This window comes from Bidens hawaiensis, unplaced genomic scaffold (genome assembly GCF_021521415.1).
Source record: "Bidens hawaiensis isolate Kalapana, Puna unplaced genomic scaffold, B.hawaiensis_p1.1 tig00011225_1, whole genome shotgun sequence".
Taxonomy (NCBI): domain Eukaryota; kingdom Viridiplantae; phylum Streptophyta; class Magnoliopsida; order Asterales; family Asteraceae; genus Bidens; species Bidens hawaiensis.
The window spans coordinates 293,113-365,201 of record NW_027491871.1 but is presented as its reverse complement, the minus strand read 5'-3'; the positions used below and the strand labels follow the sequence as shown (position 1 = coordinate 365,201).

Here is a 72,089-nt window from a genome sequence, read left to right as displayed (position 1 = left end):
AGGGGCGGGGGCGGGGGAAAATGTCGCTGGCTTGTTTGTTGTTTATATTATTATTATATTGTTTGTGAGTGTGAGATATATATATATATATATGGGGTTATAACACCATTACACCCCAAAAACAAAATTATCTTTTGCTGATTGGGCGCCTCATAGCGCAAAACGCCCTATTTTATAGCCCCCTCCACTACACATAACCTAAGTGTAAAGAATTAAACTTTCCAACCTCAAATGCATCTTCAACAGTCTACCATCACTATTTAATAAATGCAAAAGTGATGGTAGATGCATCTTCAATATGAATTACTTATGCTAATTTATATTAGATGAATAAATGTGAACAGTGTATTACAATGTTGAATAAAATAAAAATAAAAAATAAAAAGAAAATTAGATGGGAATTTTTCATTAATGTTTAAAATTTTCTTTATATACAACATTGTAGTTACCCTATTCGTTAAATATTAAAAGATTGACTTTATCTCTAGTTTTAGTCTAAAAAGTGCAACATAAATCTATAAAAACTTTCCTTTTATATAATGTTTAAAATTTATTTAATTAATTTTTTTTACTAATAACACACGATTGTTACTAAAAATATAAATCATTTTTCACATTGTTAATCACTATACATAAGCATGATTTTCAACCACTGAATTCTACTCAGAACTTATTAGGTATTGCATCTTTTACTAGAAGTAGGTAGTTATTTAAAATAGCTTATGAGATTCACCTTTTAATCTTGAAAATTTAACAACCAATTAAAATTTAGTATTTAAATTAGTTCAACATTCAAAAGACTTAATTATTTGCATTCTTGCTATCTTGAATTCTTCACAGTATTTAGATATAACTCGAGTAAACCAACAACAATAAATAATATAAGTCTCAATTTGATATTAATCATAATTTGATATTAATCATATTAGCTCGTTGCCTATTAAAATCCTTAAAATCCAAATATGAGCCAAATAAGAGTACTATTCAACAAAAAACCTAGCTCAAAGTGTTTAAAAGTGTAGGAACTATTTATATAATAATATGTATATTTTAGAGCATATCAAATATCCCCACACTTAAAACTTTTTCGTCCCTGAAAAAGAGATCTACATATGATCATAACCAAGTGAAAACAACAAACTCTCAGATTATTTAATATTGTTAAAACAATAGAAACAGCTAGACATATTGACCGCGATTATCGGTATATTTGTCCACTTTAAACCCAGCCACTAACCAATCAAGTCCCCAATTGCATTAAGCGTTTTAAGTTTAAAAGCCACGGCTACACCTACCCCATCTCAGACAAAGAGAGCTAGAAAAAACTAGAGTCGAAGTAGACTGGTTCGACAAATCACCATAAACCTGGGACTCATTGATGGTACTAAGTAGATGCACTCGGTGAAATTTGATGGATGAATGATCTTGTGGAAGCTGTAAGAGCTATTCCTAAATATTATTGGACTTTGTCCTATAAATCCCTAATTTGATGTTTATTGACTAAGAACCTTGAGCCCCGATAGCGATAACCTTAGAGTCACTATCCCCTTAGCAACGCGTAAACTCTCAGCCCCGTCTAACATGTGCATCTTTGGCCTCTTTTACTATTTTTGGATGATTTTTTGCATCTTTTATTCGTACATTCTTTTCTTTATTTCTTTTTCATGCTTTTGCAAGAATTTTTTTTTTTCACCTAAATAAATATAACTATTTTCTAAGCTCATAAAAATATGGACACATGGTGGTGTGCTGGTTTGAGTGCATCTAAGTCTTACCATATCAAAGTTTTTAGATTATGGTAATTCTCCCTAAGCATCGAAATTCGGTTTTTAACCGTTTTTCAGATTATTAGATATATAAAATTTGCAAAAGAGGACTATTAAAGCTAGTTGGGCCTACCGACACATCCCAAATCAGATATGTAAACCATCTCTTCTTATTATTATTATTATTATTATTATTATTATTATTATTATTACTACTACTACTATTATTATTATTATTATTATATTTTTTAAAAGTTCCGAGAGCTTGTTAACACAACGATAATAATATCATTTCCTGCTTAACGTTGAAGAAAAACAGCTTTCAATGGACATTTTTTAAAAAAAACTTCTAACTCTTTTTTTTCAAATTCTGTCGCCTCAGTCACTTTCAGTTTTTGGGTTAATGGCTATCCCGTATATCTACAGGTAGATAACGGGACCAAACATATACAAGTATATGTCCCTCGAACTTAAGTAGCCGACATAATTTTCAGCGAAAGAACAAAACACACAACAGTCGCCCCAGTCACTTTCAGTTTTCAGGTAAATGGCTATCCCGTATGACTACAAGTAGATAACAGGACCAAACATATACAAGTGTATGTCTCTCAAACTTGAGTAACCGACATAATTTTCAGCGAAAGAGTGCAAAAATGTTATTGTTAATTTTTTTTTTAAATATGTTTTTTTCTACAACAAAATAATATAAACTCCCATTCTCACACTTAGAACGAAATCGTCCTAGATGAGAACAAGGAAAAGAAATACAATAAAATAAATATAAAACTTTTAATATTCAAGAGTAAAACACAGAACGGGTTACTCCCCTGGTTTATATGCAGAATCTTCACCAGCTGTGTATCAATCGAACAACCGTATAGTATTTCATTCGAGGCCGCAGCCTCGAGAGAACCAGTTCCAAAACGCCATCAGAGCTATCATGCGCATAATAATACCTGCAATAACTAAAACTCGCTTGCATGTAGCGGCGTACAAAACAGAAAAATAAAAACATAAGAAATAAACATATTTTTGTATTTTTGTATTTTTTTAATTTTTTTTGATTTTGTTGGTTATATATATATATATATGTATATATATTTATATAGGTGATGGATCTTGCGAGAAGTGATATTACAGCGAGAAGTGCGAGAAGTGAAGATATAACTCCATTAATCCTTAATTTCACTCCCATTCATATGATGTTACATACATATATGTAGGTTGGTTGTATTTTTGTCTTAATTACACATTCAAACCTACCTAAAAACATATAAATGTACCGAGCCATATTCAAACCTATGTACCTACACACATACAAACATACATACACATATACAAACATACGTACACATATACAAACATACGTACCTACACACATACATATGCACCTACACAACGCACCTACACATAAGAAAGTGAGTGAAATTTGGGATTAATGGAGTTACACCTTCACTTCTCGCCGTAAAAAAACTTCTGAAATGATCCTATATATATATATATATATATATATATGTTTTGTGTTAATAAATGAAAAGACAAACAGAATACCCTCAAAATCAGCTGCTCGAACAGAGATTGAGTACGAGCGGCTTCAATTGGGAGGATCCTTAGAAACAAAAATATAAACAAATAAACAAAACTCAGGCTGCCTCCCGAGAGCGCTTGGTTGAACGGGTCCTCAGCCTAACCCCTATCTCACGTCTAACCCAAAGATGCTGTAAGGCGCAACAATTCGCCTTCCTCCATGCTCGCCTTCTCACCAAAGTAGTGCTTCAGACGGTGATCATTAACTTTGAAACTCTCATTCTTGTCTTCAATTTCAATCGCTCCATACGGGAAAACTTTCTTAACTGTGTATGGTCCATACCATCGGGACTTAAGCTTTCCCGGAAATAATTTGAGTCGGGAATTAAACAAGAGTATGGCATCCCCACACTTGAACTGTTTATCACCTCTCAACTTCCTATCATGCAGCTCTTTGGTTTTCAGCTTATAATTGTACGGGTGTGCATAGGCATGATCGTGGAGTTCCTCTAACTCATGTATCTGATGGAAACGGTTAACTCTAGTAGTCGAAAAATCAAGGTTAACTGTTTGAAGCGCCCAAGAAGCACGGTGCTCCAACTCAACAGGCAGATGACAAGCTTTCCCATAAATCATCCGAAACGGTGTGGAACTGGTTGGAGTTTTGTACGTTGTATGGAAAGCCCACAAAGCATCATCTAATTTTTCGGACCAATCCTTTCGGCTTAGCCCAGCTGTCTTCTCAAGAATGCGTTTAATGCCCCGGTTACTCACCTCCACCAATCCACTAGTCTATGGGTGGTAGGCAGTCGCAAGCCGATGGGTAACCCCATAGCGTTGCAAAGCCTTCTCCATCTGCGCATTTTAGAAGTGAGTACCTCGATCGCTGATCAAGGATTTTGGTACACCAAAACAAGAGAATATTTTTCATAAATCTCACTACAACTTAGGCGTCGTTAGTGGGAAAGGATCTGGCCTCGATCCACTTGAAGACGTAATCAACTGCCACAAGTATGTACCTGTTCCCTCTAGACGACGGGAACAAGCCCATAAAATCAATACCCCAAATGTCAAAAACCTCGCAAACCTGAATATCCTTTTGGGGCATCTCATTTCGGGATGAGATGTTACCGACACGCTAGCATCGGTCACAGCTTTTAACGAACGCATGAGCATCTTTGAAAATAGAAGGTCAATAGAATCCTGAATCGAAGACCTTCTTAGTAGTAACAACAGCACCATGGTGACCTCCTATCAGTCCTTCGTGACAGTGGCTCAGCATCTGCCACCCCTCTTCAACATCCACACATCTCCTCACCAGCTAATCGGCACCTATGCGAAAAAGAAACAGGTCGTCCCATATGTAGAACTTTAAGTCAACAAAGAATTTCTTATTTTGCTGGTGAGACATCCTTCTAGGGAGGGAACCATCGACCAGAAAGTTCGCGATATCGGCAAACCACGGGTAGCCGTCATCCTGGGCTCTAACAAACATAAGATTCTCTATCGGGAAATGGTCATTGATGTTGACCCCAACATCTCCAATCTCGGCTCTCTCAAGACGTGACAAGTTATCGGCCGCCACATTCTCAGCCCCTTTTTTATCACGTATTTCAATATCAAACTCCTGAAGCAGCAGGATCCATTGGATGAGATGAGGTTTAGCATCCAGCTTGCTGAAAAGATAATGGATGACACCATGATCCGTGTAGACGACTGTTTTAGACAAAACAAGATATGACCTAAACGTATCAAATGCAAACACCACAGCTAATAACTCTTTCTCTGTGGTGGTGTAATTCTCCTTAGCATTGTTTAAGGTCCAGCTAGCATAGTAGATCGGGTGGAAGTGCTTCTCCTTCCGCTGTCCAAGCACTGCTACAACGGCAGAGTCGCTCGCGTCACACATCAATTCCAATGGCAAAGACCAGTCGGGAGCAATCATGATCGGGGCGTTAACGAGTTTGTCTTTTATTAGATCAAAGGCCTCGATACACTGTTCAGATAAGACAAATGGAGCGTCTTTCTCTAGTAGCTTGGTCATCGGTATCGCAATTTTCGAGAAATGTTTAATGAACCGGCGATAGAAACCCGCAAAACCTAAGAAGCTACGGATGGATCTCACAGAAGTGGGTGGGGGAAGATTAGAAATGGTTTCAATTTTAGCTCGATAGACCTCAATCCCCACACTCAAGATTTTTTGTCCTAGAACAGTATCCTCACGTACCATGAAGTGACACTTCTCCCAGTTGAGGACTAGGTTGGTGTCGACGTAAAGAGCCATCATCCTATCATGGTTGGAGAGACAATGATTGAAAGAATTCCCGAAGAAAGAAAAATCGTCCATGAAGACCTCCATGGAATCCTCGATCATGTCGTGAAAGATCGCCACCACACATCGTTGGAAAGTAGCGGGAGCATTACAGAGTCCAAAGGGAATGCGTTTATAGGCAAACGTGCCGTAGGGGCAGGTGAATGTGGTTTTCTCCTGATCATCGGGAGAGATCAAGATTTGGAAATACCCGGAGAAACCATCCAGAAAGCAGTAGTACTGCTAATCCGCCAAACGCTCAAGCATCTGATCAATGAAGGGCAGAGGAAAGTGATCCTTCCTAGTGGCATCATTCAGTCTGCGGTAGTCGATGCAGACTCTCCAACCGGTCACGGCCCTAGTGGGAATAAGCTCGTTCCTTTCATTGGTGACAACAGTCATGCCACCCTTCTTAGGAACCACTTGGACCGGACTCACCCAGCGTTATCAGAGATGGGAAAAATGATTCCCGCATCAAGGAGTTTAATGATTTCTTTCTTAACGACCTCTAGCATTTTCGGATTAAGCCTCCGTTGAGGCTGAACGACGGATTTGAAAATATCCTCCATGAGGATCTTATGAGTGCAGAACAAGGGATTAATCCCTTTGATGTCAATAATCTTCAATGCTATCGCCTCCTTATGCGCTTTCAACACCTTCAACAACTTCAACTTCTCGACCTCCGTCTAGGCAGACGCGATGATAACGGTTAGCTTCCTCTCTTCGTCCGGAAATGCATACTCCAAATGATCGGGTAGATCCTTAAGTTCTAAAGAAAGAGGAGGGATCTCAACGGAAGGTCGGTCTCTCGGATTGTCTCGCACGATCTCAACAGATGACTCTGAATCTAGGGGTGGTGTCACGGTTTCATCCATCAATTGTTGAGCAGTCATGGACACCATCTAGACCTTTGAAATCTCCATATCGAGAATCTGTGGGTCCAAGGTATGTCCTCCATAAATGTCATTGAAAAACTCCCGCACATGCTATACGATGGGGTCAACGAAATACAGGGAGTCGTCCGCCGTCTTGGGGTGCTTAAGTGACTGTCTTACGTCAAAGATGACGTTATCATCCCCAAATTTCAGAATCAATTTGCCCTCACAGACTACAATCAACGCCTGTTCTGTGGCAAGGAATGGTCGGCCTAAAATGAGCGGGACACTATCATCCTCATTCATGTCCACCGGGAATATGAACTTGTCGATACGAACATGCATGTTCTTGACCACCCCTCGCGGGTGTTTCACAGAATAATCAGCAAGTTGGATACTCATTCGATTGGCCTCGGTTCACCAAGACCCAACTTACTAAACACAGAATACAGAATGAGATTGATGTTATCCCCACGGTCGGCCAACGCATGTCGAAGCGTATCGTCACCTAAGATGCGGGAATTGTTAAACTCCCAGGATCGGCCATTTTTTCAGGAAACTTGCTCTGCAACATTGAAGAACACCCAGCACTCAACGGAATAAAAGAGACCTTAGCTAGCTTATCCTTATTGGAAAGAATGTCCTTGAGTAATTTGGCATATTTGGGGATTTGAGTTAGCGCTTCAAGGAAAGGAATGTTCAGGTGAAGCTGCTTGAGAAGTTCGAGGAACTTGGAGTTTTATTCCTCATCTCTGTCCAATCGGAGTCTCCCAGGATAAGGAAATTAGGGTTTGTAGACTCTCAGAGGTGGGTTAGATGATGATGAAGGTTTATCGGCCGGCTTTGTAGACTCCATACGTACTTCATACTTTCATAATTCGTTCATCATATACATACTTACCTTCATACTTTATATTAAACTCTACTTTAAATTATTCTATTATGCCTGGATATTATTAGGGTCCGGTCCCTTTTTCTACCTCAGATATTATTAGGGTCCAGTCCCTTTTCTGCCTTGAGTATTATTAGGGCTCAGTCCCTTTCTGCCTCGAGATTTATAAAGGGCTCGGTCCCTTTTCCGCCTCGGATATTATTAGGGTCCGGTCCCTTTCTACTTTGAGTATTATTAGGGCTCAGTCCCATTCTTTTGTACCTAGCTCTCTCTTACATTCATTCATAACATACGTACATATCCTTCGTACATTATACATAACATTATAACTTGAAAGTATGTGCAATATCCAAAGATCGTTCACGTACCGACAAGCAATCATTCACACTTTATATGCATATCGTTCATATCTTCAACCTATCACCCAATGGTAAATGCAATATACGAAGATCGTTCACGCACCGTCGAGCATTCATTCATACATAATCATATAAGGCATACACTTACCACTAAAGGTAAGGGTATTAACTAATCACATCGAGTATGCACACATCCCCGAAAACATAACAAGGAATGGGTCAAGAAACTCACCTGAATGCGGTTACGTTCACCGTTTATGGTTATTCCTTTCTTTAGCTGTGCGCGACTAACTGTATAACAATTACACATATCAATCATTTATCGCTACCCGTATCGTGTTTCTAGTTTAATTATACCCCTCAATAAACGGGGTTCGGGGGCACACCCCTTGCAGCGGGGTTCTAGGGGCGGCAGCCCCTAGCGAGGTCCAAGGGGCAGAGCCCCTTGCTGGGGTAAAGCTGGGTTAACACATTTTCCATTAGGATTTCATGATAATATAAGTTTAAGGGCCATTTTGTAATTAATTCATTCTTCCCTAAGTCCAGGGACCATTCTGTCATTTTATTAAACTTATAGTTCGTTACCCAGTTCATAACGAATTGGGTTAATAACGAATGAACCCATAACGAACTGATTATTATAACGAATCTGTCTTCATGACGAATTGGCTACAGTAATGAACTAGACCTTATAACGAATTTGAACTTATTCGTTTGGCCTGGTTAACGAATTGAACTTCATAGCTAATTGAACCCTTATAACGAACCAGTCCTCATAACGAATTGGACCTTAACGAATGAGGCTAGTTCGTCATTTTTTCTTTAACGAATTGACATAACGAATTTCTTACCGAATTGCTAACGAAAGAAGCTATTTCGTTATCTTTCCTTAACAAATTAATGCTAGTTCGTTAATTCACGGCTAACGAATTAGGGTTAGGTCATAGAATGTCAGGAACATTCTCTGACACCTTAACCTCGCACCTATCTTTTTCGATGCCGCCTTTCCGGCGCCGTCATCGCCGGATAAATGGGGATCTCGCCGGATTAGCGAGATCTCAGCCGTTTTCCACCGTTTTTCGTCCCATTCGATCCAGATTCGCGCTAGGGTGACCCCTAAGATCATCTTTTGATTGGTTTATACCTGATTCCATCCGGATCTCGTGATTTTAACGGTTTAAGGTGTCGGCTCATCGTTTCGCGGATAGATCTAGCGGGTTTGGATCTATACAATATCATACTATCATTACCTCGGGTTGATGCTCGGGTTTCTTGGTGATTTCGGCTAGAGAGACAAAGTAGAATGAGAGAGAGCTAAGTGTGTGTTTTGATGGTGTATGGAATGGATGAGAATGAATTAATAATAGGATAATTATGGTACTTATATCATGGGTCATGGGCTCAAGCCCATCGTCTTTTCCTCCTACTTTATTAACCCAAGTCCATTACCCATTTTACTTAATCCAACACTAGCCGACTCATAATAACTCATATTCTCTTTTATTAACCGAAACAAGAAAATGGGATGTTACACTAGATCTCCTCGTCCACCTGCTCATTTTCATTGACTCCAGGTGTGACAACTCTCGAAGAATCAGCCTTTCTTTCTCTTCTAGCGACGCTCCTAGTAGTCACTATTTTGGCGAACCCTCTCGGTATTACTCGGTAGTGAACCTGGTGCTCTCTCGGATAACTGGCTGGAAATCTCACCGAAGTGACGCTCAAGATTAGCTAGAGACGTGGCTTGGTTCTTCAGCATAGCATCGTGTTCCGTGAATTTCGCCTCATTTGTCACTCGGTTCCTCTCATCTTGCTTCAGCGGCTCAGCCATCATCTCCTCTAGTGAGGCTTTCTTCTCCTCTCTCCCCACTTGTTCCAAACTCTCTTGACCTGAACTCCCCTGCCCGAATAGATTCTCTCGACGCTGGTTTTAGTATTGGGCTTTGTAGCCACTATGTTGTCCCTCTCGATAGTTATTTTGATTTCTCCAGCCAGTGTTCCCGCCAAAGGCGGGGTTTTGTTATCTCAAGGGGTTATTGATGAAGTCAACCTCCTCCTGGTTGCTACGCGGCTTAACAGGACAGTCAATGGTGTCGTGACCCCCTCGGCAAACCTCACACTTCGCGATGCTCTTAACTGTAAGATCCTTAACGAGTTTGTTCATAGCATTAATCTGCGTCCGCATACAAGTGTTTGGTAAAGTGATGCCTGAATGAGGATTCTTTGTCGGCCTACCATAGTCAGCTACTACCCTCCTAAACGGTTGGTCACCCATGTTCCTATTCCTAGAAGAAGCGGAAGAAACAGAAGAGGAAGAATCAGAACCTGTCGGTGAAACAGAATGCTCTCTCTCGGGCTGGACTTTCTCGGTATCGTCAGACGTTTCAAGCTTCGGTGGTCCTTGTGAGCAGGTATGATGCATACGACTAAAATGAAAAAACTAAAATTAACTAGGCTAAAATTAAACTAAAAACCAATAAGCAAGCAGAATGAAAACAGGAAAGTCCCCAAATTCGGGTCGTTCTCTAATCGCCTCAGACCATGTCCCCGGCAACGGCGCCAAAAACTTGATGTGAGAATATATATATATATATATATATATATATATATATATATATATATATATATATATATATAAATTAAACACAAATCGCAACTAATCTTTAAAAAAACCAAACAACCAATCCTAGTTCACACAAACGGCAAGTGTACCGGTCGCGTATAGCAAAGATCAGGAAAGTCCGGATATCAAACTCGAATACATGTGAGAACGGCTCAGATTATAAACCCTAATCCAAGTCCTACCTAATAATATTTAGTTGATTTTATTATTTTTTATTTTATTTTAATTAATTTAACTAACCTACTAAACTTAACGAAACTAACGAGAAAACTTATCGGGAATTAACGGAGCTCTCAAATATGATGAAGGGATACCACCTAGGTAAGGTATCTAAACGACTATCAACGACGCTCGGAGTGACAACGAACACATAAAACCGGGTTCTAAAGATTATCTAACTAGACAATTATAGGGGAAAATAGGTCCCCACGGTCAGTTTTTACTAAAGACCCCTAAAAACGTCTATAAAGAAGAATAAAGCATGATTGATTTTCTAAGTACCCTAATGATTTATTACTTGGTCCGTATCAAAATCACAAATTCCGCTTTGGCTCGTAATCCTAACAAACCTAGGGAATAAGGGGTAATTCAATATTAAAGATTAAATAATTCAGCTTACAAATTAACCTAATCAACGGCTCGAAAATCGCACGTGATCTCGCAATGGCTAACTAAATCGACTAGACCAAAGAGATAAACCAACCCTTAGTGTCTTGGTCCGACTAAAAGGAGATGACCTATTGAGATAAACAACTCTAACCAATAAAACCCAATGGTGACGTCTACCACAAACAGCCAAAACACCAAGTAATTAGTCTAACAGGCAATCCTATACCAAACACGAAACTAATACATGTAGAGATAAAATCACATGAGGTTTAATCAATATAATATCGAACAAACTCAACAGAAATCATAAAATAAAATCACAATAATATGAACTTGACAAAAGAAAATCAATTATATGTTCGTTATTCAACCCAAAATAATCGTCAACACATCGTCAATCAACCAAACCTAGGTAGTTCTAATAAGTCTAGCTACTCATAATAATAATAATAAATAAAGACACAAAAATATTAAGCATGTTCATGTCTTATCCAAACTCAAAACAAACCAAAATCATAAAGAAAAAAAACCAAACCAAAAGATTCTTCAAGCTTTATAATTATTTCATTGCTCTAGCCCTCTGTGTAACAGCCACAATTGTATAATTAATAATAATAATACCCTTTGTTCTTCTTTTCTCTGTAACCGCTAACATCACTATATAATAATAATAATAATAATAATAATAATAATAATAATAATAATATTCTGTATAATATCCTTTGCTTGCATAGATAGTAGCAATAAAATAATTCTCCACCAAAGGAGAAGTGCGACTCTGCTTGTCTCTCAAAACATGCCGCCGTCAATAAAATAATAATCAGCATCCCTCCATAATGTTCCTCTTTATATTTTTTTACCAAAAAGACCTATGTCAACCTCCTGATGTTATTCGTTTAACACATTAAGAGGCCCAACCCATTTACATGTTATTTCAAGTCCATTTAAAATAGTTTATGAGATTCACCTTTTAATCTTCAAATTTTGTTCCCTGCATTGACTTAAAAATTTGACAACCAATTTAATTTTAGTATTTAAATTAGTTCAACATTCAAAAGACTTAATTATTTGCATTCTTGCTATCTTGGATTCTTCACAGTATTTAGATATAACTCGAGTAAACCAAGAATAATAAATAATATAAGTCTCAATTTGATATTAATCATATTAGCTCGTTGCCTATTAAAATCCTCAAAATCCAAATATGAGCCAAATAAGAGTACTATTAAAAAAAACCTAGCTCAAAGTGTTTAAAAGTGTAGGAACTATTTATATAATAATATGTATATTTTAGAGCATATCAAATATCCCCACACTTAAAAATTTCGTCCCTGAAAAAGAGATCTACACATGATCATAACCAAGTGAAAACAACAAACTCTCAGATTATTTAATATTGTTAAAACAATAGAAACAACTCGACATATTGACCGCGATTATCGGTATATTATACAAAATATTATTTGTTTGACCAATTGGAAGGTTCAAGTTGGTTTTCATGAATGGATCTCAGATCAAGCTATTATCAGCTGAAGGTGAAACAGGCAAACATCCCCAAGACAGCGTTTCAGACTCGATATGGACACTACAAATTCCTCGTGATGTCATTCGGTCTTACAAATGCTCTTGCAGCATTTATGGATATGATGAATAGGGTGTGTCGGCCGATGTTGGATAAGTCAGTTATCGATTTCATTGATGATATATTGATTTATTCAAAGAGCGAGTCTGATCATGCCGAGCATCTGAGAGAAGTATTGGAGGTTCTAAAGGAATAAAAGTTGTACGCTAAGTTTTCAAAGTGCGCTTTCTGGTTACAAGAAGTGCAATTTCTAGGTCACGCGATAAATCCTGAAGGGATTGCCGTTGATTCAGCTAAGATTGATGCGTTAACGAATTCGAAGACTCCACAGAATCTGACTGATATACGAAGCTTCTTAGGGTTAGCTGACTACTATAGGAGATTCATCGAAGGTTTCTCCAAGATTGCCACACCGTTGACCAGTATTACCCGAAATTCGATAGTATTCAGTTTGGGTAAGTTTCAGGAAGAATCTTTTGAGGTATTAAAGAAAAGACTCACGGAAGCTCCACTCCCTGCTTTGCCCGATGGTGACGAGGATTTGGTTGTTTGTACCGATGCTACACATCATGGATTAGGTTACGTGTTAATGCAACGAGGGAAAGTGATAGCTTACGCATCTAGACAGTTGAAAGTCCATGAGAGTACTTATCCGACGCATGATTTGGAGCTAGCAACCGTAGTGCATGCTCTCAAGATATGGAGGCATTATCTGTATGGTACTAAGTGTACCATTTACACCTATCATATGAAATTAAAGTACTTCTTCGAGCAGAAAGAGTTGAACATGAGGTAGAGAAGATGGTTGGAGTTGATTAAGGATTACGACTGCGACATCAAATACTATCTTTGTAAAGCTAATGTGGTCGCCGATGCTCTAAGTCGTAAGAATGAGGAAGTCATCGCAACAGTGAAATCGTATCAGCTGATTATGAATTCAAGTCTTTTTGTGGAAATTGTCAAAGTTCAATCAGAAGTATTAGTAGATGAAAATCTAGTAAAGAAAGAAAGGATTTTCGGCTAACAAGACGAGCTGAGGGAAAAAACGCATGGTGTTAAGGCGAGGTTTGACCGTATGTGGATTCCACGCCATGGAAATCTTAGAGGTCGAATCTTGGATGAAGCTCATAAGTCAAGGTATTCAATCCATCCAGGAACGACGAATATGTACCAACATTTGAAAAGGGACTACTGGTGGCCGGGAATGAAGAATGATGTAGTAGATTATGTATGTAAGTGTGTAACTTGTTTACAAGTAAAAGCAAAGCACCAGAAGCCTTATGGGAAGATGCAACCGCTAGAGATACCAGAGTGGAAATAGGAACACATCACCATGGGTTTCATAACTAAGCTACCTCGTACAGCTAAGCATCATGAAACCATCTGGGTGATTGTGGACCGTTTGACCAAGAGTGCTCACTTTCTGAATATACGAGAGGCCATCTCGTCAGAAATGTTAGCAAGCTTATTCATTAAAGAGCTTGTATCTAAGCATGGAGTACCGTTATCGATCGTGTCCGATAGAGATACTCGGTTTACTTCTAGGTTTTGGAAGAAGTTCCATGAAGCTATGGGAATGATATTGAACATCAGTATGGCGTATCATCCTCAAACAGATGGACAGTTTGAAAGGACGATCCAAACCCTTGAGGATATGCTACGTGCTTGTGTTTTAGACTTTGGAGGAAGTTGGGATGATCATCTGTGTCTGGCAGAGTTCTCTTATAACAACAGCTACCATTCAAGTATTGGTATGCCACCGTTTGAGATGCTTTATGGTACACGATGTAGAACCCCGGTATGTTGGGGAGATATTGGTCAGAAAGAGATGGGAAGTTTAGAAGTTGTGCAAGAAACTTCTTCAAAGTTCGATCAGATCAAAGTAAGAATGAAAGCTGCTCAAGACCGTCAAAAGTCGTATGCTGATAAGCGGCGACGACCGATTGAGTTTAACGTTGGTGACAATGTGATGCTCAAGGTCTCGCCTTGGAAAAGGATCATTCATTTTTGAAAGAGGGGAAAGTTGAGTCCGAGGTACATTAGACCGTTTAAGATTATAGATCGTGTGGGTGAAGTGGCATATAAGCTGGATTGGCCCGAAGAGTTAGAAGGAATTCATTCAACTTTCCATGTTTCTCATCTGAGGAAATGTTTGGCGGATGACACGTCTCATGTGCCATTAATGGACATTGAGGTTGATGAAAAACTGAACTATATTGAACAACTGATCGAGATAGTTGACCGCATGGAGAAGTAACTTCGTCACAAGGTTATACCTTTAGTGAGTGATATGGAAGCATCGCAAGGGTTAAGATGCTACTTGGGAAGCTGAGAATGAGATGCTCAAGCTTTGCCTAAATTTGTTTATGTAATAGTTAGGTTTCGGGGACGAAACCTCTTTAAGGAGGGAAGACTTGTAAATTCCTGATTTTGATAAGATTAATAAAATAAGTTTCGTTTATTTAATAGTGTGTCGTTTATCAGTTTAGATAAATAAACTATAGAAGGTGGGCTTGGACATTTAAAAGATGGAATAAGGGATGGAATGGGCCTTTGGTCCAAGGGCTTTAGCAAGTATAAATACCCCTTAAACCCTAATCCTTTCCATTTTTATCCATTTCTACACCATCAAAAACACACACAAACACTATCCTATAACCCGAGCCAAGATCCGAAGGTGGAATCCCAAAACCGTTGGTGCTAGAATGTCGTGACGAACCAAAACAACATCAAGACTAGATCGTGTTTGTAAACAGACTCGTTTAAGGTACGTTTATAACGGAAACTTATTCGTTTAGGTCCGGATTACGTCTGGAAATCATAGATATGTTTTAGTATGTTAAAAACGAACCTAGAACAACAAATCCTATTGAAATCCGTAACGTTTAGTAGGTTAGTTGTTAATCTAAAAGACCCGTAATATAGATGCATAAATCGCACCCATTAAACGCGAATTTTCGGCTGATTGGACTCTTGGGGTTTGTAGGCGCTAGTATTCCGAGTTCATTGATACCTAAATCGTGATGTTTCGTTAAGAATTGAGGGTTTAATTGCAGATCTGGCTTATGTTGACCAAATCGTGTTCAATTTTTATTTTGACCCTTGAGTCAAAGTCTGGATAAGAACTGGGATGATTCGTTGTGACTGACCAATTTGTTACGCAGTCATACCGAATGGAACTCATTCGTGTGATTTGATAACGAATGAACTTTTAATTCGTTATCTACCCATTTGTTATACTAAGATAACAAATCAGGTCACGTCAAGATAACGAATTAGGCTAACGAACTAGGATAACGAACCAAATAACGAATCAGGTGATTCGTTACTCATTAATTCGTTACAATTAAGATAACAAATCAAGTCATGCTTAGATAACGAATCGGGATGACGAATCAGGATAACGAATTAAGGAATATTACATAACGAATCAGAGGCAATTTGTGACATTCGTGACAAAACGAGGTATATTATATTCACTATGTAGCAAGTAAACGATAAATCGGTTAATTCGTAGTGCTTAAACGAGTAACCGACCGATACTAATTATGACCCATATACATACTGAGGGGTCATATGCGAGTGATAGATATATTATAGAGGCTAACATATTGATATTTAGGCCCCAATACGTTTAAAACCATTTAAACGAAAAAGGTTTCGTTTATTGATACGCTATGAGTTTAAACGCAATCGTTAACATCAAAACGAGCATTGTAGCATCCGTTAAGCCGAAAAAGATTTATAAAACACTTATATGACATGTTCTATGCAATCCGTGAAAATATTTTGGATTTTTAAAACGAGTCAGTACGTTTTTCTTATTTTACAAAAATGGGCTGAAAAACACTCGTTTTCGCGCTATTTTTCGCACTCGAACTAGTTTTCTTGCGAAAAACTGAACCCGAATTAAATTTTGGACCGAATTTTACGGGTGGCACGAAAACCGAGGCACCAATGGGCCAAAAAGAAGCCCAATGGGGCCCCATTCATGAGCCGGCCGCAAATAAGGGTATATCCCTTTTGTTTCTAGCTTGTTGTATAAGTTAAAAAAATTGGATATTTTAACACACAAACCAACCAAGATCAAGATCAGCTGATTTGTTGCATCTTCCAGCCAAAACCTCCAAGGTAACAATCAAAACTCATTAGATTTTTACTTGATTAACAAAGTTTAACCATGAAAAATTAAGTCTTGATTAGTTTTAAACATGTTTAACCATCCAAAAACCCTAAAAATCACCTAAAATCATTTTTTGATGTCAAACATGTTTACAAGTCAGTACCATATGGATTTTTGGCCAAAAACACGGATTAGAACATGAATATGTCATTTTTGCGGTTCGAAAGTTCGGTTTAAAACCAAAACCGAAACCCTAATTAACAAGGCTGTTATATGGATGATTTATGCTTGGTTTGATGTTATATGATATGTAGATACACTAAGTTTGTGACCCAAGACCTGGAGAGTTGTTTAAACCATCAAAACTCATCGAAAACCGACAAGGTAAACCCGTAACACTCGTTTAGGGGTTGTTTAGTATTAGGTTGTCACATTCTTGTTGTTAGCTTCTGAAATTTTTCAGTGACATTAGGGGTCATTTAAATGAGTCTCTGTTCAAATTTGGTAATTTTCAGATAAACAGAGAATATTTGGCGAATTTATTACCATTTATTGGCGTTTATTCGGGAAAAATAGTTAAACTTCATCACAAATTATGAAATTTAGTTAGGAACCCATAAATGTTATTTGAATAACACTGGCAAAGTTTGAGGACATTTGGAGATGTTTAGGTATTTTTGTGCAATTGTGTTGTAATCGAGTTTTAACAGCCGAAAAACACGCAAAAAAGGCATTTTTTTCAAAAGAGTTAGGTTCTGGAGATTTTGCAGGGGCTATGTAATAACATTTAGGCCATTTGTAAAAATTATCATATTTTTCGGAGGTCGTTTGATATAAACGGGCCATTTATTACACGATTATAACCTATTAATGAATTTTTATAAATAAATAATTAATCATTAAATTTCTGAAAATATTTTTATAAAATTCTCCATATTTTAATGTATTTTTAATAAAATTTACATAATTTATATATAAGTACATATTTAGTTATGATTAATCAAAGATTTAAATTATTATTGTTTTAACGAAACCGGCAGTTTGATGTTTAACAAACTGACTGGTACGTCAAAATATCAAAAGTGGTCAAATATTGTATTTTTGGATGAAATTGATAAAAACGAACTTTTTACGAGAATTCCGGACAATTCTGATGAATTGTACGCGCTTCGTATAATCAGAACCGTAAGAAAACGGAAACGAAACCTGTGATCAATCCAGATACCGAAACCTTAAAATTCTTTTATAAATCAAATCATTTTATCAATCAATATGTTTACATAAGTTTATATGATCTTACCTATTTCCAAAACGCATAAATGATCAACTTGGCTAGGCTCGAAAAACGGTGAAACTGAGCCAAATCCAGTTTTAAACATTTCATAGTATACAACGTCACAATCTAATACTATGGTCATGTTTTGGGCCTAACAGCTATAACCAGACTAGTTATACAGCCCGATTTGGTTTAAACATTGTACTAGTATTACAATGTTTACATATGAAATTATGAAATTTTGGGGTGGAAAGCATGTTTACATATACTTATATACTTGAAAACGTGTGGTGATGTGAATTATCTAAGTACTAACACTTGAAAGTCCCCACAAACACAAGTGATTAACTTCGTGCCGGTGACGTGTGGATAGTACTATCGGTTTGACAAACCCAACTGACAGAGCCGGTGGGGTATGCCGGAACATGTTAACCCAGTTGCACATTGTCATTTATACTTATTACATTCTGCTATGTGGTGTTAGACATAGTACATACTTGGGGCAAAGTGGCTGTTAAATGCCAACGGGAGTGCATGGGCAGGGGTGGCCATGTGTTTTAGCTCGTTTCGGTTTCACTTGTGGCTTAGTATAATACATCATACACATACATATATACATACACACTGTAAACTTTACGAACTCGTATACTGATTTCGTTGATACTCGTGAAACTTGAAACTCACCAACTAGACATAGTTGACCCGTTTTAACATGCCTTTCAGGTAAAGCAAAGGTGGAATGATTTGCTTACGTTCTTGGTGTTAGGAATGAAGTTGAATAGCTGTGAATAGACGCAGATATATAATATTGAATAAGAAGCTCGCAAACCGGTTATGTGATTCTCATCTAGTTTGTAAACATAGTACCAACCCATGTATTATGATGTAAATTAGTTTGTGAATTTTTTTATAAACAATGTTGTTGATACTAGTATTATCTGTTACACTCCCGTTTTACGCTTCCGCAACTACCTAGTCGGGGTGTGACAGAAGTTGGTATCACAGCCATTGGTTATAAAGAATTAGGATGTCCCTTAGGATACCCTAAGATAACCTTAGGCTCGATTAGTTCTGTGAATAAAATAATATTAAATAATATATACCGGCAATTCCCGTGATGAACTTGAATGGACAAGTGGGTTATTATGTTCCGGAACGTAATAACGGACTTGTTTGTACGAGGGAATCCGAGAAGAAGTCGTTGAACAATCTAATAGGTAAAAACAGCAACATATGTGTATAAAATATAATATTAAATAATTATACATCTATATAAAGGATTATCTATTCTAATGTGTGCGAATACGTGTAAGTATTAAATTGTAATTAATATTATACATTATTAGAATTAATGTTGTCAACAATTTTTATTATTATAGTAACATTTGTAAAGAGGGATGCCGAGAACCAGATATGATGCAACTAATCAAGTACCAACACTATCTCTTGAGTAGGAAGAACCAGAAAAACACTCAGAGGAGAACAAATATGTAGAACAGATGGAAATGAGAGAAATGAGGTGAATCCATATGAGGCGCCATTGATAAGCCTTACCTATCAGGATATAGATGAGACAATTATTCCCCTAGAACATCACCTAATCATGAGGTAGGATTCACCAATACTTACTACTAGAACTCCTAGATCTCCCACACCATCATCACATCATACCCCGGTGACTGCACCCACTCATAGAGCTAGTCAGACTGACCGTACGTGTGTACCGTCACCTGATAGTACGCCTTCCCCACCCATATTGACTTATCATAGGGGAAGAACCTTCAGTATCTATGTTACCAAGATACCTTTCCTTACATGTAGTATACTTGTACTTAATCCAAAACCTCCCCATTTAGCCGACCCAGCCTGGTTAGCTGTATTGACTAATCAGATACTAAAGCACTTAATAGCTATAATCACCAACATATAGAGAAGACGTGAGCTATATGATTACATGCTGGATATACAACAGGTAGTGATGAGCTTACATTGATCCGATACTCATTATTGACGGCTCTTGGACATAGTGACAACCAAGTTATGCGGTTGTCAAGCAATTATTGCAGCCTAAATGGTTGTTTGTGTGTGGTTATTGTATTATATGCATATGGATAAATATAAATAAAAGTAGTATGGTTTGTTATACATAGTCTTTTGATACCCCATGCAGCACTAGTAGTAGAATATTGCGCTGACATGGAGGATGTTTTTAATCTACTATTGTTACAAGCACTAACCCTTACCGGGTTAAGCCTCTATATAGTGACAAATTTCAGTATATCTATTTAAGAGCTGGCCGATGCCAGGTTAAGTCCATGCGCTGGGTTTGGATTACATATGTACAGTAACAGTTATGTGTAATACAAATGTGTTCTTTGGCATAGTTGTGTGTTTATGATTATTTTTATAGAATGGTCCCGGAGAAAACTAATACTATATTTGAGGCGGAGGTGGGCGAAATGATTGCTCGCCACCTACAAGCAGTGATACTGACTATTGTAGCGCAAGTCACTTCTGGCATACGTGAAAATACAACAGTTAACCAACCGTCGAGCACTGATACAACCGCTAATACTACACCTCCGCCGAACACTAATACAGCTACGAATAGTATTTCCCCGTTGAATACAAATAATGTCACGAATATAACTTCCCCACTGTATACTAATATTTCTGGTAACACGAATTCCCCGTGAGAATGTTCGTATGAAAAGTTTATGTCGTGTAGACCTATAAATTTCAGTGGTACTGATGACCTAGCTGATTGGTGAAATGGATTGAGAAAACCGAGTCTGTAATCAACATTAGTGAATGTCCACCGGACCGTATAGGCAAATTCACCACTACTATGTTTCTGGATCATTCCTTGATGTGGTGGAACACAGTGATACAATTAAGGGGACAAGATGCAATAAACCATATGTCCTGGACCGAACTTAAAGTATTAGAACATTTTTGCCCAAGAAATGAGATCCTGAAATTAGAATACGAACTTTGGAATTTGGAAATGAGAGACGCTGATCATTTAAGTTACACAAATCGTTTCAATGAATTGACTCGTTTAGTACCATGGTCAATTATTCCAGAATTCAAGCGCATTGAGCGTTATATTTGGGGACTGACCCCAGCCGTGAGAAGTATAGTCAATTCCACAACCCCACCCAACTTTAGAAAGTGTTGTGTCACAATCCAGTGTTATTACCTTTGACCTTACAAGAAATAGTGTATTAAGAGTACCAGGAGAATCGTCCGGTTTAAAACGAACTAGTTATATCTCTAGAACACAAGTGAAATCTCAGAATAAACGAATCTGCCCTACAACTCAGAACTATGCTAAGACCAGTTCCGACATGAAACAAGATGCATACAAAGGGTTGTTGCCAAAGTGTGGAAAATGTAATTTGCATCACACTGGTGAATATCGAACAACCATATGTCAAAGATGCGGAATGATTGGGCATTATACCACAAGTTGTTGAACTATAATGAATACTTCAAACCGACAGTCTCAAACAACCCAACCTCGTTATCCACAAACACCTAGTCCCAACCATTTCGATAACAATCTAATCAACAAACCCCATCTTCAATGAGCCTCCAGACATGTTATAAGTGCGGTAGTACGAAACACTTTAGGAGACACTGCCCCAAATTGAATCCCGATATAGTAAAACGACAAAATCAAGGGCAACATCAACTTCCTATCCGGCTAGGGGATGCGCTTCCGTAAATGGATCAGGCGAAGCGTGACAAGACCCACATGTAGTAACAGGAAGTTTTGATGTTATAGTCGGTATGGATTGGCTATCTAAGTATAAAGCTGAAATTGCCTGTAAAGATAAGACTGTTAGGATACTTCATTCGAATGATGAGGCAATGGTATTTCAAGGCGAGAAATCTGTTACTATGTTGCCTCTCGTATCCCAACTTAAGGCTTTAAAGTATTTGCGCCAAGGTTGTACATTATACTTGGCGAGCGTAACAGTCAAAGACCCCGATGAAAAGCGAATAGAAGACATCCCAGTGGTACACGAGTATTCAGATGTATTTCCCGACGAGTTGCCTGGTTTACCACCGACCCGACAAGTTGAATTCCGTATTGACTTGATACTGGGAGCAGCACCCATTTCTAAGGCACCTTATCGACTTGCACCTTCTGAAATGCAAGAACTGTCCAACCAGTTACAAGAATTACTGGACAGGGGTTTTATCCGACCTAGTTACTCGCCGTGGGGAGCACCAGTGTTATTTGTGAAAAAGAAAGACGGAAGTTTTCGGATGTGTATTGATTACCGGGAATTGAATAAAGTGACTATAAAGAATAGATACCCCTTACCTTGAATTGATGACTTGTTTGATCAGCTCCAGGGTGCGAAGTATTTTTCAAAAATTGATCTTAGATCTGGTTTTCATCAAGTAAGAATTCAGGAAGAAGACGTACCAAAAACAGCTTTCCGAACTCGGTATGGTCACTATGAATTTTTGGTTATGCCGTTTGGGTTGACAAATGCACCTGCAGTGTTTATGGACCTCATGAACCGAGTTTGCAAACCTTACCTTGACAAGTTCGTGATAGTGTTTATCGATGACATTTTGATATATTCGAGAAGTAAGGAGGAACACGAACAACACTTGCGGGAAATCTTAGAATTATTGAGGCAAGAGAAGTTATACGCAAAGTTGTCCAAATGTGAATTTTGGCTACAAGATGTACAGTTTTTGGGGCACATTGTGAACCATCAAGGGATCCAAGTAGACCCAAATAAAATTGAGGCCATTAAAATTGGCAAGTGCCTAAGTCACCAAGAGAAATTCGCCAATTCTTAGGACTAGCCGGGTATTATAGAAGATTCATTGAAAACTTTTCAAGTATTGCCCAACCTCTGACCCTCCTAACTCAAAAAGATCGAGCGTATGAATGGGGAGAAGAACAAGAAATGGCCTTCCCAACGTTAAAACAGAAGTTATGTGAGGCTCCAATATGAAGCCTTCCAGATGGAACTGATGAATTGGTGGTATATTGTGACGCGTCTCGTAAAGGTTTAGGATGCGTACTGATGCAAGGAAATAAAGTAATAGCATATGCCTCCCGACAATTAAAGATACACGAGAAGAACTATACAACCCACGATTTGGAATTGGGAGCGGTTATTTTTGCATTGAAGATCTGGAGACACTACTTGTACGGCACAAAATGTACTATCTATACTGATCACAAAAGCCTACAACACATATTTGATCAGAAAGAGCTACACATGAGACAAAGGAGATGGGTAGAACTGTTAAATGATTATGATTGTGAGATTAAATACCATCCGGGTAAGGCCAACGTAGTAGCTGATGCTTTAAAGTAGCCTAACCAAACAAGTTCGTGTTGCACAAGATGAGGCTTTGAAGGCAGATCATCTAGAAAAAGAAGAACTACATGGGAATGAAAGGAATTTTGAGAAGAAAATTAATGAAGTATATTATTACAAAAACCGGGTCTGGATTCCAACACTTCATAAACTCCGAAAGTTGATTCTTGATGAAGCACATAAGTCCAAATATTCTATTCATCCAGGTACTAATAAGATGTATAAGGATGTTAAAGAATTTTACTGGTGGCCTGGCATGAAAAAGGATATAGCCGTGTATGTAAGTAAATGTGCAACGTGTGCAAGAGTTAAAGCCGAATATCAAAAAACTTCGGGAATGTTACAACAACCCGAAATCCCACAATGGAAATTGGAACAAATTACCATGGACTTTGTGACGCACCTTCCTAAAACCTCCCTAGGACACAATGCTATCTGGGTAATTGTTGACCGATTTACCAAATCCGCACACTTTATTCCCATCCGTAACAACTATACCACCGAAAAACTCGCTCAAATTTACATCGATGAAATTGTATCCCGACACGGAGTACCTCTTTCGATTATTTCAGATTGAGACATTCACTTTACTTCACATTTCTGGTAAGCAGTATAAGAATCTTTGGGAACTCGAATAGATTTGAGTACCGCCTACCATCCCCAAACCGACGGCCAATCTGAGCGAACCATTCAAACCTTAGAAGATCTACTTCGTGCTTGTGTACTTGATTTCAAAGGAAACTGGGATCAACATCTCTCGCTTATTGAGTTTTCCTATAATAATAGCTACCACAGTAGTATAAAAGCTGAACCTTATTGAGTTTTCCTATAAGTGGGTGATTCCCAAATTTCAAGGTCAGATTTAATTCAGGAAACCACCGATAAGATTCACCAGATTAAGCAAAAATTGAAAGTTGCCCGCGACCGACAAAAAAGTTATGCCGATGTTCGCAGAAAACCGTTATCTTTTGAAATAGGTGATAAGGTGTTTTTAAAAGTATCGCCGTGGAAAGGTGTTATAAGATTTGAAAAGACTGGTAAACTAGCCCCGAAATACATCGGACCTTTCGAGATTATTGCAAAAATTGGTCCCGTAGCTTACCGATTAAAACCACCCTTATAACTGAGCACTATTCACGACGTGTTTAATGTATCGAATCTGAAAAAGTGTTTGACTGATGAAACGACAATAGTACCACTGGAAGATGTTCAGATCAACGAAAAGCTCAACTTCGTAGAGGAACCGGTAGTAATTGTGGACGGGAAAACCAAACAGTTACGACACAACAAAATTTCATTGGTAAAAGTTCGGTGGAACTCAAAACAAGGACCCGAATATACTTGGGAACGAAATGACGAATTCCGAAAGAAATACCCACACCTTTTCCCTAAAAAGAAAACCGATGACACATTAAATTTCGAGGACGAAATTTCTTAACGGGGGGAGAATGTGACATTCGTGACAAAACGAGGTATATTATATTCACTATGTAGCAAGTAAACGATAAATCGGTTAATTCGTATTGCTTAAACGAGTAACCGACCGATACTAATTATGACCCGTATACATACTGAGGGGTCATATACGAGTGATAGATATATTATAGAGGCTAACATATTTATATTTAGGCCCCAGTATGTTTAAAACCATTTAAACGAAAAAGGTTTCGTTTATTGATACGCTATGAGTTTAAACGCAATCGTTAACATCAAAACGAGCATTGTAGCATCCATTAAGCCGAAAAAGATTTATAAAACACTTATATGACATGTTCTAGGCAATTCGTGAAAATATTTTGGATTTTTAAAACGAGTCAGTACGTTTTTCTTATTTTACAAAAATGGGCTGAAAAATACTCGTTTTCGCGCTATTTTTCGCACTCGAACTAGTTTTCTTGCGAAAAACCGAACCCGAATTAAATTTTGGACCGACTTTTACGCGTGGCATGAAAATCGAGGCACCAATGGGCTAAAAAGAAGCCCAATGGGCCCCATTCATGAGCCGGCCGCAAATAAGGGTATATCCCTTTTGTTTCTAGCTTGTTGTATAAGTTAAAAAAATTGGATATTTTAACACATAAATCAACCAAGATCAAGATCAGCTGATTTCTTGCATCTTCCAGCCAAAACCTCCAAGGTAACAATCAAAACTCATGAGATTTTTACTTGATTAACAAAGTTTAACCATGAAAAATTAAGTCTTGATTAGTTTTAAACATGTTTAACCATCCAAAAACCCTAAAAATCACCTAAAATCATTTTTTGATGTCAAAAATGTTTACAAGTCAATACCATGTGGATTTTTGGCCAAAAACACGGATTAGAACATGAATATGTCATTTTTACGGTTCGAAAGTTCGATTTGAAACCAAAACCGAAACCCTAATTAACAAGGCTGTTATATGGATTATTTATGCTTGGTTTGATGTTATATGATATGTAGATACACTGAGTTTGTGAACCAAGACCTGGAGAGTTGTTTAAACCATCAAAACTCATCGAAAACCGACAAGGTAAACCCGTAACACTCGTTTAGGGGCTGTTTAGTATTAGGTTATGACGTTCTTGTTGTTAGCTTGTGAAAATTTTCAGTAACATTAGGGATCATTTAAATGAGTCCCTGTTCAAATTTGGTAATTTTCCGATAAACAGAGAATATTTGGCGAATTTATTACCGTTTATTGGCGTTTATTCGGGAAAAATAGTTAAACTTCATCGAAAATTATGAAATTTGGTTTTGAACCCATAAATGTTATGTGAATATCACTGGAAAAGTTTTAGGACATTTTAATATGTTTAGGTATTTTTGTGCAATTGTGTTGTAATCGAGTTTTAACAGCCGAAAAACACGCAAAAAAGATATTTTTTCAAAAGCGTTAGGTTCTAAAGATTTTTCAGGGGCTATGTAATAAAATTGAGGCAATTTTTAAAAATTATCGGATTTTTCGGAGGTCGTTTGATATAAACGGGCCATTTATTACACAATTATAACCTATTAAATGAATTTTTATAAATAAATAATTAATCATAAAATTTCTGAAAATATTTTTATAAAACTCTCCATTTTTTAATATATTATTACAAAAATTTACCTAATTTATATATAAGTACATATTTAGTTATGATTAATCAAAGATTTAAATTATTATTGTTTTAACGAAACCGGCAGTTTGACGTTTAATGGACTGAATGGTACGTCAAAATATCAAAAGTGGTCAAATATTGTATTTTTGGATGAAATTGATAAAAACGAACTTTTTATGAGAATTCCGGACAATTCGGATGAATTGTACGCGCTTCGTATAATCAAAACCGTAAGAAAACGGAAACGAAACCTGTGATCAATCCAGATACCGAAACCTTAAAATTCTTTTATAAATCAAATCATTTTATCAATCAATATGTTTACATAAGTTTATATGATTTTACCTATTTCCAAAACGCATAAACGATCAAATTGGCTAGGCTCGGAAAACGGTGAAACTGAGCCAAATCCAGTTTTAAACATTTCATAGTATACAACGTCACAATCTAAGACTATGGTCATGTTTTGGGCCTAAAAGCTAAAACCAGACTAGTTATACAGCCCGATTTGGTTTAAACATTGTACTAGTATTAACAGTACGATATCGATTATAGGATACGAGTTATAATCGAGGCATAACACTTATTGACGTATATTACCTGCTCGAACTACAAGAAGGTGAGTTTCACGACCCCACTTTCTAAACTGTTTTATGAACTTTTGGGGTGGAAAGCATGTTTACATATACTTATATACTTGAAAACGTGTGATGATGTGAATTATCTAAGAACTAACACTTGAAAGTCCCCACAAACACAAGTGATTAACTTCGTGCCGGTGACGTGTGGATAGTACTATCGGTTTGACAAACTCAACTGACAGAGCCGGTGGGGTATGAAGGAACATGTTAACCCAGTTGCACATTGTCATTTATACTTATTACATTCTGCTATGTGGTGTTAGACATAGTACATACTTGGGGCAAAGTGGCTGTTAAATGCCAACGGGAGTGCATGGGCAGGGGTGGCCATGTGTTTTAGCTCGTTTCGGTTTCACTTGTGGCTCAGTATAATACATCATACACATACATGTATACATACACACCGTAAACTTTACGAACTCGTATACTGATTTCGTTGATACTCGTGAAACTTGAAACTCACCAACTAGACGTAGTTGACCAGTTTTAACATGCCTTTCAGGTAAATCAAAGGTGGAATGATTTGCTTACGTTCTTGGTGTTAAGAATGAAGTTGAATAGCTGTGAATAGACGCAGATATATAATATTGAATAAGAAGCTCGTAAACCGGTTATGTGATTCTCATCTAGTTTGTAAACATAGTACCAACCCATGTATTATGATGTAAGTTAGTTTGTGAATTTTTTTATAAACAATGTTGTTGATACCAGTATTATCTGTTACACTCCCGTTTTACGCTTCCGCAACTACCTAGTCGGGGTGTGACACAATTCGCTATAACGAATGAGTTAGAGAATAAAATAATAATTTAAAATCCTAATGGAAAATGTGTTAAGACAGTTAAGGAAAATAAAATTTTTCCAAGATGACCTGGCAGCTTAACCCCAGCCAGGGGCTCTGCCCCTTCGACCCCGCTAGGGGCTGCCGCCCCTAGAACCCCGCTGCTAGGGGCGCTGCCCCCGGACCCACGTTCGTTGAGGGTTATAATTAAACTATAAGTACGATATGATTAGTGATAGTTAATTGATACATGTAATTATTATACAGTTAGTCGTGCATAGCTCAAGAAAGGAATAACAAAAAACGATGAACGTAACCGAGTTCAGGTGAGTTTCTAGCCTCATTTCCTTTTTATCTTTTCGGGGCTGTGTGCATACTCGATGTGATAGTTAATACACATACTTTAAATGGTGAGTGTATGCCATGTATGGTTTATATGTTAATTATGTATATCTTGAATGTCATACCCCAGACCACGGCCTAGGCGTGTGACACCTATGTTGGTACCACAATTGTAAATAAATCAGAGTTACGTTTAATAGTGGAAGACTTTACAAACTTGTGGATTAAAAGTGTAATATTTACATATTCAAAAAGACGGGATTTTAAAGTTTCCCGTTTAAAGTTTTAAGATTACTTGTTTTACAAAAACCACCATTTACATTATATTATGTTTAAACAAAAGATCCGAGCCATCGGATATCTTTTTAGCACTTCGTCACTCCAAGCGCTAACCTTGGTCACCTGCAAAATGTAAGAAAATACGTCAGCAACGAATGCTGGTGAATATGCTGACGCTAAAAATATTTTCTTTACTTAATCACCCTCGAGACTACGTAGGTCTCGGCCCAACGTGGCTTAAGAATAATCAAGTTAAAATCATACAATTCATAAACTCAAGTCTCTATACTCGGTTCCCCCAGCGAAACACCGCAGCGTTCGACTAGTTGAGTGCCTATACGTATACACAAGGTCATACTCCCCGCAGGCAAGCGTAATTGTGACCAGATATGATGTGCCCACCACATATGAAAGGATCCAGACAAACGTACACGATAGCCTGAGGCCAGTATTTATACCTTTGTTTATAAATGTTTTAGGGACACTTTGTCTCATGTAAAGTTTTTCATATAACACGTTGACTCGTTTTGGAAACAAGTTTGTAAAAGTTGGGGCGTATTCATCTTTTGATTTGGATCGGCTTTAATCACCGTCTGAGGGTCTTTTCAGTTGCTATCTCGCACCTATAGTACGAGTATAACCAATTTTTAGTCGGATATACAATCCGGCTTAAGACCTTTAGTTTTATTTTATAAACTTTACCTCGATGAACCTTTAGTTCATAACTCTCTTTTACTTGAAAACATTTTATTTTAAAAGTAATTTATAAACCTTTAGTTTATTTATAAAACCCTACGTTTCTTCTTTTCTAAGAAACGTATTCTTTCTTTTCTTTATTATTTAAGAATAGTTATTATTACTTCAATAATATTTTCATAACAAATAATATATATATATATATATATATACTTACACACACACACACACATATATATATATCAATGTTCACAATCATATCTTTTATTCTTTCTTTGTTATGTTTTCTTTTTTATTTTATCGAGGTATCGAGTATAACCTCGACTTAAGAGCTATGCCTTTTATAATATTTTATAAATATTTTATTCGGGCATTATGCCTACCTTTGTTTAGCTTGAAAACCCTAATGACTCGAGCAGCACTCCAATGCCACCTTGTCTTTTCTATCTTCCTGACCAAACTTCTTTTCCCGTCACCTTTCTTTTAACACGCCAAATGATAAACACCAAAACTTCACCACTCGTCGGCACGCCTTTCAAGACTCATCGACATGATATCGGAAAATAACAAACCCCTTCTTGGTTGATATGTTAGTGAATATTGGCACGAACTTCGAGGAAACGTTGGCACGGAAAACGAGAAATCAAGGCACACTTATCGAGGTGGGTCGAGTATATGATTGTGAGTTTCTTGTGAGAGGTTAGAGAGAGAATTGTATGCTGAATTTGGGATGAGAAAATGTGAATCCCGGACCTGTTATTTATAGGCAAAACTTAGGAGCCCTTCGCGATACGCGATGGCCTCCTGGGCACCCATCGCGTATCGCGATGTAGCCCTGGCCAGTCATCACATAGGTCTGCCACGTGTCGCCACGTGGCAGACGGTGTGCCACGTGTTGACACGTGGCAGGCGACGTGCCACGGGGCAGAGCGTGTGCCAGAGGTATCAGGCCACGTCATCGCGATACGCGATGACGTTGGTTCAACAGCGATCGCGTATACCTGTTGACACCTTCTAGAACCTTTTGACCAAGCCCTTCGTGATACGCGATGGGCTTGTCCTTTGTCCCGTCGCGTATCACGATAGGACAAGAAAACAGAATTTTCCTTTTAAACCCTAAGGTTTGGATTTTGACAGATTTGGATCCCTAGACTTTAGAAAGTTGACAATTTGAACTCGAAATTTTCACGATGTTACATCCTCCCCACCTTGAAATTAATCTCGTCCTCGAGATTGCATTCTTTAGAATAGTTAGGGGTATTTATTTCTCATTCCAATTCGAGTTCCCATGTTTACTCGGCTCCTCTTCGTAAGTCCCATTTAACTTTCAGAACTTTTAATGTTTGCCTTTTCAATTTCTTTATTTTTCGAATCTTCTATTTGAATTTGTTTTTTAATAAAATTTAAATTTTCATTTATTTCAACATCTTTTAGAGGCATTGATAGAGATTCTTCGATCAAACATTTTCGCAGATTTGAAACATGAAATACGTTGTGTATCCCTTGCATTTCCTCAAGCAGTCGCAAACGGTATGCAACAATACCAATTCGTTCGAGTACCTCGAAGGGTCCAACAAATCGAGGACTTAGATTTCCTTTCTTTCCGAAGAGAACAACGCCTCTCCAGGGAGAGACTTTCAAAAGAACTTTGTCACCAACATTGAATTCCAACGGCTTACGACGGACATCGGCGTAACTCTTTTGGCGATCACGTGCCGTCTTAAGTCATTCTCGGATTTGAAGAATCTTGTCGGTGGTTTCTTGGACTATCTCGGGTCCAGATAAATGATTGTCTCCGGTTTCAGACCAACACACGGGCGTTCAACATTTATGACCGTATAACGCCTCGAATGGTGCGGCTTCAATGCTTGTGTGATAGCTATTGTTGTACGAGAATTCCATAGGGGTAAGTGGTCATCCCAACTTCCACCTAAGTCGATCACACAAGCGCGGAGCATGTCTTTCAACGTTTGGATTGTCCTTTCGCTTTCCCCATCAGTTTGAGGATGATAGGCGGTGTTAAGGTTTAGCTTTGTGCCTAAGGCTTGTTGGAAGCTCTTACAGAAATGAGACGTAAAACGACTGTCTCGATCAGAGATTATAGACAACGGTACTCCATGCAAAGCAACGATGTTGTTCACATAATTACGCGTTAATCTATCCATTGAGTATGATTCATTGATGGGTAAAAAGTGTGTGGATTTTGTTAGTCGATCCATAATAACCCAAATTGCATTGTGTTGTCGAGTCGTTTTCGGGAGTTTGGTAATGAAATCCATAGTGATTAACTCCCACTTCCATACGGGAAGTTTGGGTTGCTGAAGCAATCCCGAAGGCTGTTGGTGTTCAGCCTTGACTTTCAACCATGTTAGACATTTCGCCACATGCGAAGCGATGTCCTTTTTCATCCCATTCCACCAGTAGTTCGGTTTGAGATTTTGATACATTTTGTCACTACCGGGGTGCATCATGTATTTGGACTTATGAGCTTAATTCATAATTTTCTCACGCAAGTCTCCAATAGTTGGTACCCAAATCTTATTCCCGAGTCTAAGGATACCATCGTCACCCTTAACTAGTAAGTCAATGGTGTCGTTTCGTTTTTCTTCGTAGATCTTGTTTTCATTGATTGCTTGAGTTTTGGGCAGATTTGATTTGCTCAAAAAGATCGGTTTGAAGTTCTAGACGCAACGCTCGGACTCTTTTTGGCTTCTCATGTTCCTTGCGACTTAAGGCATCAGCCACGATGTTGGCTTTGCCTTCATGGTAAACGATCTCGCAGTCGTAGTCGTTGAGAGTTTCCACCCATCGTCGTTGGCGCATGTTAAGCTCTTTTTGATCGAAGATATGCTTTAAGCTTTTATGATCGGTATACACGATAAACTTTACTCCATAGAGATAGTGCCTCCATATCTTAAGTGCAAAGATTATGGCGCCTAACTCTAGATCGTGAGTCGTGTAGTTCTTTTCGTGTACTTTAAGTTGACGAGAAGCATAACGATTACTTTCTTGCGTTGCATTAGTACACATCCCAAATCGGAATGGGACGCGTCACTAAAGACAACAAAATCCACAGTACCTTCTGGCAAAGCCAGTATAGGTGCTTGGGTGAGTTTTTGTTTGAGTATGTCAAATGCCTCTTGTTGTTTTGTTCCCCTCTCATACTTGATGTTTTTGCGAGTCAAAGAAGTTAGGGGAACGGCTATACGATAAAATTTTTCAATGAACCTTCGATAATAGCCGGCCAAACCCAAGAAACTTCGGATCTCGGTTGGCGATTTTGGAATTTCCCACTTCGAGATGGCTTCAATTTTAGCGGGATCGACTTGAATAGCATTCACATTTATGACATGCCTAAGAAATTGCACTTCGTGCAACCAGAACTTGCATTTTGAGAACTTGGCGTACAGTTTCTCGGTTCTAAGTAATTTATGTAAGGTTTGAAGATGGATTTCAGGATCGACCTTAGACATAGAATAAATAAGTATGTCATCGATAAATAAGTATTCAAGTAAGGCTTGCAAATTCGATTCATCATGTCCATTAACGCAGCTGGCGCATTAGTAAGTCCAAACGGCATAACGGTGAACTCATAATGGCCATACCTTGTTCGGAAAATGGTTTTCGGAATATCTTCGTATTGACCTTTGAGTTGGTGATAGCCAGAACGAAGGTCGATTTTGGAAAAGAAACTAGCACCTTGAAGTTGGTCAAAAAGATTATCGATTCGAGGGAGTGGATAACGATTCTTGATTATGACTTTGTTCAACGCACGATAGTCGATACACATACGCATAGATCCATCCTTCTTCTTGACGAGTAGAATTAGCGCTCCCCCTAGTGATGAACTCTGTCGAATGAAGTCTTTCTCGAGAAGCTCGTCGAGTTGTTTCTTTAATTCCTTCATTTCGGTTGGAGCAAGACGGTATGGTGCTTTTGCGATCGGAGCAGTACCGGAAATAAGATCGATTCTACACTCTACTTCACGATCGGGAGGAATTCCGGGAAGTTCTTCGGGAAAAACATCAGAAAAGTCGGAGACCACAGCTACGTCCTTTATCTCCTTCGGTATGGATTCTTCAGTGACGTAGGCCATGAATGCTAAGCGTCCTAGATATAAACATTTGTTAGCCCAAATCATGGAAATTATGCTAACTTGGCCAGCGTCTTTGTCCCCTTCAATTCGAATGGTTCGTTTATCGAGGGCTAGAAGTTCGACAGTTTTGCTATTGCAAATGATACGAGCATGGTTATCGGATAACCAATCCATACCAAGTACAATGTCAAACCCAGCAAGAGTCATAGGCAACAATCGAATAGGCATAATATAACCAACTAAGAGAATTTTTCCGTTTTCAAGGGCTTCGGAGATTTTAACGATTTCGCCACTAGCAGTCTCGATGCTTAGATTTTTATTTAACTTTGTTAGAGATTCATTTAATAGACTACAAAAGCTATAATCTATAAAACTCAAATTGGCACCCGAATCAAACAAAACTCTAGCATAGGTGTCATTGACTAGAAACGTACCGGTGATGTTTTCCGGTATGTCAACGGCCTTTTTCGTGTCGAGTACGAAGACTCTTACATTTCCTTTCTTGTTTAGGTCACTTCCACCCGCACCACCATTCGCGGGTTTGTTCTTCGGGCACTCAAAACTTAGATGCCCCATCTCCTTGCAATTGTAACACGTCATCTTCTTCTTCTTCTTCCAACAGTCAGCAGCAGCGTGGCCCGGTCTTTGGCATGATTCACAAACGTTTGTTGACCCATGTCGACATTGCCCTCGGTGGCGCTTTCGGCAAATCTTACAAAATGGAACGTTTGAATTGAACCCAGATCGGCTTTGGTTTGTGCCCTTTCCTTTGTAGTTGGTGCTTCCTCCTGTTCTCCCTTGAGCGGTTGTTGTTGTAATATTCTTGTCCTCTTCTTTATTGCTGATCATTCCGCCGGTCAAACAGCCAGCCATCTCCATCGCAGAATCAGCAGTTTGAGGTAAATGAGACCTCACCATATAGCGGATTTACCACGGCGTGTAACTTTGCTGAATTCAGGATTAACCAGCTAGGGTACCAAACGACAATACTCATGAAACTTGGTGTTGTATTCTCAGAGATTTGTCCCCACGACCTTATGATTAAGAAACTTAGTTTGAATTTGGTCGGTTTCATGCATGGGACAAAACATTGCCATTATCATTGCCTTGAATTCATCCCAAGAAAGATCGTATAAAATTTAATGACCTTTACTAAAAATCAGTGTGTTCCACCACTCCAACGCCTCACCTCTAAAAATTTGCGCGGAGTATTAGATCATTTCTTGTCTTGAACACTTGCTTATTATGACAATAGATTCCATCTCCTTAAGCCATCTAACAATTGTGATAGCTCCTTTATCTCCATAAAATTCCTTTGGGCCGAAATACTTGAAATCTTTGGAAGAACAGCCTCCAATATTCAGTTTCTTGAATTCTTGACGGATTCCGCCATCAGCATTCGATTCATGGACACTTTCTTCAACATGAGAGGGTTTCGGACGAGACTTTACGGATTTATGGGAAAGATTAACAGATTGAGAATGTTTTGAGTGTTTTGATTGGGATCTAACCATAGATTCTTCTCTAACCACATCCTTTATCATCTTTTATATTTGACTCATATATTTTTCGGGAATTGGTTCATTTTGTTTATTCTCGAGGTCTTTCCCCTTTTCTTTTCTTATTTCTTTTTCTTTTCGAGCATTCTCTATATTGTTACTTTGTTCCGACATTATCTTTTTCTTTTCAATATGTCTTTAACTGAAATTTTAACAAACTTTCCTTTATTAAACACACATATTTTATTTCACATTAATATATATATATATATTGATTATCCTATCTTTATTTAAGAACGTCTCAACGTTCTTTGTTACACATATAACACATAACACATATGATTACATTACACATACAACTTCTAGTCACATCCTTCCACCATCTTCAATCTCTCATGAACTTCCTCACCACCTTGGTTAACTTGTTGCATTTCCAAAGAAGCGTTTCTCCTATCTTCTTCTTTTTCTTCCCATCAACGATCATATTTTTCCTTAATTCGTCCAACTCATGCAACGCGCGCTCCAAGTGTTCCTCTTGTGACAGCGGGATTTCATTGGGGTATCCACATCTTGGAGGTGGGTCGCGGTAACCCATCGTCACCATGTCATAATGATTTCTTGGTTCTGGATACAGGGAGGCGGTCATGTTGGATGCATAATGGAAGAAAGCTTCGACAGCTTTGTTTTATTCTCTAATCTCATTGGCTTGCTCTTCTTCCGTCGGTATATTGCCTTGAAAAGGTGGAAAACTTGATGAAGCTTGGTTCTTGAGTTTCTCGAGGTATTGAACATAGGGATCAACAGAACCATAGCTTGGGTTTTGGAAAGTGAGTGATTCCTCCATCGGTGTTGATATCTCGTTGGGATTATCAGGGTACTCTTCTTCCGGTTCTTCCTCAGATTCTTCTTCGGGATCTTCTTCTTCCTCCTCAGGTTCCTCCTCTTCTTCAGGTTCCTCTTCTTCTGGTTCCTCTTCCATGAGTTGAACGGTCTCCTTTACAGTTGGTGGCATTTGGAAACTTTCATAGGGCATCATCACTCACATCCTGGGTTTGCGGGATGACCCTTCACCGTTGTTTGGTTGGGAGTCAACTGCACTGTAGGTAGAGCTTCCGGTATGCCATCTTCGTTGATCTAAGTGGCATTGCATCCAGTCGGAGGATGGAGACCTTGGTTCTTCTTTGATTGGTCGATTGGAGAGGAAGCATTGGATGGGTGAGGATTTGGTGGTAAATATGTTGGATTGCTTGATGGGTAGTAGGGTAGTATCTCCAATGGTTGATATGTGGGGATTTCTGATGGATGGTATGTTAGAACTTCAGAGGGATGGTACATGGGTATTGTTGGTGGGTAGTAGCTTGAGTGCCTTGGTGGTTCATTTCTTTGTTTCAATGGGCTATCGAGAACATTTATTGGATAGTGCTTGGTTCCGGGGTAGTATACCGGTTTAGTTATGTCATGCTCCACATCTTGGTCGAAGAATGCTTCATAATAGCCTTCACTCATATTATCTTCGGGAAAAGGTTCGGCGATTCCAGCCTCTTTAGCCTTGCGTACAAAGTTTTCCATCATGCTCTTAAATGACATCTAACAATTTGGGTGGTTTAGAGTGAGGAGGGAAAGAAAAGTTTTACTAACCTATCTTATCCCTATTTCAAATAAACAATTAATTCCTATACTTGGATCGAAGGTTAGGTATTATCTTATAATACCTAATTCGCAAAGATCGATGGCTCTGATACCAACACTTGTTGTAACATCCCCAAAATTTCTATCCAAATTTGACAACTTAGGAAAGTTGAGGGATCAAAAATAATATATAAACAAGTCAAGAGAAAATATTAAATAAGGAATTATAAGAAAAATAAGGAAATGAAAATATTTCCTAAGTTAAGTATTCTTATATGAAGGAAAATAATAAAACTTCATCCCACATTGGAAGATGTAAGAAAGTGGAAGCATTCCACTAAGGTATAAATAAGGAAGATGGAATCCATCCCACATAGAAAGTAGTAAAGAAATGGAAGCTCTTTATAACTAAGAGAATTTCCATAGTTATATTCTTTTATGAATACCATGCACCAAGTAGTCCTAGAGGAGGGTGCGTAGCACCCGACACACACACGCACGGGCTCAGGCTCAGGCAATGTCGAGGGCGATGGCGATGGCGACGGCGACGGCGTTGGGCGCAATGTGGCGCACTTTGCACTTCGCACGCTCGCATCGCCGCGAGCCGCCTTAGTATTTTTGGACAACGAGAATTAGACAAGAAATGACAAGCTATAAAAGATTAGGGACTAAAACTGAAAAATAATATCCAGGGACCCATCGCGCTACGCGATGAGTCCAAGAAGACGGGCATCGCGTGCCGCGATGACTCACGGACACGTGTCACGTCCAGGTGACACGTGGCAGAACGTGTCAGACCACGTGGCGACACGTGGCAGACTTGTCAGGCCACGTGGCAACACGTGGCGAGACCTCAGAAATGTGGCGGTCGCGATACGCGACGAAGACAGAAAAGGAGCCCATCGCGTACCGCGATGGGAACCAAAATTGGCTATAAATAGAAAGGGTCTCGGCTCATTCCCTCACACCCACAGCCACTCTCTCTCTAGAAATCCACTCTCTCTCTACCTCGTTTTACGTGACGAGCATCGTTTTGCGTACCACCGACCCGACAAATATCACCTCGTAATTCGTGCCAAATACCCGGTGTATTCCTCGAAGTGCGGGTCACCTAAGAAGTAACCCGACATCCTGTCTCGAAGTACATGCACGACCCGGCTACACGTAAACATCGCCTTGATTTGCGTGCCAAGGAAGGTTGATCAAGAACACCTCGATATACGTACATATAGAGTAGAAGAGCTGCCCGTATAAACTTAGGAATATTTAACTCCGTATACCTGTGCAAGGTAAGGTGTTCTGCCTAAGTTATTATTTTAGTACTATAAATGGCTTAGACCATAGTCGAAGTTATAGCTGAACCTTGATTACGAATAAGTATAATATAATCTTTCTTAAGCAAAGGTTATAGTCAAAATAGTATTTCTTTATGACTAAGAAATATAATACAAAAGATTATAGTTATGAAAATTAATGTTTTTTCTTGAAGAAGAAACTCAGTATAGACGTTTCTTCCTGAAGAAGAAACTTAGAATGTAATTGGTAAAATAAATAAGAGGGCTAAAGGTTCAAATGTTTTATATAAAAAAATGATTTTATCAAGGTTGAAGTTATACCAAAATAGACTAAAGGTCTAAAGCTAGATCGCTGATCTAGTTATTTATACAAATGTTATTCTCGTACTATAAGTCCGAGGTAACAAAACAAGAAGAAGAGAACAGAAAACAGGAATCAGTATCAGAAACTGATTATAAACTGAAAAGGTGAATACGCCCCAAACCTTTTATATTGAGTCAGAATATTTGCATAGAATTTACGAATCCTTAAAACTTTGTGTACAATAATAAGAAACGGACACTCTAATTAAGAGTATACATGTGTGTGGATCCATTCATACATGGTGACTCGGCATTTCCCCGAGGCCATGCATATCATCAACATGCCTCTGAAGGTCTACGGAACTGTTCAGAGAAATGATATTGTGTATACAATTAATTGTACATGGTACTTAGGGTAATTTGATCCCAATGTAGTTGGGTGCCTAATGAGTAGTCACAAAGGTATTATTGTTGGTTTCACAAAGGTATTGAAAAGATATTTTAGAGTCAGCGTTATTCACCAGCTTTGTGCTGACGTATTTCCCACCAATGTTACAGGGAAACAAGAAATGTTAGAACAGACAAGCAAGAAGAAATAGAAGATTGGAGTTATAGTCATTAGATGCTATCTGGTTGCTCAGATATTTTATTTGAAAATATTATAAAAAGAGTTATGTTTTATAAAGAAATGTATTTGAATTATCAAGCGGGTATTTAAACCTGAGATTTTAATAAGTTTTCAATATAAATATTTTAAAGACTTCTGCTACAAATCGCAACTCTGATTTATTTACAAAACAGGTACCAACTTGTGGTCACACGTCTAGGCTCTAAGTCGGGGTGTGACAGGTTGGAATTAGAGCCATAAATCTTAGCGAATTAGGTATTTAATTATACTTAGGCTTTGATTAAGGATAAGTTTTGGAAAACTTATTATGCAAAATACTAATTCAAGTAAAAATTTAATACTTAGTCAAAAAGTATCTAGATTTCAATCAAAATTGATACGGATAAGATATAACAAAAACAAATAAGATAGGAGCATCTTCCTATCCCTAAAATCTAACCTCGCGCGGATGTCCGATTATCAATCTAGCCAAGGATCATGTCAGCCTCGATTTGGTAAAGGAAAAGGATATATGGGAACGTCTTTTCTCCCAATTCCTATATCTAGCGATGAAAGTACATGCCAAACAAAAATAGAGGAAGATTCAGATTCATTTGATTCTAACATTCTACTAGCTCGGATTATTCAAAATCAAAATACGTATGGACACGTATCAAGTAGATCCAAGAAACCAATGACGCCAAAGGAAGAAGTAATGACTTATCCGGAAGAATATCCTCGGGAATATTTTAATATTCCGACAACTCAAGATTCTTACGTTGTTCGCACTCAAAAGGAAGAAACAGTGGAAGAGATGGAGGTGGAAGAAAAAGAAACTATCAAGAAAGATAGCAATACTAAGAAATTAGTCATTCGATGGAAGAAATAGAACCATAGTAGAGAGTATAATTGTAACAAAAATAATATGCACTCTTGTAACTATAATAAGATAAATAAAAGATATGTTTTGAATTCTTCGAATATTGGACTTATATTTTAAAAATTTTATTGTAGTATGTCAAGAGAAGAAAGTGCAATCTCTCACAACAGTCCTCCTAAAAAACTGTGAATGAAGAAAACTTTAAAAATAAAGATAATGAAATTCCCGCCCAATATATGGAAGGAATCCGAAAGATGATTAAGGAAGCTATCAAAGACATTTCCATAAATCAAATTCAATCAAAATCAAACAAGAAAAGTAAAAGTGAATCTAGAAAGAAAGAGGCTTATGATAGCTCTACAGCTGATAATAACCCAAGGAACAAGAAACGGAAGAAACGTAAGACCAAGAAAGGATGCAACTTTAAGAACTTTAAAGTTTACAATCCTAAAGAATTTCATGGGGACTCGGATGGCATAGCCGCTATGAGATGGCTAGAAGAACAAGAATCAATTGTCACCATAAGCAAATGTACTTGTGAGGTAGCTATCCAGTACTCTTCACAAATGTTCAAGGGAGAAGCTCTTGAATGGTGGAACACAATAATTCAAACTAAGGGTCGACAAACAATGTATAACTTAAGTTGGGAAACATTCAAAGGTCTTATATTGAAGAAATATTGCCCAACTCATGAGATGGATCGAATTCAAACCGAGTTATGGAATCACAAGGTTATTGGCACAAATCTTAGGGAATATAACACTAAATTCCTAGAGTATTGCCGATTGGTTCCATATCTAGAAACTCCGGAATATAATAAAGTAACTCATTATATATATGGGTTACCAATAGAAATAAGAGACATGGTACGATCCAATATGCCAGAAACAGTTGATTTGGCTATGGAAGTGGCCGGATACTTAATCAACAATATGCTAAGGAATCAAGAAGAAGAAAAGAAGGAAGACCAAGAAACCAAGAAAGCTAAAGATTCCGAGAAGTTAGGAAAAGAAGAAAGTACTCCCAAGTCAGCCTGTAAGACTTGTGAAAAGAAACATACTGGAAAATGTCGACTAGAAAATACAAATAATTGTGCATACTGCAAAAGAGCAGGTCACACAATAGAAGAATGTCGAAAGAGACTAGGAGTATGTTTTACATGTGGAGAAACGGGTCACTTTAAAACTGAATGCCCGAAAAGAAAAGCTAGTCAAGATTAATGAATGACAAGATCACATCAAGAAAATGTCAAGATAGACTAGCTAACTTTTGTATATTAATTGTGACTCGTACTTAAACGAGAAGTTTTGTAATCAAATAAGGGTATTTAATTCCCTAAGTTATAAATGAAATATTAGCATATAGATCGTGTTAATACACAAAAAAATGCTTATATTCATTACAAGACAATAAGAGATCTGGACACCAAAAAGTTTTATTCGGAACTTAGAATGAAAAAGGCTTTAACCTATCATCTAGGAAGATGATTGGAAAATATCGTTCAAGAAATACAAGAACAGTACATCATCGAAAAGAATTCGTTCAAGAAATACGACTGATCTACAAACTATGGTTGATCAAAAAGTCAAAGGAAAAGAGCTCGAAGATATTCGAAAAATACAACTGCTAAGTATAGCAAATGTAATTAAGTCAAAGTACAAGAATGTTGTTTATACCGAACATCATCGATCAAGATTAAGGATAGAATGGATTCGTTAGATTGAATCTAAACAACAACTTAATGGAATAGATTCGACAGACTGAATCCAAACAACAATGTAGTTAACATCGGTAAATGTTTAGAATACAAACGGTAAGGTAAATAGTTAAACATAACTGATCAATGTGTTTAGCAATTTATATTTACTAATGATATTCTGAATTATTGACTGGTTACATCATTCATGGATGTAAGTTAGCAACAAAATAAAGACCCTAGTCATTCTACATACAGATTGTAACAACAACGACCGGATTAGATAGAATCTAATCGACAATCAAATGTAAGAACCATTCACTCTTAAACCAACGAATCTCGAGGAAGAGATTCATTCCAAGGTGGGGAGGATGTAACATCCCCAAAATTTCGATCCAAATTTTACAACTTAGGAAAGTTGAGGGATCAAAAATAATATATAAACAAGTCATGAGAAAATATTATATAAGGAATTATAAGAAAAATAGGAAATAAAAATATTTCCTAAGTTAAGTATTCTTATATGAAGGAAAATAATAAAACTCTATCCCACGTTGGAAGATGTAAGAAAGTGGAAGCATTCAACTAAGGTATAAATAAGAAAGATGGAATTCATCCCACATGGAAAGTGGTAAAGAAATGGAAGCTCTTTATAAGGAAGACAATTTCCATAGTTATATTCTTTTATGAATACCATGCACCAAGTAGTCCTAGCGGAGGGTGCGTAGCACCCGACGCAAACGCGCACGGGCTCGGGCTCGGGCGAGGTCGACGGCGAAGGGCTTTGGGCGCAATGTGGCGCTTTGATGGCGCACTTTGCACTTCGCACGCTCGCATCGCCGCGAGCCGCTTAAGAGCCGCCTTAGTATTCTTCCGGTTCTTCCTCAGATTCTTCCTCGGGATCTTCTTCTTCCTCCTCAGGTTCCTCTTCTTCTTCAGTTTCCTCTTCTTCTTCTGGTTCCTCTTCCATGAGTTGAACGGTCTCCTTTATAGTTGGTGGCATTTGGAAACTTTCATAGGGCATCATCACTCTCATCCTGGGTTTGCGGGATGACCCTTCACCGTTGTTTGGTTGGGAGTCAACTGCACTGTAGTTAGAGCTTCCGGTATGCCATCTTCGTTGATCTAAGTGGCATTGCATCCAGTCGGAGGATGGAGACCTTGGTTCTTCTTTGATTGGTCGATTGGAGAGGAAGCATTGGATGGGTGAGGATTTGGTGGTAAATATGTTGGATTTCTTGATGGGTAGTAGGGTAGTATCTCCGATGGTTGATATGTGGGGATTTCTGATGGATGGTATGTTAGAACTTCAGAGGGATGGTACATGGGTATTGTTGGTGGGTGGTAGCTTGAGTGCCTTGGTGGTTCATTTCTTTGTTTCGATGGGCTATCGAGAACATTTATTGGATAGTGCTTGGTTCCGGGGTAGTATACCGGTTTAGTTATGTCATGCTCCACATCTTGGTCGAAGAATGCTTCATAATAGCCTTCACTCATATTATCTTCGGGAAAAGGTTCGGCGATTCCAGCCTCTTTAGCCTTGCGTACAAAGTTTTCCATCATGCTCTTAAAGGACATCTAACAATTTGGGTGGTTTAGAGTGAGGAGGGAAAGAAAAGTTTTACTAGCCTATCTTATCCCTATTTCAAATAAACAATTAATTCCTATACTTGGATCGAAGGTTAGGTATTATCTTATAATACCTAATTCGCTAAGATCGATGGCTCTGATACCAACACTTGTTGTAACATCCCCAAAATTTCGATCCAAATTTGACAACTTAGGAAAGTTGAGGGATCAAAAATAATATATAAACAAGTCAAGAGAAAATATTAAATAAGGAATTAAAAGAAAAATAAGGAAATGAAAATATTTACAAAGTTAAGTATTCTTATATGAAGGAAAATAATAAAACTTCATCCCACATTGGAAGATGTAAGAAAGTGGAAGCATTCCACTAAGGTATAAATAAGGAAGATGGAATCCATCCCACATAGAAAGTGGTAAAGAAATGGAAGCTCTTTATAACGAAGAGAATTTCCATAGTTATATTCTTTTATGAATACCATGCACCAAGTAGTCCTAGCGGAGGGTGCGTAGCACCCGACACACACACGCCCTGGCTCAGGCTCAGGCGATGGCGACGGCGACGGCGTTGGGCGCAATGTGGCGCACTTTGCACTTCGCACGCTCGCATCGCCGCGAGCCGCCTTAGTATTTTTGGACAACGAGAATTAGACTAGAAATGACAAGCTATAAAAGATGAGGGACTAAAACTGAAAAATAATATCCAGGGACCTATCGCGCTACGCGATGAGTCCAAGAAGACGGGCATCGCGTGCTGCGATAACCCGTGATGACTCACGGACACGTGTCACGTCCGGGTGACACGTGGCAGAACGTGTCAGACCACGTGGTGACACGTGGCAGACGTGTCAGGCCACGTGGCAACACGTGGCGAGACCTCAGAAATGTGGCGGTCGTGATACGCGACGAAGACAGAAAAGGAGCCCATCGCGTACCGCGATGGGATCCAAAATTGGCTATAAATAGAAAGGGTCTCGGCTCATTCCCTCACACCCACAGCCACTCTCTCTCTAGAAATCCACTCTCTCTACCTCGTTTTACGTGACGAGCATCGTTTTGCGTACCACCGACCCGACAAATATCACCTCGTAATTCGTGCCAAATACCCGGTGTATTCCTCAAAGTGCGGGTCACCAAAGAAGTAACCCGACATCCTGTCTCGAAGTACATGCACGACCCGGCGACACCTGAACATCGCCTCGATTTTCGTGCCAAGGAAGGTTAATCAAGAACGCCTCGATATACGTGCATATAGAGTAGAAGTGCTGCCCGTATAAACTTAGGAATATTTAACTCCGAATACCCGTGCAAGGTAAGGTGTTCTGCATAAGTTATTATTTTATTGCTATAAATGGCTTAGACCATAGTCGAAGTTATAGCTGAACCTTGATTACGAATAAGTATAATATAATCTTTCTTAAGCAAAGGTTATAGTCAAAATAGTATATCTTTATGACTAATAAATATAATACAAGAGATTATAGTTATGAAAATTAATGTTTCTTCTTGAAGAAGAAAGTCAGTATAGACGTTTCTTCCTGAAGAAGAAACTTAGAATGTAATTGGTAAAATAAATAAGAGGGCTAAAGGTCCAAATGTTTTATATAAGCAAATGATTTTATCAAGGTTGAAGTTATACCAAAATAGACTAAAGGTCTAAAGCTAGATCGCTGATCTAGTTATTTATACAAATGTTATTCTCGTACTATAGGTCCGAGGTAACAAAACAAGAAAAAGAGAACAGAAAACAGGAATCAGTATCAGAAACTGATTATAAACTGAAAAGGTGAATACGCCCCAAACCTTTTATATTGAGTCAGAATATTTGCATAGGATTTACGAATCCTTAAAACTTTGTGTACAATAATAAGAAACGGACACTCTAATTAAGAGTATACATGTGTCTAGATCCATTCATACATGGTGACTCGGCATTTCCCCGAAGCCATGCATATCATCAACATGCCTCTGAAGGTCTACGGGACTGTTCAGAGAAATGATATTGTGTATATAATTAATTATACATGGTACTTAGGGTAATTTAATCCCAATGTAGTTGGGTGCCTAACGAGTAGTCACAAAGGTATTATTGTTGGTTTCACAAAGGTATTGAAAAGATATTTTAGAGTCAGCGTTATTCACCAGCTTTGTGCTGACGTATTTTCCCACCCATGTTACAAGGAAACAAGAAAGGTTAGAACAGACAAGCAAGAAGGAATAGAAGATTGGAGTTATAGTCATTAGATGCTATCTGGTGGCTCAGATATTTTATTTGTTTATGTTTTATAAAGAAATGTATTTGAATTATCAAGCGGGTATTTAAACCCGAGATTTTAATAAGTTTTCAATATAAATAATTTAAAGACTTCCGTTACAAACCGCAATTCTGATGTATTTACAAAACAGGTACCAACTTGTGGTCACACGCCTAGGCCCTAAGTGTCACACCCCAGACCACGGCCTAGGCATGTGACAGCTATGTTGGTACCACAATTGCAAGTAAATCAGAGTTACGTTTAATAGCGGAAGACTTTACAAACTTGTGGATTAAAAGTGTAATATTTACATATTCAAAAAGACGGGATTTAAAAGTTTCCCGTTTGAAGTTTTAAGATTACTTGTTTTACAAAAAACCACCATTTACATTATATTATGTTTAAACAAAAGATCCGAGCCATCGGATATCTTTTTAGCACTTCGTCACTCCAAGTCCAAACCTTGGTCACTTGCAAAATGTAAGAAAATACGTCAGCAACGAATGCTGGTGAATATGCTGACGCTAAAAATATTTTCTTTACTTAATCACCCCTCGAGACTACGTAGGTCTCGGCCCAACGTGGCTTAGGAATAATCAAGTTAAAATCATACAATTCATAAACTCAAGTCTCTATACTCGGTTCCCCCAGCTAAACACCGCAGTGTTTGACTAGTTAAGTGCCTATACGTATACACAAGGTCATACTCCCCGCAGGCGAGCGTAATTGTGACCAGGTGTGATGTGCCCACCACATATGAAAGGATCCAGACAAACGTACACGATAGCCTGAGGACAGTATTTATACCTTTGTTTATAAATGTTTTAGAGACACTTATTCTCATGTAAAGTTTTTCATATAACACGTTGACTCGTTTTGAAAACAAGTTTGTGAAAGTTGGGGCGTATTAACCTTTTGATTTGGATCGGCTTCAATCACCGTCCGAGGGTCTTTCCCGTTGCTATCTCGCACCTATAGTACAAGTATAACCAATTGTTAGTCGGATATACAATCTGGCTTAAGACCTTTAGTCTTATTTTATAAACTTTACCTCGATGAACCTTTAGTTCATAAATCTCTTTTACTTGAAAACCTTTTATTTTAAAAGTAATTTATAAAACTTTAGTTTATTTATAAACCCCTACGTTTCTTCTTTTCTAAGAAACGTATTCTTTCTTTTCTTTATTATTTAAGAATAGTTATTATTACTTAAATAATATTTTCATAACTAAGAATATATATATATACTTACACACACACACACACACACACACACACACACATATATATATATATATAAATATATATATCAATGTTCACAATCATATCTATTATTCTTTCTTTGTTATGTTTTCTTTTTTATTTTATCGAGGTATCGAATATAACCTCGATTTAAGGGTTTAGCTTTTTATTCGAGCATTATGCCTACCTTTGTTTGGATTGAAAACCCTAATGACTCGAGCAACACTCAATGCCACCTTGTCTTTTCTATCTTCTTGACCAAACTTCTTTTCCCGTCACCTTTATTTTAACACGCCAAAAGATAAACACCAAAACTTCACCACTCGTCGGCACACCTTTCGAGACTCATCGACATGATATCGGAAAATAACAAATGCCTTCTTGGTTGATATGTTGGTAGAGAGTGGCACGAACTTCAAGGAAACGTTGGCATGGAAAACGAGAAAACGGGCACGCTTATCGAGGTGGGTCGAGTATATGATTGTGAGTTTCTAGTGAGAGGTTAGAGAGAGAAATGTATGCTGAATTTGGGATGAGAAAATGTGAATCCCGGACCTGCTATTCATAGGCAAAACTTGGGAGCCCTTCGCGATATGCGATGGCCTCCTAGGCACCCATCGCGTATCGCGATGTAGCCCTGGCCAGTCATCACGTAGGTCTGCCATGTGTCGCCATGTGGCAGACGGTGTGCCACGTGTTGACATGTGGCGGTCGACGTGCCACGTGTCGGGACACGTGGCAGACGGTGTGCCACGTGTGGACACGTGGCAGAGCGTGTGCCAGAGGTGTCAGGCAACGTCATCGCAATACGCGATGACGTTGGTTCAACAGCGATCGCGTATAGCTGTTGACGCCTTCTAAAACCTTATGACCAAGCCCTTCGCTATACGCGATGGGCTTGTCCTTTGTCCCGTCGCGTATCGCGAGAGGACAAGAAAACATAATTTTCCTTTTAAACCCTAAGGTTTGGATTTTGACAGATTTGGATCCCTAGACTTTGGAAAGTTGACAATTTGAACTCGAAATTTTCACGATGTTACATTGAATGTGAATGAAAGCTTGTCGGTACGTGAACGATCTTCGGATATTGCACGTATAGATAAGGGAGGTATGTATATAATAGATGGATGTGTATGATAGATATATGTACAACATATGAGTATGTATGAATGATTAAAGAATGTGTATGTATGTTACGGGTATGTAAAGACAGAATGTACGAAGATGAAGAAGTAAGGGATCAGACCCTAATAATATCTGAGACAGAGAAGAAAGGGATCAGACCCTAATAATATCTGAGATAGAGAAGTAAAGAGGGATCGGACCCTAATAATATCTTAGATAGACAGGAAAGGGATCAGACCCTAATAATATCTGAAATAGACAAAGAAAAGAGAGATCAAACCCTAATAATATCTGAGATAGAAAATGAAGGGCTTAGACCCTAATAATATCTGAGATAGAAAGGACAGTAATTATATAATATGAAAGTGATAAGGTATGAATGTATGTATGAGTTATGTAATAAAAGTAAACTAGTAAAGTAATTATTATGTATCTTCGGATGCGTAATTGAAGGTAAGTAAATGTATTGTATGACGTATGATTAACTAAAACTCACTGAGGCGTAGCTGACTTTTAGTACGCACTCAGGTGAGTAGAATGAGACAGTTGGCTTGAGCGGGGGAACATATGGTAGAAGAATAAAAGTCTGGCATCTAGAGACTCAAGATGTTTTATGTTCAAACGTTGATTTTGAAAGACAAGATGTTTATTTAAGACATGTTTATGAATTAATATGTAATGTGTTATGAAAGTTTTATATTTCGCGTAAAGTTTTAATTAACTCTGATATTTAGAACTGTGTTTATGAGTAAATCCAACATCCAAAGTAGGGCACTGATAATGGGACCTTACAATTTAAAATAGTTTATGAGATTCACCTTTTAATCTTTGAATTTTGTTCCCTGCATTGACATGAAATTTTGACAACGGATTTTATTTTAGTATTTAAATTAGTTCAACATTCAAAAGACTTAATTATTTGCATTCTTGCTATCTTGGATTCTTCACAGTATTTAGATATAACTCGAGTAAACCAACAATAATAAATAATATAAGTCTCAATTTGATATTAATCATATTAGCTCGTTGCCTATTAAAATCCTTAAATTCCAAATATGAGCCAAATAAGAGTACTATTCAACAAAAAAAACCTAGCTCAAAGTGCTTAAAAGTGTGGAAACTATTTATATAATAATATGTATATTTTAGAGCACATCTGTAATTTTTTTACGTTACTTACACTTACGTATTACATATATGTAAAAAAAATTCAAAAAAATTGTTATGTTGAATTATTTCGAGTTCTTAAAACTAAAAGTTGTTCTCAAAAGAAATCAATCATATATATATATATATATAGGGATTGTTTATAATAAAAAGAAATAGTTTTCTAGGAATAATAAAAATAAATCTAAACCATTGGATCTAGGATCCAGTAGTTGAGATTGGTAGTTTTCAAAATATTAAATAGTTTCTAGGATAAAAGATTTAGGCTACATAGTTCTCTAAATAGGCTCATATAGTTTCCAAACTCTAAATTTTATGTCCTTTCTACTCTTCATACAAAACTATGTATTTTTATTTTAACAATTTTCTATATATATATATATATATATATGATCAGGATCATGTGAGAATTATTTAAAAATTGAGAATCATGAGAACCATTTTAGAACACATAAAACCCAAAAATAAAAAAATCATAAAACAAAAAAACACAAAAATGAAAACGTAAAAAAACCAAAATTCTTATTTATCATCCCGGTTTCATTAAAAAACATCTCGGTTTAGCTAAACTATACATATATGTATAATATGTACATATATGTACATACACGTTTTTTTTACACGCATATGTACAATTTAAGGTAAATGATAATAGGGCTGTGCAACGTTTCAGAACCGCGAGAACCGAACCGGAACCGGTACCGAAAATGACTAAAAATTAGAACCGGATGATATTATAGTAAACCGGTTCGGTTCCGAAACCGGTAAAGTCGGTTCTCGCTAATCGGTTCTAGCCAGAACTGTTTCCGTTGTATATTTTTCGAATATATTGTGCAAACTTTGCAAATTACAAAACAAGTTTATGTAATTGTATGTCTTCTTTTACGGTAAAATTAATTTAGATTACAACATGAATATCCGCTATATTTTTTATTAAAATCTAATTGTTGAAGTTATATAAATCATTAGCAATTATAGATTAATGGAAATGCATATCATTTTATATTAAATTACCTTAATAGCTTAAATCAATATTATCATGGTTGTTAGGTCTTGAATGCAACGAAAGAAGATTTAAATTAAATAATGATTGAATGGATGGGGGTTAATAAGCTACTCTATAAAAAATGGGTATTGGTAAATTTAGTTAAAACGTTTTCAATATTCTGGTTCTTCGGTTCCAAATCTGAAACTGCCAGTTTTACCCGTAACCGAACCGCAAACCGTTTAATGCAAGTTCTGAGAACCGAGAACCGTAATGTAACGCAAGTTAGCGGTTCGGTTCCGTTTCCGCGGTTCTAGCGGTTCCGAACCATTTTTTGCTCACCCCTAAATGATAATGTACATATGTGTACATTGTAACTAGAGATTAAATGAAATAATACACATGTGTATAATACGAAGTTTTTTTCTAATGAAACCGGGATGAAATATAAGAATTTTGATTTTTTAATTTTTAAAAGTTTTTGGTTTTTTTTTTGTTTTATAATTTTTAAAATACTTTTTAGAGGTTTTTTTAGTGTTTCAAAATGGTTCTCGAATTTCTTAATTTTTAGATGGTTCTCTTAGGATCCTTACCATACATACATATGTGTGTGTGTATGTGTGTGTGTGTGTGAGAGAGAGAGAGAGAGAGAGAGAGAGGATCCTAAGATAATTTTTTGAAATTAAGAATTTTAAGAACCATTTTAGACCACAGAAAAAAAAACCCTTTAAGAAAATTAAAAAAATATTATAAAACAAAAAATCGAAATCTTTAAAAAGTACAAAAACCAAAAAATTTTATTTTCCATCCCGATTTCATAAAAAAATAAAAACTAATTATACACATACGTTTAGTTTTATTTAATCTCGATTTACATAATGTACACACATGTACATTACCATTTATCTTAATTGTACATATGTGTATAAAGAATAACTTGTATAAAATTAAAAAATACGTATTATACATATATGTATGATTTTGGCTAAACCAATATTTTTTTATTTTAATATGAAACTGGGTCGAAAATAAAAATTTTTGGTTTTTTTATTTTCGCGTTTTTTTATGTATATATTTTTTATTTTCATAAAAGGAACTTTTTGTGGTCCCAAATGGATCTCAATTTCAAAATGATTCTCACATTATCATATATATATATATATATACATGGGAAGGATATTTTGAGAACTTGATGAGTTTTTAGAATTTTAAGAACTCAATATGGACCACACATCTAATTAAATGAGTATTGAATATGTGGCTGAGAATAAATCTGATTAAAAACTAATGAGGAGAGAGAATAAAGATTTTTGAATATTACACAAGTTTAAATGTTAGTTACACATGTGTAATAAGTCGATTCGGTTTGTAAAAAATACTGTAATTTTTTACATTACTTACACTTACGTATTACATATGTGTAAAAAAATTCAGAAAAAAATGTTACGTTGAGTTCTTCCGAGTTCTTAAAACTTAAAGAGGTTCTCAAAAGAAATCAATCTTATATATATATTGGGCTATATCACTATCACACTTCTAAAACAAAAATCAACCATTTGCTTACTAGCCGCCACATGATACAAATCGCTTCCATTTTGTAGAATCTTCACAACACATAGCCTAAATGATCAAATTTAATTTACTTATTTTAAAGTTAACTAGTTGGTTAGGTTGAAACAAATAGAAAAAAAAAGGCATAGATCCACTCTTACATATATGAGACATGAGCAAATGAGTTAGTATAGTTGACTTAACTAGTTAGCGGTAATATATGTACGTATATAATCCATTTTAGATCCGAAACTAGTTTTTAACTTGAATCCAAACTGTTTTAGAACCTGGTTTCAACCCAATCCAAATTGTAGGGTTGTAATCGATTTAATCCCTCTGTTGGGACCGTTAAACCCGACTCGAACTCCTTATAACCCGATTTTAAAAGTTAATCAGTTTGGAATAGAACCGATTCTTTTTCCTTCATAAACCAGTTTCAACCCAAATCGGTTTGAGCCAAAACTCGATGTTGACCAGGTTTGACCGCAGTTAAATTGGTTTGAGCATAAAAACCTATTCGCGCACCTCTATTAATGGACTCATCACCGGGTAAACACTTTAATACAGTAATCCTTTAGGCCATTTTCCTTATGAATAAAATGTAAACACGACAAGCCCAAATTAAAATCTTTCATAGAAATACCAATTTGCAAGAGGCTTCTTTGATCTTTCCTTCGTTTTAAACTGTAACAATCCAATTCAGTGGAATTTACATATTTAAAAAAAAACAAAAAAAACAAAAAAAAAAAGAGCGTGTTATCACTGGAACACTCTTTAAGTAGTCATTGCTTCACAGTGAGAACGTTATTGAATCTAACTCATTGTATAACTTATCAATTGTCAAAATAATAAACTCTATGTTGAAACATCACGTAGTGACATTGGAGTACAAATTAAAAAGGATGCAATAGTCGTAGGCCACCAATGTCGATGAGCAAACCGTTGAACACGAGAAGGAAGGTGGTAGAAGATTCGGTTGTAAATTTACAGATAATTAGAGATGGCAATGTTGTTCTCTTTTACTTATACGATGAGTTTTTACACACTTATATATAGAGTCACGCAAACTGCATTTTACCTGATCCTGTTGATTAGCATGATATTGGTGGGATGTTTACCGGTATCAGGTTCTCACGTTCGCGCAAAACACATATTTAAACTTGGATTATAAGTATGAACTATTTACATTCTAGTTTTTCATCGTTAACTAATATCAATAAAGATTAGCCAACAATAATATTATCAAATTTGAATAATTACAGTCTAAATCAAGAATATAAATAATGATATAACTTATCAAACAATCCAAATTAGACTTTAATTTCTAACCTTTATTTCAATTTCAATACAATCTAATGGAAAAGCTTGAGGCAAACTCCTGTTGAAGAACATGTACTGGTTGTAATCACATGAGAGAAAGTATCCACAAGCTGCCCTGCAAGTGAAGCTGGATCATCCATTAAAGTATCTACAAACACTTTGACTACTCTAACCTCTTGTTGACTTGCCCTCAAACTATACCAAGTGAGAAACTTCTTCCTGAAACCGGTATCTATATGTCCTTCACACTCTAACCGTCGGATCACTTTCACATAGTACCCAAAATCCTGACCGTCTGAATGGTCCGATCCATCTTGTTCATCCTCAGACCGGTTATCAAGATTCGATTTTGAAGCTGTTTTTCGAGTCTTTCTTGCCAAGGTTGAACCTTTTTCACTTTCCGCCTTGCAGGGGGTCATCGGTAATTTAGCAAAAGTAGAGGGGGCAAAAGGGTAAAGATCTTTTTCACTAGATTCACCATTTCTTGACATGTTCTTGATGATGTCAACAACTTCAGTGTTTGCAGCCACTTCTTTGTCCTTCTGCTTACTAACAATATTACTTTGTTCATCTTCAACTGAGGGTGGGGTTGAAAGGCTGCTAGAATCGGTTATCGGGCTTTTCTCGTTATCATTGCACGTGTGAAACGTCATTTCTTTGCTTCCTAATTCGTGTGTGTTCTCAAAGTGAACGGCTTTCAGAACATATTGTGTTGATGGAGTTAGACCCGTGAGTAAGAAGTTGGTGCCCGTTTGTGCAAACAATGAACAAGTCGGTTTTGTAGGGTAATCTTTATCTTCGGCTTTCCGATGCCACATTATATATCTATGTGTGTTTATGTTATCGGTATAAGGTTGATCTTGAGAACCCAAAATCACTGAAATTGATGTAGGTGAGACGTTTTCGAATTTGATGATTCGGGACAAGATTGTGGAACCTGCATTGTTTTAGATCATCAAGGTTAGAACTTGCAATTGTGGAAAATTCTTTTTAGCACTAAAACTGAAAATAGTTTCTTTAATAAATGATCCTAAGCCCAAGCCCAGGCTTCACTTATCAAGCTCGAGCTGACTTGTGGCCTAAACAAGCCAATTATTTATATAACTTTCATTTAGTATATTGACTATATATTTATATACTAATTGATAAGATAACTAAATACTATATATTATGTTGCATATAACTTCTCTTATGTTTTTGTCTTCAAAAGTCAAGTTAAACGACCTCGGCTTGAGCTTAGTTCACATGATGAGCCTGAGCTCTCGTAAGTTAAACGAGTCGAGCTCTCGAATGTTATTTTTTTCTATTATGTTTTTGTCTTAGTTCCCGTAATTTAAGCGAGTTCTCGTAAGCTGAAATTTGGTCCCTTTAGCCAGTTTGCCTTCAAAAGTCAAGTTTGTTTCTTAAGAACTGAGACAAAAACATAAGATCAAATGAACATGAATTTAATATTTTAGAACTCCAAGATCAAACAAAATAATTCCATATCATTTTTGAAGACGAAGAAAGTTGTTTTGACCTCAAAAGTCAAACTCTGTTTCTTGTGGAATGGCGGTAAAAGGAGAGAAAATATACCATTGACCGTCGGGTTGGACAGAACTGAATCGACAGCTTCAACTGCATAAGCACATAACTTTTGAACCTCTTGTCCTGAAGACAGCCTGTTGACTATACCCCTGGCCCGTTTGACCGGCAAACCAGTCAGCAGGCCCACATCTGCTTCGAGTTTCTCCATTGCCTCATTTACAATGTCATGAAGTTTTTGGTATTGTAAAGTCCCTGCCAACAACTTTTGGCTTAAATATATGCGATAACATAAAATATCAACCCGCCTAGTGTCCCTTGCTACTGTCATCTGTTTTCTCCAACACCTGTAGTTTAAGGTCCACTAAAAAGTAGTTAACATGCATTAAACAGAATGTAACAGAACATACCTGAATCACAATCGTACCAAAAACTAAACTCGTGTGGCAACTAGGAGTGTGAATTTCTCACACGAGTTCTGTCCAACCCGAAACTAAAAATAGATAAAAACATAAAAAAAAGACTTACTCAAGTAATTCATTCACTTCACCACATGATACACAATAAAAGCTTCCATCAAGTCCTCTATTCTCCCCATCTTTCAAAATCCCAGGTTTTTCATGTTTTATCGCGCATTCAACATGGCAAGACATCCCACAAGCATCCGAACCGCAAGTCAACCATAAACTCGGATCCTTATTATCATCATATTGATAACAGACACAACACGAACACCTTTTACAAAACACCCCATCTTTAACCAACTTAGCTCTACAAGCCGAGTTCTTACAAAACACAACATTATTATCACAATTACGGTCTATTGCAACGTTTAGACGATTAGGATGATCAGATTTCCTGCGTCTTTTGTCACATCTTTGATGACCACTTTCGGATGATTCAAGATTCATCAAAATATCATCTTGTGACCTTTTTTTGGATACTATTTTTAGAAGTTGTTCGATGACTTTCAGCTTTGATAATCCAGTGTACTTTCTTTCTTTTCCCATTTCAGCACAAAGAATTTGAAGAATTTCTTGACGGCTCCATGATTGTAGGAGCTCGGGTGAACCCTGAGACCATTCGGACACTTCGTATACAAGCTCTCTTTTTTCTTCCATGCTCAATTTGCTACACTTTGATGGATCAAGTACAAAGCCTTAACATAAATAAAGAATATGTTAAAAAAGATGGAGTTTAAGATTATTATAGAGTTGAACAAAAATGAATCTTTTTTACTAAAGCATGAATCTTTTTTTACAAAGATTCATCAATGACAGTTGATATATTGATTGCAAATATCCAAAAATTCAAAAGGTCACTGCACAAAAAGAAGCCAAGTGAACTTGTGAGCTACTCGTAGCTAATTAGCTCCCTGAAAGCTAGAATTGTGCCAATTTCGAGTAGCTCATGAGCCGAGCTAGAGTCCGGGCAGGTTCTAAGAAAGCAAAAAAGGTTTTGGTTTGAAAGCGAAAAAATTTTAGGCCCTAAGTAAAAGGAGTAGTTTGTTGGGTGCAAACAAATTAATTTTTATATGGGTTTAGGGTAGGCATGTTCAAAACGGTTTGGGACTAGGAACCGGAACCGGTTCCTAACCGGTTCCTATATTCAAAACCCCCTTTTAAACCGGTTCCAGGCTCGAACCGGTTCTCCCACCCTCGGACCCCTAACCTATCTAACCGGTTCTTACCGGTTCCTAACCCGGTTCCTGTACCGTAACTGGTTCCAACCAGTTACAGTGTAAAAATTTTTTTTTTTTCTTTTTTCGTTTGCGATTTGGATTCTAAATCAAGTATATTTTAATCACCATCGTTGATAAAATACCATCGATGCATAACAATATCGCTTTATGTATGTGCTTAGATGAGTTATGGAGTGTCTACGCATGTTTAAACTTCACGCATTGATAAAGAAAACCCTTACGCATTACATAAGAAAACTAGTGGACACTAAATACCTGGATACACAAATAAAGGAGCAGTACGAGCCTCGTCCGTATAACGTATACGTTAACTTGTTAGTTGGACATATGATTTGTTTAAATCATACATGAATGAGAGGAGCCGGTTAGGAACCGGTTCCGGATGGTTCGGTTCCAGAACCGGTTCCGGTTCCTACCCGCCCCCACTCAGAAATGCAAGAACCGGTCACGGATCATCGGGTTGAATCAGATAGGGTCCGGTTCCTACAAAAAACGGGTAGGAACCGGTTCGGGTCCGGTTCGGGTCCACCGGCTCGGTTCCAGGAACCGGTTTCGTTGAACATCTCTAGTTTAGGGTGTGTTTGGGGTTGCTTATTTAAGTGAAAAAAGACTTATTAACTTATGAGTTTTTTTAAAAGAAGTTTATAAAAAAATGTTTGGATTAGCTTATGTGTTGTGAAAAACCAAATTAACTAAAAAGGACACTCTTTTTTTAAAATGAGTGCAATGGGTTTTGAGGGTTAGAGGGGTGTAATATGTAAATCAAACTCATTAAGTTAATTAGTTACATCTAACTTTTCAAAACCTCTTTATTTTGTCTTCTCCTAAGTTAAAATTCATAAGCCCTTATGGTTTGCCAAACACCTTATACACCTTATTAACTTTTCAAAAAGTTTGTAAGTTATAATTTGGTGAAAATAAGAAATCCCAAACACCCCTCTTACTTGGTTATAATATGGTTGTGTAAAAAACTTTTGTATAAAAAAGTAGTATTAAACATGTCTCAAATGATACTAGAACCGTAACTTTTTGGTTTGGAGTAATACCTCTTGCCACTAGAGACCAAGCTAGTGGTTATGTAATTGAGTTTAAAACATTAGATATACATATTTTATATAATAAAAATAAATATAGTTTTTTAAAAAATCACGCCTAGCGAGGTGTCAGGCATGTGGCCGTCAACCATCCTGCCACCCCTAAGGGCCGGCCCTAGCTAGAGCTTGGAAAACTATGCATAATAATATGAATGTTATTATATATACAGTTTTAATTAAAAATATGTTTATAATTAATTAAAAATGTATATAAATTGATTAATTAGTAATAAGCGATCCTAGTTAGATCTTGGAAAAACTACTCATAAGCCAAGCTGAGCTTTAAGAATAAAGCTCAAAACAAGCGAAGCTAAACTAGCTCTCATAAATTAAACAAGTTCATGCTCGACTTGTCTCGTTTATACCCCTAATGTTAATTTATATAAACCCCAAATAAGAAGCCAATAAGCTTATGGGTACAAAGATATCTATATAACCGAACAAACTTCCAGCTTTAACATTGGGAGTGTTTTAAAAGCAATTACTGCGATTTAAATAATCAAATTCAGATAACAGGTTGACAACTATATTTCCATCCATAATAATAATCAATATTTTATTCAAGCCACTTCTTGCATGTGTCTTCAAATCTAAATATAATTATAATAAGTAAAAAAAAACAATCAAATCTTTATTATCATAACATAGAACATGTTCAATAACAATCAATACCCATAAGAATAAAAAGATAAAATTTAGTACTGAAATTGATTGATTGATTACCTTGGAAAGAGAGAGAATCCATGATGCTGGTCAAGAACAGCAACCCATCACAGCATTAGCAAACAAAGGAGAATGATAGAGAGATTATTAATGAAAAGTATGAAGAAATTAGTGATGAGGTAATGGAAGTTTTGCTGCAAATAGGAAGGAATCCATGAAATGGGTCCTGGTGGTATATATGTTATTTAGCACCCAATGCAAGATTGCAAGGTGAGATAGTTATATATGTAATATTATATACGCATGCCACTCTGGTTGTTGGTTAGTTAGTTGGTAGTGGCTATGTTCAATCCCTAACATAAGACGTTAGTTTAGAAAACTTGTGTAATTTACAAGTAGTGTAACCATTATGAACACCAATATGAACCTCTTGTCTTGTTACATTTTTCTTTATAACTTTTTATTCAAAATAAACTATCCTAAAATTTTAAATGTTTATTAATACATTAATACTTTGTTAGAAAAAATTACATCATAAAAAAGAGAATTTTGTTTAATTTAATTTGAATATGATATTGTTATAGTTTTCTTTTGTATATACATCTATGTACGTTGAAAAAAGCTTATCTATTCTGAACATGAGTTAATGATGTAATATGTACAAATTAACAGATCATGTAACTATAGAGTAAAATGATGTATGCATATACACAAATTAACAAATTGTGCATACTAAGAGAAAAACAATAATGTAAGCATATGAGCAATTTAACACATATAACCAGAAAAAAAAAGGATTATTTTGAACATGGTTTGATAATGTGTGTATATATATATATACACACAAATTTACAAATTATATAACCAGAAAGATAAATGATAACATACAAATTAACAACACTCATAATAGTTACTTCAATTTATGTAAATGAGTTCTCAGTAGTATATAAAGTAGTTGTAAGAGGTTGTGGGTGTATAACAGAGAAAATGTTGCCGTTAATGAGTAAATTTAGAGAAACATTGTTCACACTTTATAATTTTTTATATATTTTTAAAGGGAAAATTCCGAAAATATACCTACTTTGGAAAGATATTATATTTTTGCTCCCTAAACTTTAGAATTCCAAAAATGCTCTCTCTAACTCATCTTTGACCATGTGTTAGAAAGTCTAACATGTCTTTGACAACGTGTTAAACTAACACTTCGTCAAATATGTGTAAGACTTCCTATCACATGGTCAAAGATGAGTTGGGCCTCAAAACATATGGTTAACAACGTGTTAACATCCAAACAAATAGTCAACGACACATTAACCTTTTGTTTGTATTTTTTAATTATATATTACTATAACTAATTTTACTTAGATTTGGTTTTTCTTTTATAATTATATATATATATATATATATATATATATTATTTCGAATATACCGACGAGATATGCTTATTTTTATCAATGAACCAACATAAACTTCCTCCGACTCGAATCGTGTTAAATTAATATCGAAATGTTCAATAAAATTTGACCCCGCACGGTTTTAAATAAAATTTATGTCAATATGTTGATAAAAATAAGCATGTCTAGTCGGTATATTTAAAATAACATAAATATTTACATATTAAAAGTTATAAAGAAAAACCTAAGATAAGTGATTTAGTTATAGGGGGTGTTTGGGTGAGCTTTTAAAACTTGCTTATTTGCTATTTGTTTGTTGAAAAGCAAAAGTGTTTGGTAAAGCAACCCCAAAAGCTTCAAAATGGAGCTTTTCAAAAATTGTTTTTTCTTTTCAAAAAGAAAATTATAAGCTCACCCAAACACCCCAATAGTAATATAATATTAAAAAAACAAACAAAAGGCTAACATGTTTTTTGACTATGTGTTTGAATGCTAACACGTCGTTGATCATGTGTTTTGAGGACTAACTCATATTTGACCATGTGTTAGGAAGTCTAACACGTTGCCGACGACGTGTTAGATAACACGTCGTCGACAACGTGTTAGGCGTCCTAACACATGATCAAAAATGAGTAAAATTGATACACTTTTGGAATTCTAAAGTTTGAAGAATAAAAATAAAATATGTTTTCAAAGTAGGTCAAAGGAAATTTGATGATCTTTATTGTAATTATAGATACACAAATGGGGTATCTGTTCTAATGCTAACAAATTATATAACTACTAGCTGAGTGCTCTCGTGATGCTGCAGTTTTTATACGCAAACATAACATCGAACGCGTAACAGGTATCAACACGTGCATAATCTTGCAATGGAACGACGGTAACCCAATGATGGTATGTGCACAACGCGATATCGAACTTGTAACCAGTGTCGGTAAGTGCATCACACAATGTCATCCGCGTAACAGTTGCCTGAACGCGTGTAACAAGTGGCGAAAATCAAGAAACAAAGCTTAAATATGTAGTAGTTTTAAATAAATCATTTTTTAACCAACCTGTTTTGATTCAAATCATGCTCCGACTCATCACTGTTCTAAATCAAAACGTTCTTACCTGACCCCTTTCGATCTAAACCCTCCTGACCCGACCCGGACCAAATTAACTGTTTTTTTGTATCAACCCGTTTCCACCCTAATACGGTATTATACAAGACCATATCCGCCCTATTTGGAACCATTTCCGTTCTAACACATAATTTCGTAACTTGTTAGTTTCTTAAATTAAAAAGTATATAGCAATACCATACTCAAATTAAGAAGAATAAAATGCTCGGTTTATGGTGTATTTTGTTGTTAAAAAATATTAACGTGTGATAAATTTATGGCCGTTAAAAAGTCGTGGGTTAGTTGATTTAGAATAAGGGGTAAATGTGTAACTGTATTATAAATTAACAAAAAATAGTTAAAGTTGAAGGACTAATTTTTAAACCAAGTAGGTAACCATTTAACCAATCTTACATCATATGGCCAAATACCATATTACCCCTAAATTTTCAAATTTTAATGCATTGTTGATTGTACATTAGGCATTTAATATTGCACATCTTAAGAATTAAGAGGTCCTTACCATTCTCTTTGGATATAGACTAGTCAAGTGCCCGCGCTATGCAGCGGAGTACGTGCGCAAACACGATGACGATGCGTTCGTAACTCGAAATTGGACGCGTAGCACGTGCAAAGCCAGTACGTGTGTAACTGACAGTTGAACACGCATAACCGGCAGATGCATGTTACATGCATTAAATATGCTTAACCGACATCATGTGTGTAACTCACGTTGATTACTTGTGCATCACGAGGTGTTGGGCGCTTACCTAGGTTGGGTAATGCTCGTTACGTGGTGTTGGACACATGTTTATCGGGTATGGTACGTGTAAACAATGTCATCACGGAACTTATGCCTAAAATGTACAACAATTTCAAATAAATCGATTTTCAAACCAACCCGTTTTGACCCGAAACCCATCTGGACCAGACACCGTTTTAACTCGAAACCCATTTCGACCCGATACCCTTTTGACATGACCCTTTCGACCTGAACCCATCCCGACCCGAACCAAATTAACCAGCTTTTGATTTGACATGTTCCAACTCTAATTCATTTTGACCCATGATTCGAACCGCCCAACCTGACCCATTGCCATTACAAACCGGTAATCACGTATATGTTAATTTTTTAAAATTAATAAACTCTAACAATATAATACTCAAATTAAAGAGAATAAAATGTTCGTTTTTATAGAATAAATTTCTTAAAAAAATTTTAACATGTGAAAAAGTGATGAATGTTTAAAAGTTGTGGAGGTAGTTTGTTTTAAATAAGGTGTAGATGTGTAATTATTCTATAAATTAACAAAAAATTATTAAAGTTAGAGGACTAAAATTGAAACTATTATGTAAGAAATTAAAGTAACCATGCATGTTGTGCTATAAAGACAACATTACCCGTAAAATTTCTTAAATTTATGCATATCATGTTGTACAATAAGCAACAAGTTAGGTACCTCTTAAAATTTAAGATGTCTATAACTTATGTTTTATATATAATACAGATATACATAATAGGCTGTAAACGAGCTGAGTCGAGTTGAGCCAAAGTGTGCTCGAGCTCGAGCTCGAGCTCGAACTTAATCGAGCTGGCTCGAGCTCGGCTCGTTTTCTTTATCGAGCTGAAAAATCGAGCTCGAGCTCGGCTCGTATAAAGCTCGAGCCGAGCTCGAGCTCGTCGAGCCGGACTCTTTTAATTTTATAATTTTTTTGTTTTTTATTTATTATTTATTTATTTTGTATTTTACAAATTTTGATATATAAAATACAAAAAATATAATTTTAACATATATATTATATAAAATTTATAAACTAGAGAAATTATAAATTTATTTGTTTTATTTTCGTTATTCTTTTATAAGGTTTTACGTATCGAGTGACATAATATATGTATAACTTTTATTTATTTATTTCTTGGTATGATATTATTATATATAATATTAAAATCTAGGGTTTAATCTAAACGAGCCGAGCGAACGAGTCGAGCCAAGACCGAGCCACGAGCCGAGCTGACCCTGGCTCGAGCTCAGCTCGTTTAAAAATCGAGCCGAGTCGAGTCGAGCTCATTTAAAATCGAGCTTTTTCAAGCCAAGCTTTTTTCGAGCTATTTTCAACGAGTCACGAGCCGTGGGCTTTTTGAACAGCCTTAATACATAAAGAGAAAATGATAATCTATATGTTTATATAAATCAATAAATTAGTTACTGGAGAGAGAAAATGAGAGATAATGTAGTTAAATGATTAATTTGCGTGAGAAAATTGTTAATCCTTACCGTTATATTTTTTTGGAATATTGGATTTTTATAATCCCTATTGAATTATATTAGCCGATAATAATCCCTATTCATTTTATCGCCACTGGCGATCCCAAATTCAAAAAAGTTGGCCCTCAATGGTCCTCCGTTAAATATGACTTAACGACGTTATAGTTTTTATTGAATTTCAAACCAATGTTTTAGGGCTTTTGATCTTTAGGAGGATACGAGTTGATTGGTGTAAAACTTAGTTTAAACAATGCTTCAAAATGACGAAGCAATGCTTCAATTCGGGTTTTTGAACTTACAATTAACCAAAATCAAGTCGTTTAGATAATTGTTTGGAGCTATGTTTTATATCATTCGACTCGTATCTTCCTTCCGGTTAATAGCCCTAAAAAGTTAGTTTGAAATTCGGAAAAAAGTATAACGCCGTTAAGTCCTTTTTTAACGGGGGACCATTGGGGGGCAATTTTTTTGAATTTGGGACCGTCAGTGACGATAAATGAATAGGGATTATTATCGGCCAATACCATTTAATAGGGATTATTAAAATCCAATATTCCTAGTTTTTTATTTATTTATCTTTTTAATTCCTTAGAAAAAAAAAAGGAAATGAGTTGTCTGGTTGGTTCTCAATTTCTTATGGTTCTCTTAGATTCTTAGAAGTCACAAACGCACACGTACTAGAGAGGTGCTCTCTCAATATAAACATTGGTAATCATAAAAACATGTTACATTTTTTTAAATAAAAAAAAAATCTATAGCAATGTAATAATCAAAATATAGAACACGTTTTTTTTTGTATCTTTTTGAGAAAAATATTAACATTGAAAAAGTTATTATTGTTAAAAATCATGAAGGGAGTTGGTTTAAAAATAAACAATATGTTTAAATAGATTATATCTTTGTTGTAATTACTTAAATTTTTAATTATGCAAGATTATATCTTTGTTCTACTCAACTTCCTTGATTATTACAATCCTAATCACATATACTAACAAAATATCGGTATTTTAATTTATAGAAAAATTAAAAATGGTATTGTTGTGAGGGTTGGTCGCACTTTTGTATCATCATCATTTTTACCCTTCGCTAACCCAAGAATCCACGGTATACGTTAGTCAACCACAACCTCCAGCTACTCCCCTTTCGTTAATGACTGTATCCATTTGAAATCACCGCCATCCCATCTTCGAGTTGCTTGAAACTCGTCGATGAGAGAAAACCCAAGTCATACATCTGGTGAATTTTCATTAGGGTGGGGTGGGGGAGGGATAAGGTTATAATGTGTATGGGTAAATTGAAAATTAATAAAAAAAAATGACTTTTGTTTAATGAAAAGGTTATAATGTGTTACAACGTTTCAACTAATTTTTTTTTTCTAATTATGGCAATTAAAGGACACGACTAGCCAATGGCCTATAGTTAAAGGACACAAAGTGTAATTTACTCTGATTACATTCTCACCTGTAGTCTCATATCAAAGGGCTTGTAGTCTATTGATAGTGATGTTTCTCTTCAAGTGGTTGAAGGTCTTAGTCATATGATGGTCAAATGAGTGTATTTAGCTGCAATCAAACTAAAGCGTACACTAGAAAAGAAATGGCTTAGGCTTCGAAAGGCGTCGACTACCTTCTTACTGATAGCACAGCTACGTGCTGGCACTCAATTAGTAGCGCTGGCACGTCACTTGACTCCCCGGCTGAAGCATTAGTCGGTGTATGAGTTAGCTATTCTAAACAAAACCTAACCTCATACCCGGTAAATATTCATAAACTCATTATCTATTGGGCTTTTAGATTTTTCGGCAAGGATGAGGGAAATCAATATGTGTCTATGCTAAACTTACTCGTGTAGATTTTAATATTTGAAACTAAGCTATGTAAAATGTGTGGGCATGGTCAAAATGGATTACTAACCGATGTGAATTCAGGTAAAAGCGACTTCCAACAAAAGTGGGTTTGTCTTTAAATATGTGATGACTGTTTACCCGTTTAATTTGACTTGCCTTAGTGATAACTAGTGACAGCAATGGTGAAGGTAGGGGGATAAGCAAATTCGGTACCGATACTGAAATTAGTACCGATTTGGTACCGTCGGTACCGAATCAGTACCAAAGTTTTGAGTTTCGGGATCGGTACGGTACCGGTACCGTCGGTATCGGAATTTCTCGAATTTTTATCTTCAATACCGGTACCAAACCGAATATTTCGATACCGATATAAAATATTTGTAATTTTCGAGATCAGGATTTTTAGTACCAGTACCGGTCAGTAATGGACGAATAGTATCATATCCATCTTATCCCTAGGCCAGGGAAGGTTGTGTGCGAACCACAAGATATAGCAACCCAAATTTTGGTATAATTGTTATTTTATGGAACTTATTAATGCTTATTTCATACGTGGAATATTGAGTTACTAGTTTTTATTCCCCTATTACGGGGTTGTTTTATATTGTTTGTTATAATATTTTTTTTTTGAATTATATTTCTTTTATTGTATGAAAGTTAATATTAAACTTATGGTTTGATGATAAATTGTTTCACAAATAAATGAGATGTTATAACCCGGTTTCAAAAGCTATATGGTTTTGATGAGACCCAAGACCCGCTTATTTTTTACTATAAAATTGGTTTTTTAATTATATATAATATTTATGAAAGTTAATAATATACTTATGGTTTGATGAGAGCCAAGACCCGTTTGTTTTTTTACTATAAAATTGGTTTTTTAATTTAAATAATATATATATCTTTTTTAAAATAAATAAGATATTAATTTTTAGTATATTCTATTTTATAGGATTTTTACATCAATAATTTAGTGAGAATAATTTCTTATTTAATGAGATGTAACGGAATATATAGGTTTGGTAAGACCCATACCCATGAATTCGGGTCAAATGCATGAGAAGCCTCCATTTAAAAATCAAGCAAATCCGGTGACTCAAAAAAAGGGGGAGCGACCATATCACGACACATAGGATTTTTTGTTTTCGTTTATATATATTATAGATATTCTTTACTATTGAATTTGGGGTGGGTGAATTTGTTTTTTATTTATGTAATGTTGAAAGAGATGAATTGATAATTATTTAATCTTTTAACTTATTTATTGATATAATTTACTTTTTTTAATTATGATTATTCACTTTATACATCATGTCAAAAAATTTAACGAAGTTAATGATACTTTAGACAATGATTGTTATTAATAACAAACTTGAAAATTGGGATTAATATTGATAAGTAGTTAATAATATGGTTTATTAAATTCTAATTTTCTTAAAAATAACAATTTGTTTATTCCTTCCTATTTTAGCCATCATTCAATCTCATCTTGGTTGCACTTTTTTAAACAAGAATTTTATTAATCACCATTTGCTAAATAGGAGCAAGAAACAATATAAACAAAAAAGATGTCAATCAGCTAGAGACCGACAAACGTACAAGGTTACAAAATCAAAGTGGTATCACTTATTACAATTATGTAATTTGCATCGACTATTTTAATAAAAAGTAAAAAAGTGTTATATTACATGTGTAAATAGTTTATTTAAAATAGAGGTGAAAACGAATCTAATCAAATACCGAACCGTAGCTTGTCCTTTTTTAAACTTTCAATATAAAATAATAAATATAAGTTAATAATAAAACATTTTTATATAATACGATATATAAACGAGTGACTGAGCTAGTGACCATGTGGGAGGATCCCACCCACCTGCATTAAAAAAAATAAAAAAGAAAAGGATGCTGTTAATATAAATAAATAAAGTGACACACTTGCTCTACTTGTTATTATTCTTTAAATTTTACTTGTTTTCAATTATATTAAAAAAACGATAAATATTAACTTCATACCTTGTTAAATATAATATCTATACTATATATAAAGCAAATCCAAAGTACCTCTTAAAATTTAAGAGGTACAACTTTGATTGCTTTATATTAAATCTACATTGCATAAATTTTGAGATTTCAAGGATAATGTGGTAATTTGATTATCTTATATACGGTTAATATTAATTGGTTCAAAAATACTTAACAATATGGCACTTCAACTTAAATCAAGTTTTGTTAATTTGAGAAATAGTTACATATCACCCTTTATTTTAAATCAACTACCCCAACGACATTTAAACGACCATAACTTTTTTCACACGTTAATATTTTTTAAAAACATTGCACCATAAAAACGAGTATTTTATTCCCTTTAATTTGAGTATAGTATTACTATAGTTGTTTAAGGTTTTCAAAAATAACATGTTACGTGATAGTCAGTTAGACTGAAACATGTCGGGTCATGCAGGTTCGGGTCATGGGTCAGAACGGGTTAGGGACGAAATGGGTCGATACAAGAAAAAGGGCTAATTTGGTTCGGGTCAAGTCCGGATGGTTTAGATTGAAAGAGGTCTGGTTAGAATAGGTTTCGGGTTAGAATGGTGTCGGGTCGGAACGAGTTTATTCAAAAAAATTTTTTCTTAAATTACTGTACATTTTTAGTTTTGCTTCTTGATTTAAACCACCAGTTACGCATATCAAACATCACGTAACGCGCATAAAACAACTTTGGTAAGCGCTCAACTAAACGACCTACGTCCCACACGAGTAATCGGTATACGTTACACGCACTATGTCGGTAATGCATGTTTATGCCAGTAACGTGCATTCCAATGTCGGTTACACGTGTTCAATCGTCATTTCACGCATATTGGCTTTGTTAGTGTTAAACGCCCAATATCGGGTTATATGCGTACAGGCATCGAATTACGTGCATACCGACTTCGGTTACACGTTCAATGCAGTGTTATGGAGTGTACCGACACCGGATTGTGCACGTACACGCATTGTGCGACATGCATATCGACACTGGTTAATCGTTCAATGTCGTGTTACACGCATACCATAGAGAGGATGGATTGTGCACATATTGTGCACGTATCCCGCCGCATCGCGCGGGCACATGGCTAGTAATATAAAAGAGCAAACTGTCCTTTGTGAGATAAACAATTAAGCCAATGAGCAAATAATGAGTGTCGGTAAAACCATTGTCTTGTGAAGTAGCCTTTGGCTATTACGACGGTCGTATGACGATACTATTAATGTGATTTTGATGGACCTCTCCGAATACATTCAAATAAAACAACTAGACATATAGCAAGTTAGACAAATAATTAATATGCACACAAGGTTAACAGTTTACTAATGTGAATACTATGTAATATGTAAATAATATATGATACGCATATGTCCCTAAAATAATTATAATAAGAAAAATAGAGGAATGAGTTACTCACCTAATCAAATAAACAAATGAGGAACAATTTGATAAGAATAAGATATATATCACGCTCTTCGAATTACCAATAAACGACTCTAGTTAAGAATAATTGCGAAAACACAAATTAAAGATGGATCTTATAAGGATCAGGATATGGTGATGATCGGTGTATTTATGAAATAATAAATTACTTAATTAATTATATTTATAAAGATCATTTTTATTAATTATATATAATCTAACTATATTAAATATTTAGTTCCAAGTTACGTGGTCCGAGTTTATTAAATGATTTTAGGCCAATTAACCTTATTGGAGCTATCTCTAAGACAGTGTTCAAAATTCTTGCCAACAGGCTAAAGAGAATGTTAGAGTCAGTTGTTTCGAATTCTCAATCGGCTTTTTTAAGTGAGAGATCAATTCTTGATGGACCGCCTATCATAAACGAGATCATTACTTGGTGGAAAGAGAAGAAAATGCCAGGTTTATTAGTGAAAGTAGACTTCGAAAAGGCTTATCATTTGAATTGGAAGTTTTTGGATGGGGTGATGGATAATATGGGATTTCTAGTTCTGTGGAGAAAATGGATAATGGGGATTATTTCTAAGGCCCGATCGTCAGTTCTCGTAAACGGATCTTCCACGTTTGAATTCAAGTATTCAAGAGGGATTCGTCAAGGGGACCCGATTTCCCCGTTTTTATTTATTTTGGCGATGGAAGCGTTGTCGGTTTTGTTTAAGAACGGATGTAACAAGGGAGTCTTTCAAGGTTTCCAAGTGCCAAACGGAGGTCCACTCTTATCTCATCTTTTGTTGGCGGATGATGCTTTAATTGTGGGAGAATGGTCGGTAAGTAATGTAAAAAATTTAGGCCGTCTATTGAGGGTGTTTAAACTACCATCACGGCTGAACATAAACTTGAGTAAATTAGTTATGTTTGGGGTGGGTGTTAATTATAATGAGGTTAAGGTGATGGCGGAGTTTGTACATTGTAAAGCGGGGGAATTACCATTTTTGTATGTGAGTATTAAAGTGGGAGCTAACGTGAATAAAATAAATAATTGGCAACCGGTTGTGGATATTTTTGACAAAAGACTCGCGTTGTGGAAAGCTCGCACAATCTCAATGGGCGTTCGTATAACGTTGATCAAGGCGGCACTTGAATGTATTCCGAGCTATTATTTTTCTTTGTATCAAGCTCCAGTTAAAATTATAGAGATATTGGAGGCTAAGCATAGAAGATTCCTATGGGGTGGGAATGAAGATAAATCGAAAACGTGTTGGGTTGCTTGGAATAGAGTTACGTCGAATAAAAAAGACAGGGGTTTGGGCTTGTGTTCGCTAAAAGATTCGAATCTAGCTATGTTGTCCAAATTGTGGTGGCGTTTCAAGGTGGAAAAAGATAGCCTTTGGAAAGATATTATTAAGGCTTTGCATCATACTTCGAGATCCTGGCCGGTCATTCCCCGTAACAAAAGATTGAAAGGAACATGGGATAAGATTGTAAAAATTGATAAATCGTTGTCGGAAATATAGGTTTCTTTCGCCAATTCCATAAAAGGCCAGGTAGGAGATGGGCATAAGGTTCGGTTCTGGCTAGATGTGTGGCTCATCGACGACATTTTAAAAACCGATTCCCGAAATTGTTTGCGTTAGAAGCGGTTAAGTCATGTAATGTAGCTGATCGTTGTGAGGTTATTGATGGTGTGTGTTCGATGAAATGGAATTGGAAAACTCAGACCGTTTATGGAGAGGTGATAGTAGAACTGACGGAGTTGTTACACTTGTTGTACTATTTCAGATTTAAAGGGGGTGAAGACTCTTGGGTGTGGGGTGGCGATGTTTCGGGAGTGTTTTCTGTTACGGCAATGAAAAAGTTGGTATATAGAACAGAGCCGATTTCACCTAGTTGTATTTTAAAGTGGAATAATCGGGTCCCGTTGAAAGTGAACGCGGTTGTTTGGCGGGCCATGTTGAACCGGCTTCTAACTTGAGATAATTTGAAAAAAAGGAAAATCATGATTGGTCCGGGCATGTGTAGTAATTGTTTGGCATGGAGTTGGTAGATGGTGCAAAATACAACCCTTTCATGCTAATGGGCTTAAAGACATTTTTAAGGTTGGGGAACAGATAACATATGGGTCATAAGAGGAAAATGGCGGCCGCTATTGTTATGGTAGCGATTTGGTGTTTATGGAAAGTTAGAAATGAGTGCATATTCGAAAACAAGCCGGTGAAGATTGATAAGTTGCTTGGAGATATTAAGGTGTTGAGTTTTGTAAGGCCCCGTTACCGGTGCCCTACTTTGGACGTTGGATTTACTCATAAACACAGTTCTAAATATCAGAGTTAATAAAAACTTTCGCGGAATATTATAAAAGTCAACCATTCATTACAAACATCCATAACTTGTCTTTTAAAAAAATAACATTAAACATAGTATTTCAAACATCACGACAAATCTACATATGCCAGCCTCTTCGGATCCTGCCATGTGTCTTCCTCAAGCCAATTGTCTCAGTCGATTAGCCTGCGTGCTACTAAAAGTCAGCTACGCTGAGTGAGTTCTAGTTAATCATAAAACATTCAATACATTCATAACTACGTACTTCTGTACGTACTTCATACTTTCTTAATTCATTCATTACATACATACTTACCTTCATACTTTATTCTAAATTCTACTTTACATTAGTCTATGCTGCCTCGGATATTATTAGGGTCCGGTCCCTTTTTATGCCTCAGATACTTTTCTGCCTTAAGTATTATTAGGGCTCAGTCTGTAACATCACGTAAATTTCGGGCCAAAAATGTCAAAATTCAAAAGTCAATGGACCAATTCTGCCAAATTCCAAACTCCAGGGGCTTAAATGAAAAATTTGTCTTCTTGACCCATCGCGCTACGCGATGGATCAATAGAGACCTCCATCGCATATCGCGATGGAATGACTGACACATCGTGACACGTGTGCCACGCGGCACACGGTGGCAACGCCTGCCGCCACGTGTCACCACGTGGCAGCACGTTCGCCACGTGGACTCAGCGCCTGCCACGTGTCACACGCGGCGGGTCTACGCTGTGACTCACCAACCCTATATCGTGATACGCGATAGGTAAGCCAGGGAACCCATCGCGTACCGCGATGGGGACCAAAATTTGGCTATAAATAGGCAGCCACGGGTTTGAACCATTCACACCTCAAAATCACACACATTACTCTCTCACTACACCTCGAAATACGTGCCATCGATACGTATCGATAAACATGCCTCGAAACCTCGATATTCGTGCCATTCCCCGACGATATCACAAACAAGAAGAAGGTGCTGTCCCGACGTCCCGACGATTACCTCGAAGTGCGTGCCAAAAGTAAAGGTGTCTCGAAAAGCGTGCCAAGTAAGGAGGAAGAGTTTGAAGGAAAGAAGGGTTGATTAAGCGGCGTTGATGTGCTGCCCAAGTGTCTAGGGTATTTCTAAGCCAAGCAAGGTAGGCATGATGCCCCGACCAAAATAATAATAAAATATTATAAAGGCTTAATGCCCAAGTCGATGTTATTCTCGATAAACAAAGAAATATATAACAAAGAAAATAAAGAAAGAAAAATAAAATATATATATGAGTATATATATGTATATAATTATTCTTTGTTATAAAATATATTATTTAAGTATAATGAGTATACTTAAATAATAAAGAAAATAATACGTTTCTTAAAGAAGAAGAAACGTCGGGTTTTATGAATAAACTAAAGGTTTATAAATTACTATTAAAACTAAAGGTTTTAAAGTTAAAAGAGATTATGAACTAAAGGTTCATCGAGATAAATAAGACTAAAGGTCTTAAGCCGGATCGTGTATCCGACTAACAAAAGTTATACTCGTACTATAGGTGCGAGATAGCAAGAGGAGAACTCACGGACGGTGTTGGAAACCGATCCCTATTAAAAGGTGAATACGCCCCACTTTTACAATCTTGTTTTCAAACAATCAAACGTGTTATATGTAAAACTTTACATGAGGCTACGTGTCTCTAAAAACACTGTAATTAAGAGTATAAGCCTAGCCCTCAGGCTGTGGTATACGTTTGTCTGGATCCTTACATATGTGGTATGCGGTGGGCACATCGCACCACGCCTGGTCACGACCTCCAGCCACGATGGGCCGAACCAAAGTATGTTCGAGTGAGAATGACCTTGTGTATATTTATGGTACCTAAGTTATGTTGAGACACTGCGGTGTCTTGCTGAGGTGACCTAGTGTAGAGACTCGAGGTTATGATGATTGTTTAACTTGATTATTCCTAAGCCAAGATGGGCCGAGACTTACGTGGTCTCGAGGGGTAATTCAGTAAAGAAAATATTTTTAGCGTCAGCATATTCACCAGCATTCGTTGCTGACGTATTTTAATAACATTTTGCAGGTAACCAAGACTAGAGCTTGAAAGACGAAAAAGCTCAAGAATCCGATAGCTCGGATAACTTTATGTAAATATTAAAGCATGGTGGTTTTGTAAAACTTATAAAACAAGTAAAACTAATCGAGACTTTCGTCTCGTCTTTTGTATTGTAAATATTTATGAATATGATCCTTATAAAGTCTTCCGCTTTAACCCGCTACTCTGATTTATTTACAAATGTGGTACCAACTATGATTCATACTCCTAGACCTAAATTGGGGGTGTGACAAGTTGGTATCAGAGCC

General features: G+C 36.7%; 1 protein-coding gene across 1 annotated transcript; it reads right to left on the bottom strand.

The window, feature by feature from the left end:
- Nucleotides 1-52,359: 52,359 nt before the first annotated feature.
- On the bottom strand, nt 52,360-57,425 carry LOC143537509 (VIN3-like protein 2). The gene is made up of 4 exons (XM_077031263.1): nt 57,404-57,425; nt 54,413-55,043; nt 53,894-54,231; nt 52,360-53,297 (listed from the first exon to the last, which is right to left on the bottom strand). The coding sequence occupies exons 1-4, from the start codon at nt 57,423-57,425 to the stop codon at nt 52,393-52,395; spliced, it is 1,896 nt and encodes a 631-aa protein (XP_076887378.1). The 3' UTR covers nt 52,360-52,392.
- Between the last annotated feature and the right edge of the window lie 14,664 nt (nt 57,426-72,089).

Bases quoted from the DNA above. Each gene is read 5' to 3' on its own strand.
- LOC143537509 (XM_077031263.1), bottom strand. From the start codon at position 57,425: ATGGATTCTCTCTCTTTCCAAG. The intron at 55,044-57,403 runs GTAATCAATCAA...ATTTATGTTAAG, and splicing joins GGATTCTCTCTCTTTCCAAG to GCTTTGTACTTGATCCATCA. The intron at 53,298-53,893 runs GTTTGACTTTTG...AAAACAATGCAG, and splicing joins GCCATTCCACAAGAAACAGA to GTTCCACAATCTTGTCCCGA.